Source organism: Seriola aureovittata, chromosome 3, assembly GCF_021018895.1.
Source record: "Seriola aureovittata isolate HTS-2021-v1 ecotype China chromosome 3, ASM2101889v1, whole genome shotgun sequence".
Taxonomy (NCBI): Eukaryota; Metazoa; Chordata; class Actinopteri; order Carangiformes; family Carangidae; genus Seriola; species Seriola aureovittata.
The window spans coordinates 19953264-20015395 of record NC_079366.1 but is presented as its reverse complement, the minus strand read 5'-3'; the positions used below and the strand labels follow the sequence as shown (position 1 = coordinate 20015395).

Sequence of the window (62132 nt, the reverse complement as noted above, 5' to 3'; positions counted from 1 at the left end):
TATATGTAAAGTTTTCTCTTTTTCAAAATAATAATATTCATTTCGGATAATTTTGTAATAAATCCTTCTTCTGTGTCTCCGTGAGTGTTGTGCAGTGAAGGTTTATATTTTTTTCTAGAGGGTAGAGAAAGAAAGACGTGTGGGTGGAGGAAGGTTAGTCCATTCATTAAATTCCTCCCCGCCCACTTTTGATGCAGTGGCACCTTAGCCCAGGGGTCAGATTAAACTGCCACACCCTTCCTGCTCCTTATGCAGAAAATATGGATTTAGTGAGATTTATTAAATCCGACCCCGTACAAACTCCCATGAAACTTTTCCATTTTTCCTTCTGTTGCTCTCATATATTTATCTTTGCAGTGACAGCCTGCAATATCTGAATTAATAAAAGTAACTGTTGTGCTGTATCTTGTGCTTTATCCAAGCCTATAGACAAAAAAAAGCATGGATGCGATTGTCGTCTTTACAAATGTGTTTGCTCATTTAGAAAATTACGGAGAATTGCAGTTACAATGTAATTCATTAAGACAATGAAACAAAAGAAGACAGCAGATTCTCCATAAGATTACTTCGCAGAGGTAGCAAAATGAATGAGTGCAGGAAAAGCATCTGTGGTTGTAAATGTGCTCTAACTGAGACATGCTGTCTGCAAGAATCTAAAAAGTGCATCCTCTTTTATCCCTTGAGGATGAACAACTCAACTTTTGTTTGGCCTGCTATAATGTAAATGTATAAAGAAAACACAATAAGAATAAAACTTATTGGATAAAATGCATTTTCTGAACAACTGATGTATTATTTTAAATCAGAAAGTAAAGTGAAATGTCACTCCCTGTTTGCAAAGAAGTGATAGCACATTATTAAGCACATATCACTTTTTTTGCTCCCAATATGATTTCCATTGTGCTCAAAATGTTCTTAGACACATCTTATAATCTTAGTTTCTTGTAATTCGTATTGGAGGATAACATCTGTCGATTTATTAAAATTAAAAAAACCTACACAATCACACTAAACAACTGACAGCTACAACAAATAATATTCATCTTCTAAAATGAGTTTTATGTCATCAGTGTTGGGAAAGTTACTTGAAACTGATAAATTACTCATTCCACATTGTTCATTGAAAAAGTACTAAGTAATTACATTACTTTACTAATTGCTCTGCAGCAAAAACAATGTGTTACATTTCACTACATTACTTTCACTTCTCAGCCCAGTTCTGTCAAACGTGAATTTAAACAACTCAATAACCTCCACACCCAGACCTTTCATACTTTCATACACATTACTACAACAGGATGGACTTAAGAGGCTAGTCTCCTCCATCAGACCTGCTTGTCGGTCAGTCGCATAGCTTCAGGAATCCCTTATACCACACTGTATTGATAAAAAGTTATCAAATTAAACTGTTTGTCAATCATTATGCTGTTTTAGCGTATTATATCGAGAACATTTGGGACGGAACTTAGAGAGAATATGTTGTTGTGTAGGTGAAGCTGTTAATTAAGTTGAGGAGGCGATGACTCACATGCAATCCACTTCTAAATGTCACGCCTTCAGTTCTGGCTTTGTGCTAGTCACCGTGGACACTGCCTGTACAGATGAACGTTGTCAGAGGCAAACTTGTTTATATGCTTGTTTTTCATTTGTGTTAATCCTAATGAACGTTGTAAAGCATATAATTAAAATATGTAAATAAAATGACATTTAAAAGACTTGACAACTTTAATAAAAGCAAGTTGTCCCTGTGAAGACCTTCACGTCAAGTGGCTGGTCTCATTTAGCAGCGATCACTATCGTTTTGAGAGGCCAAATAAAGCTTTGTTTGTCTTTCTGACTAGTCATGGATGCCTACCATCTGTGTGCAACTCTGCCATGAGCGGTCCCCATCCCTGAATGTGTCTCAAAATGAGAGGGGCACAAAGCGAAGAAGAGGAGGGATGAAGGGATTAAGAGGGATGGAGAAGGATGATGGAGAGGTGGAAGAGATGAAGAGTTGAGGCCAAAGAAGGAGGAGGGTTGTGGAGGAGAGCGGACCGGGATGTCACGTGACCCCTACTTCAACTCACTGCAGGGGGAGTCAGGCAGACAAAAGAACCTGTCAACATGCACCTAAAAAAGCGTAGTTGCACACACACAAGAACACAACACTGTAGCCAGATAAAGTTGAGTGGCAGAGGCTACAGATGAGGGAATGGATTTTTTTTTTTTTTTTTTAGGTCAAGCTCAACCTTCAAACATCAAGGTGCCTGGTATGAATAACCCATCTACCAAGAGAGATATCTGGCCTGCACAGAGGGGGGGCGGCCAGTTCTTGACATCTACCTTCATCAATATCATACTGCTGTTTGGTCAGGAGAGGAAGAGGGAAGGAAAAGGTAAAACATTCACAGTGTTAACAAAATACTGAATTATACAACTGAAAACTTGACTGAGGTGAAACTTGAATTTTCTGATCAAGAAGTTAAAAAAAAGAAAAGAAAAGAAGAAAACCCCTGATTTAAAAAAGTTTTTTTCATGTTTTTATCAGCCTTTAAGGTACATGCATGCTTATATGGTTCAGTTTAATAACTCATCGCTTTTGCTATATTTACGCCTGGTGTCCACACTACTCCATTGGCCCCATTTTAGTTTGAAAACATTTTAGTCTGGACTGGCAGAAGGAGACGATGCCAAATGATGACACAGGCACCCGCGTTTGTTTGCTCACTGGGTCTCATCAGTCACGACGTAAGCTTCCCTGATTCATGGATTTGATGGAAAATACTGCCTGTACCACTCTCCCAATCTATGCTTTCCGCCACCTTGTGTTACATTCAGTAACAGTTCCACCTCGTTGTTGGTCCAAGCAAAGAAATCTCTGGTTTTATTCTTCGCCATTTCTGTTCTCATAGTCTCAGTAGATGGTCTGCCTCCTGTTCACACCTTCATGCACATGCCCAGTGTTCATGAATGGTAACATGATATGCAGTTTCAGGCGCATTATGGACGGAGATTTTTTGCAATATGGAGCTAAAACATTCGGATATTGCAAGATTTTTGTGCTGCTGCAAGGGAATTTGTCATGACAGCTGTAGTTTTTTGCATGCAAATAAATTAATCCACGACCATACTGATGCTGGACTTTGGCACTGGACGTAAATCGCAAAGTGAGTGGGCTGCTTGAGAGCACAGAGTTACAGAAGCTGATGGAGCAGTGGCTGGTCCAGATGTGCATCTGCACTTAAGCTCTCTACGTGCTTTTACAGTTCCTCAGCTGTGTGTTTATTATCTTTATGGCCTGTCTCTTAGCATGCAGTTTCAGTTCCAGTGCAGTGATGGGTGAGGAGGGGAGAGCCATATCTGGGCCCTCTTGCTAATTGAGCACAGCACTGGACCCCAAGGTCTGCCTTTCTGACGCTTTCTTAATCCATGGCTGTTTAACGCTGGCTGTGCTTGAGTAATTAAGCAGATAATCTTCAATTAAACCAAGCTCGACCCCACAACCCCCAACCCCCATCCTGAGACAGATGGGCCTTGGAGCACACAGTTCCTCTTCCCCAAGATAAATGGTCGACTGCCCTGCTATGCAGCCCGGGTGTTGCCATGCTTTATGGCAAGTGGGTGCCATTATCATTTTTTACCACTGGACAATATTGCGATTCTGACACATTTTTGGCTTTGCTTGTGGTGCACAAATCTGCTTTGTTTACAGTATGGTATATTTTTAAGGGCACATAAATCATCTCATGTTTTTGATTTATGTATAAAGTAACATTTTGAGGACTGCAAACTATAGTAAATTTATATCAAAGTTAGAAATGAAAAAAAAAGAATACTCAAATACTCCAAATATATAAGTGAGGGAATGTATTTAAGTATTTGTAAATTTCGGAATCAAGGTAAGACATTATGACAAAAACTTAAAAAAGAATCCATATTTAATATCTGATCATCATTGCTGTGCTTATAACATAAGCCTTCTTTATATTAAATGGGGGCCATAGTCTGAAGTCGTATCAAGAAGAGTATCTTGGGGCTTGACCCTCATTCAAAACAAATAATATGATGCTAATTAAAAAAGCTTAATAAATGCATGCAGTGAATTAAGAGCCCAGATGAGAAAAAACATCATCATCTTTGTTCCAGCATTGATCTCACATGTAAATGATCTCATCATCTGGCTAATGTTCAAATCCTTTGAACCTCTCTATGGTTTGTGCCTCGTAAACAGCCAAGTCCCATTTTTAGCACAGGTACTGAAAGATACAAATGTAGGAATTAAAGCATAATGCTTGCATTATTTTATGCAGCTGGGCACTGTGGTTTTTAACAAATGTTTTTCAAACACGACTAAAGAATGTAATTATTGGGGACTTTTTTCCGCTGCAGATTAATACACATCTGGTACTCTGGAGAGTATTCAGAGCAGCAGGACAGTGTATGTGGGCATGTGTTCATGACTATGAAGAAACATGTCAGCCAGTGCATTGTTGACAGACAATGCTTGTTAGAATGAAACCTTCATTGTACTAGGCTACCCTTTAAGCTTTTGTGGGGTTCTGTGTTTCAGCACTGGATAAGAAATGGAGGCAGCAACTTATAAGAAATCAATGAAATATGTCAGTGTGGTATAGTTAAAATGTGATTGCAAACCATATAAAAATACGCCCTTATTCAATGAGCCTAAATAAGACTCAGAATTCCCGAAGCACATACATTTAATATGCCTTATGGGACCTCAGTGCCATTTTAGCCTCACACTAACGATCTTCACAAGCTTATCAGCGCTCCTAACGCTCGCACATAACCCTCTCTCTCTCTCTCTCTCTCTATCTCTCTCCCTCTTTCTCTAACCACTCCTGTTTCCACAGTGATAATTAAGCCATCAAAGCGCGCAACCATGCCCATCCTCCGTCTCTAAGGTGAAAATACGCACCCACATGTCAAGTGGAGCGCAGCCACCCGTGTGTCTCTTTAAAGGGGAAGACACAAGGGACAAGCAAAGACAGAGGTGTGTGTGTGTGTGTGTGTGTGTGTGTGTGTGTGTGTGTGTGTGTGTGTGTGTGCGTGCGTGTGTTTGCGCGCGCGCGTGTGTGGGCTATCACCACAGCAGCTGCAATGGACTGGTAGACAACAGTGTGACGTATGGGGCGGATGTGTGATACCTACTGCCGCACCGTGCTGGAGATCCATTAGAACTGTTTGTGTTGAACTTGGTTTCTTCAGCACTTTTTTTTCTTTCTTTTTTTTTAAAGGAAAAAAGAGGAGTTAAAGGGCTAGGATACCACCTGAGTGTGCAGGTGTATTGGGACATATAACTCCCTCTTCCTATTACACACACAAACACATACACCCTGTCCCAATGTTCCTTTTCCTGCGCTTCCATTAAAGATAATTTTACACTGCTGCGTGTAATCAATCAGTGATGTTCTGTGCATCCCAGCATTTCTATGTTTATAACCATGTATCAACAACCGCTATGTCTATTTTAGGTAGTGGTTTCCTACACTTCCCAGAATGCCTTTTGACATTCCCCAAAAACTGTGGCGGACACTATTGGATTCAGCTGTGTATTTGACAATGGACAGTTGAGACAGTAAGTTATGTCACCTGTGTTTGGCCAGTTATCCCCAGCTTTAAACTTAACACAGCTGTGACCACATGACATGAATTTTGACATCTGCCAATTTTCTGTAAGCATCCATGTAATCACAGACCCCACATGCGACACACATATGATTACATCAATGTATGCAGACACCCAGTGTAGTTTAAACAGAATTATGTGTGCATCCACTTTCCATGTTTGTGTCTATTGTCAGGTTAGCACCTCTGTGAGACTGTACTGAGCCTTGTTTAGAGTTAAATAATGTCGACATGCTCACAATAATAAAATGACCATGCTGATGTAACCATGGTCAACATCCTAGTTTAGTGTGTTTGATAACTGCTAATTCCATAAAGTGTTTTTCTTCGATTCTGTATTCCCATTTCAAGCTTTTAATTTAACAATATCCTCAAAGTTAATTAATATAGAAACATAGGAGCCTGATCATGTACAAATCCTATAGGTTCATATGCCACCAGTTTTAATTATTTAAATTTCAATTCTGAGAAATCGCATTATTTCTGTCAGCTGGCCAATGAGGGATGACTCTAAATACTACAGCACCCATGAGCCTTGGCCCCCTTTTCATTTCCCTTTATTTAACCAGGTAAAAGTCTGGTTGCGATTAAATCCTCTTTTTCAGGAGAGACCTGGCCAAGAGGGCAGCCTAAAAACCTTGTAAAAACAACAAACACAAACAGCATAAAAAGACTAAGACAACTGTCACACACTGCAAGAGACTAAACACTATATCTAGTTAGAGTGCGTTAACAGAGTGTGGACAAGATCCGGTTAAAATGCAGTGAGAAAAAAGAAAATCCAGTTAAGATGCGTAAACAGGTATGCTTTCGGAAAATTATGTAAAATAAAGTAAGAATCATACATTTGAAAGAACACTGACCAGAGCTTTTATTTTCCAGATCCTTTAGAATTGACTCAACCAATAGTAATATATTCACCAATAGTAAAGAGCTCTGACAATTTCAAGAACATGTACATTGTTCCAGGAGGAAGGAGCAGCATATTTAAACGCTTTCTTTTAACTCGGGGAAGCAACATCTGGGGGACATCATTAGAATGCAGGCCATATTGGTCTTGATTTCTACACATCTGCACATGAGCAGTATGTAGGCTATACAGGACAGAGCCCAGTTATGGAGAAGAAAATGGCGCAAATCCAGCTGACAGCAACTTGAAATAGTTTTTTTGTTGCAGTTGTTAACAAAACGCAGTGCCATAGTCGCTGAATTCGTCCAAAATTGATGCAGAATGAAAAACTAAACTCATTTAATATGCAGATAGTATTGTATTTTTCACCACATCCTAATCTCTTGCTCTCACCCACCGTTATCTGCACTTTTTAAGCTCTGTGAACGACATTTCTCATTGAAATGCACTTCAGGAGTCACAGTTAACTTCTTACCTTACATATTTATGTACAGTCTTGTATCACTGACTTTTTAACAAAGAACCACGTTTTCAAACACAGCTGTTCATCTTTTGTTCTAATGACTCAACCAGGAAACCTTCACGCCCATCTAGGATGTAGCAGTGCCCAAACTGTGAGTCATGCAATTCAACACTGTCTGTGGAAAAATGAATGGGTAGAGCTAAGGCTGATGGGAATGTCATCCATCATTTTGTGAGTATTTGGTCATGAAGCAAAGTATTGGACAAATTGAAATTTTGAACTGATGATGGCATCGCATCATTAAAGTCAGTGGGATTCATCCTGTGGGGGCCATGAAAACCAGTTCAAAAATCTATCTATCTATCTATCTATCTATACTACTGGATGTATTACAATAGTATAGATAGATAGATAGATAGATAGATCAGTCTGGTCAAAGATATCCCTGGTTAAAAAAAAAATCTACCACCAGAAAAGCATGGTGTATCACTGTGAATGTGACTCACTAACATGACACCTTTTGTCAGAAAATACATGTGAGACAGAAATCCAATAAAGGAGATTTGAAAGCGCTCAAACTCAAATACTTCCATACGAGTAATGGTTTGTAAAGTAAAATAAGAATTACTTGACTTCAGTATTATGTATGGAAATCCACAAATATTACTTCTATCAATGAGATGGGTGTCCTGCAAAGCCTAGCTAGCTATTTAAATGGCCAATGATTAAACAGGACTAGTCTGGATATTATAATACATATACTGATGTATTCTTACTAATAATATGCACTCACAGTGTGGCAAAAGTCATCTGTGTTGTTCCAATGGTATTCAGCTTTTTTTAGCTTGCCTCTTCTTACATTGACATTCAGCACTGTGTCTGTTGTGGCCATGTGTGCCAGCTCCTTTTACATGGTTTGTTTGTGGATTCAGCAAACAGGTGCACAGGTGCAGATGTACAGCTCAGTACATTAGGCGCAGACCTAGAAACTCACATGGCGTGTTGCCAGGTTGGTAAACTTCACCCCATCCCAGCTGTGACAGAACATCAGAAGGGACAAAGCCCTATAGCCTCATCCAGTCACCTACAGGCCAGCCACACAGGGACCATATAAAGACAGACATGACATGGACACTGACCTCAAGTGTGCAGTGTTTGAACTGGGGGCTTGTTTTTGATAGTACAGACAAATCTTGTAGTGACACAGCAAATTGCTCTCAAAAAATCAGCCTTGCTTAAGTTGGGATCATTATCTGTCTTTTTCTTTAAAAGAAAAAATGGCAGAATATTCATTTCTTTTCTCAGAGGAGAAATGAAATGTTGAAAATTTTGACACTTGTGACCGATATATTATTTTTATCTTATTTAACTGCTATTAATACAAGTTCAAGTTTAAATGTATTATCCAAACAGGAAATTTACCTGGTTTGGGTTTGCAAAAACACTAAAAGACAATACAACACACCAAATAAATAAATAACTGGTATTAAACCAAGCTTTCACAGGATTAGACATGAATCTCTTTTGGTGATAATGAAAAAATAATCTTCCAAGCACAGACCTGAATATACAAACCTGCAAGCACAAACCTAGATGAGCAAATTTATAAACCTAAAAGTATAAACTCACAGTCATGTCTTCACAGCCGCATTTATGAACGGTTTAATATTCCTCAATAATGTCACTATCCAACAGCTCTGCACATGGCAAATATGTTTATCTGCACTGATTCTCCTACAGTTCAAAACACTGAATTTAACACACACACAAAAAAAAAAAAGTCGATTCAGGTCAAAGCCAAAGCCACATGTAAAGACTTGCACAGCTTGCGCACAGAACACACACACACACACACACACACAAACACACACACACACACACCGTCTGTGGCGGACTTCGGTGGACTCCTGTTCTTTAGTGGCTGGTTGCGTCCCCTCATGTTACTGACAGCTCCTAATGGCGGTGGTAGACCTTGCGTAATTAGGAGACCGTACGCCTGCCATGATGCCTGTCTTTCAGAAGCCAATTCCCCCTGATGTTTTCCTACACTGCCACAAACCCACCAAGCACCCCCCCCCAAACACACTCCAACACACCCACCCACCCACCCACCCACTCACACACACACACACACACACACACACACACACACACACACAATAACTCCTCTACCTAGTGCCCCTTGAATGGCTGCCGTCTGCTCTCCCTGGCGCAGTGCCCCCGGTGGCAGCACGCGCGTGGTGTATCCCTGTGTACTGGTACCTGGGGGAGGTAATTATCGAGATGAGCAGCATGAGTGAGGAGGGCCTAGTTTGTTTGACTGTGTGTGTGTGTGTGTGTGTGTGCGCGCGCGTGTGTGTGTTTGGAAGAGAGGAATCATGTCCGTGTAGTGTATTTGAATCCTGAAACTTTAGACATGGCCCATCAGGGGCCCCCTATTCGAAACAAGAGGAGATTTATGTTTAGATTTCCTTCATTTCAACCTGCTCTGCGCCCCCGTTCTCCATCTGTTTTGTCTCTCATTCCTTTATTTTAATTTTTCTCCTGATTTAAGCCATTAACTGAGCTGTGCTTTCACACCTCCATCCACAGGGCATTGAGGTTTCAACGCTTGACTCACCAGCCAAGTTTAATGAATCCCAAACCTACCAACCCTCCGCATTACGCAAGTGACAAAGTTGCATTACATCTAAATATCTTATAATAATTCCATCCTTAGGATTGGTAACAAGTGGATTCACCAAGATTAGGTAACGCCTGAGTCAAGGAGAGACTGGAATTGCAGAGAGGGAATAAGAGACTAGTAATTATTCTCAGGGTATGGGTGCTCACAGTCAGGGCGGTGGGCTTGTGATGCTTCATGAGAGAGGAGCAAAGAGGTGAGAAGCATTTGTGAATGAGAGGAATTACATGTTTTTCCAGGCCAACGTGTCAACAAAGGAAGCAAATACTGAGATACTCGAGGAAAACAGCAAAGGACGAAAAATGTTAATGGGCACATCAAAACACTTCAGCTAGGTTTATCCTAATGTGACCTATCACTATGTTATCATTTGTCTCCAGACTGAAAACATATATGTGATGAATCTTTGAAAAATTAAGGTCATTGGTATGATTAATTCTTCACTACAGGGGCTGATGATGTGGTGATAATAGAGCAGGATTGTGGTCTTCGGTCAGCGGCCACCAGTCCTGAAGGAGAGAGATATAACCTTTGTCTCAGGGACGGCAGATATACGAGCCAGGCGAGCGCCAAGGATTATACACCGAGGTCCTCGCCGGGAGATGGAGAGGGGGGGGGGAGAAAAGCCTGTGACCGTAGAATAATTTCAGCCTCCCTCCCTCCCTCGAGACCACACGCTGTCTGAGCCAGCCAACACCACCACCCCTCCACCCCCGCTTAGCCTCCTCCTCTTCCTACCTACCCCTCCACCCGAGCCTCCTCCTCTCCTTCCCTCCACCTCTCCCGCCAATCCCCTAACTGCCTGCCGATGCCGGATGTCTCTTCTTCTCCTCTTCAACGTAGTGGGGGGAGAGGTGGGGTGGAGGGGAGAGAGACAGAAACTAGAGTCAGGTTCCTGTGCTGCTGCAGCTAAGTGCTGCAGCAAATCATCCCTGCATTAGGAATATGGGCAATTAGCACTGTGGCACATCCCTCCAGACACACGCGCACACAAACACACACACACACTACAGGACCGCACACACACGCACAGCCAAAATATGTCCATTCAGCATTCAGATGTAAAAATAAGAAAATCTCTATACATTTATATTTATGTAAGAAGAGTGTGTAGCCACTTGTTGTATTTGTTATGTTGTTTTGAGATGATATTTGTAAATTAGACATAAAATAATGGCAAAAAATCAACACTGCATTTGCAGTTTTCACTTTTACTTCAAAACTCGCATAAAAATAATTACAACTACAAAAACCTTTTAAATGCTGCAGTTCAAAACATGCAAATCATTTTAGGGGAGAAACATCCCTAAACAATAAATCCATCTTGAGCATTAAGGTGTATATGGAGGAGGATGCAGAGCGGGAGTTGCTGTTCCACCTTAAGAAAGGTACCTTAAAAGATTATCTCGGTTATTTCACCGCCACTGAGCCGGCACTAATAGTCCAAGGCAGATATTGAAGAGCAGCGCAGGGCCGCAGAGATCTATTAGAAATTCCCATCTACACGCCTCATACATATTGATTTCTGACACCAAGCAGCAATGAAAGGCCCAGGGGAATAATATATTTAGCAGGGTTTGCAGTGAGGAGGTCACAGAGTGCATAAAGATTAGCTGCACAGACCCCTGACAGGACGATGTGTGAGCCCAAATTGTAGACAGACAGGCACGCACTTATGCACGCACCCAGACACACACCTAAACATGCATGCACGTACACACACACAGATATATCTATACATACTCTGTAGCCTATATATATATTCACATATTCCAAGTGGAAAGCTTTTGTGCATCTCCATGATGTTGGAGCGGGGCAAACTGGAGCTGCTCTACTTTTTAAAGTTGTTACCCTTCACTGGATGAAAAAATCACAACAAGAAAAAAAATACATGCATAATGTTAAACCTCTTGAGCTGAAAATTTTAGTTTTTTTCATACTGCAACCTTTTCTCTGTTTGTGAGAAATAATCCATTGTTAATTGATTCAGCCAATATTCAACACTGTGTACTGAGTGATCTTATGGAGCTGTTTACTACTGTGTTTGTTCAAATGCGTGCAGTGGGAGATGAGGGCAGACGAGGGTAGACGAAGGCAGAGCACACATATGCAGGAGGTGGACACACACACGCAGAGCCAACCAATTTGTTGTATCAGCGAGATTACTACTTAACTTGGAGCCAAAAGTGAGTGCACCCGTAATGACACTAATAATCCATCTGGGGGGTGGGATTGGCTTTCAATCTTGTCTGACTGCTCGTGTTTGTTGCCTCATTTGGACCTATTTTTGGATTTTTGGCAACTAATTATTTCTGTTCTCTATGAATTTAGCTTTAGCATTTGCTTTGGTGAGAGCAGTTTTATCATAACTGATAGAAATGGCTACATAGCTATGAAAAAAGAGGTGTGTGGTGCATGTATGTACAAATCTTTAACAACAAATCTTGAAAGTGAACTGACTACTGAATCACCGTTGTCATTGAACAAATCAGGAGCTTTCAGCTCCTCACTGCTGACTGAGAGCACCATTATCAGTTTGGACATGATACACAACACATTACTTCCTCTTTAAAAGCACATCAAAGGGCGGCCAAAGCCACTAAAACAATCATGATCTGATAACTGTTGTAAATAACAGGCTGCTGAGGTTAGGTCCTCAGGGTGCAATGTTTGTAAAGGCTAGTTTTGTACTGAACTGAACGTGACAGCTTGGACTTGCAACAGACTGAACGTACTAGTGAACCGACAACAGTTTGAATCAGCGATCAACATCTGAGCCATATGAAATGGGATGCGTTTACTTACTGCTGTGTGTACTGAAGTGTTTTTACACAGTGATGTGACTGCTTATCTTAAGGAAAACAAGTGAACGACATATTCAGAGACTGAACGATCATTCAAATCAGCAAAGTGATTCACGATCTCCCCCGATACTATGAAAATACAGACCAAGTTGTAATAAACTGTAGTATGTAGATCTTCTATTTGTTGACCTTGTGTGCGAGAGGTGCTGAATCAGCTCTAATTATTCATTTGTTTGTGAAGGTTTTGCAGTATTTCTTAAAAAGTTCCTGTTTATTTCTACACCCCCTGCATGTGTCTAACTTTGTCCTCTTCCCTCTAGCATTTTGCAGTCTTGGTTGGAGTCCTGCGATGTTGGAGTGGAGGTGGTGTGGTAGGGGTGACCGTAGTGATTCTGTGATGAGCTTGTCCAGGTGAAAGGGTAATTGCTTCATAGAGGGTAAGACCGCCGAGAGCGAGGCTGCGACCAGTGAGAGGGAGGGCTCGACTCCTCCAAGAGAGCACTTAACATCGCCTCCCCATCCATCCATCCTCCGCACCCCCTCCCCGCTCTCACCTAGCTTCTAGCTCCTGCATGCTCAATGCCATTGCCATTACTGCCTCTTCTTTTTTTTTCAAGTCCTGCTCTCCCCTCCTCTTTCCTCCCCTCCTTCAAAGCACCACTCAGAAGCCTCTTCAGAAATTACAATCGCTCAGGGTTTAGGCAATTTGACCAAATGCAGGGCCTGCATGTAAGGATTGGGAAGGGGAGGAGGGGGCGGTTAGGACTGCAGGGTGAGCCTTGGGGGGGGACTGAAATGAAATTACCAATTCAATGGCTGAAGTACCGCACGACAGTGGCAAACCGTGGACATAAAATGAGGATTATCCGATTTTAGGAGGGGGCGAAAAGTAGTGCAAAGAGTCTCAAGTCCACGAGAGCTAACGCCCCCAAGTTTGCTTTGACAACTGTCTAAACCAAGATGTAAATTTTTGCCAAAACCACTCATTGTTTTGGTGAAAAACAGATTTGTGAGAATAATGTTCTTTAAGCATCTTATTCATCTTCCAATCACAGAGTCTGGATGATTGTTGTTGAATTGTTATGGGGATCTGAGTAGGCAGAGAAAAAAAATGTCTTTCTGGCTGATGACATTTGCTCATTTCAGTAAGAAATACAAAACAAAGACAGAGCTGCTCTCATACACTAACTCTCTGGGATACCAAAGAGTTGAATTTCCACGAATCAAAAACGATGGAAAAAAACTGATGATCTGAAAAATATCTGAATCCTAAGATAAATGCTGCTTTTACAGTCTTAAAAACACAAGATCCAATTCCACACAAAGAGACGTAATATACAGTACCATGGGTCATAAATGCCATGAGGAAACCTCCTCCCCTGTGCCATTAAGAAACACTAGAGAAAGTATTCAGCCAGCACTGCCTGCTCTAAGGGAAATACCTGATTTCCCACTCTATCATGGGCTGAATGGTAGGCTTTGGGCTGACAGTCCATATCAGAGTTTTCTATCTCACTTTGGTATAAAAAGTGAAAGGAAAAATGCTTGAATCACACACCTACGACGCCATGGCCATATACACTTCTCTGCTGATCAATTGGGAAAGAAGGTCACATATTATTGCAACTCTCCCCTAAAATTTTGTGTTTTCACATTAATGTATTCTTGGAATAATGTAAATTCAACTTGTTGTAGACCCTGGAGTTGTCTAAAACCGCCAAGCAGAACCTAAATACATTTCTGTCACTCGTCATTACCTGTCAAGGCAAAGTATGACAGCCTGATGAGGCCAGCCGTCACACCTTGATGACAAGCCTCACAGTTTGGATGACGTGAAAAACAAGCATAAGCTAATCCTAATGCAAACCACTGAATTTGATGAATCACAATCATTCTCCGTGCTGTGATGAATGGCGATGATGCTAACTACAACCATTCATCAAGCCACCATCACTTATCCTAAGGTGGCTTAATGTTTCATCCACTCAGACCTCAGAGAGAGCGGACAGCCATCCCTCATCATAGCCGACTGGGAGAGCTCCACACACATTTCAATCTTTTCTTGTCATCTCCCCCTCAGGTGCAGACACCCTCCCTCCAAATCATCATTTTTATCAGCCCCAGTATACCTCGGACCCTGGACAACATTGAAGATGCAGATTTTTATGGGCTACAGAAAAATAAAAATCAGTCCTGCTGAGTGAGGCTGGTCTGTTTGTTTATGTGCGTTTTTGTGTTTGGTGTGTGTATTTTTGGTAGGGACGAGCAAGACAGGGCTGAAGGGGTAGCTGCAATGACAGGAGGTCTTTCAGCGCGTTGGTTACAGTAAATTAGCATTCGAGCCGCACTGCACGTTTAGCACTTTGCGATTGGGTTCAGCAGAGGCCTCGCCCAGACTGTCCCTGGGGGAAACGTCGGCAGCAGTACAGCGGCATGATGGGCGGGACCGGGCTGTCAAAATTAGATAATAAAGCACCACGGTGCTGGCGGATAAATGCGTGTGAGAGGGCATCCATCTTGCAAGCGTGTTGCTGAAGAGGATGCTGCTAAATGACAGTGAGGGCTTTTGTGTGTCTGTGTGTGTGTGTGTGTGTGTGTGTGCGTACATGCATGAGATGAATGTGGGGAACCAACCTTTTTTTTTCCAGCTCAGCTTAACCCTCTTTAAAATCTCATATAAGGAATTATGATCCAAATATTTATGTAGGAAGGAAGAAAGACAAGAAAGAGAAAGAAGGAGGAAAAAAGAGGAAGGGAAGGACCAAAGAGGTTGAAGAGAAGGAAAAAAGGGAAAAGTGACATTGAGGGAGGGAGATGGAGGAAGGAAATTAAATGTCGGCCGGGCACTTAACCTTTCCCTAATAATGTGTGGCCTGCTGAACCAGCAAAGTCCCTGATGTTTTATCAATACTCCTAATTAATGTGCAGCTGCCATATTTTTGACAGTATTTATACAATATGGCTGAGTAATGCAATCGATAACATCCGTATTCATATTCTATATCAGTCTCCCATTAAAATGTACATGCACTTCAGCAGCAAAGTTAAGTCCGTTGATATACTATATTTTTCTTATTGTCAACAGATCCCATGAAAAGACCAAAACCAAGAGGGTAGTCTCACTCCAAAATTGTCACACACAGATGTTTGGTCGGGTTTGGTTATTTTTTTACTGCAGTGGGTACCCCATTAGCATAATTTTTCAACGTGCTAGGTAGTACGATAGACTACCAATGTTCTCTGCTGCATTGAAAGGTGTCGCAAGATTCAAGCAGACCAATTGCAAGCCCATTGTCTGCTGACATATATGTAGCAAGACTGCATTACGGGTTTGAAGTCATGGTGAACTTTTTCTGTATTAAAACAAACCGCAATCTTTCCTCAACTTTAACCAAAGCACTTGTGTTGCCTAAACCTAATTGCAGACAGGACTCTGGATGCAAACCTGTCACCGGTGTGATAGTCATGCGGTTTGAAGGGCCACCATTCAAAACCCAACTGACTCCTGGCGACTGCTGCTGTCAAGAAATGTAGCACTTCATTCATTAATTCAAAAATTGTTGCGTCTGCACATTGAAAAATTACACTAATGGGATGCTCAGGCTGTTAAAGAGGACATCATGCTTATCCAAGTTTTTCGTTTCCTATAGAGTGATATATAGCTTTTTGTGCATGTAAACAATTTAAAAAGTTGCAAGGCTCAAAGTACACACCAAATAGATTAACTCAGGGCAAAAAACACTTTTATCATTTGCATGAAATGCTTCAATGGGGGTCCAGGCCTTACTTCCTATGTCTTTTGATGTCAGTATGTCCCTCAGTGCCGCCTTCCTGCAAGTGTGACACACCCTGCAAGTTTGGCAGACAACACAGCACGCAACCACTTAAAATGGAGGCTAACAATTTTTTTTTCTGGTTTGTAGCCATGCCGTAAAGACACTGTTCTCAATTGCCTGGAGAAATCTACTTTCTATGCTTTACCAACAGTAGAACCACAAAGAACTGGTATTAATTTTTTTTACCACTGTTCCCTCCACTGTTCCAAACATTTTACTGTGAGCATGTTATTTCAAGGACAAGTTTGAAAACTGTGTACAGTTCAACACTGGATTTTCGCAACGGTTATTTCTGAAGGACGGAGCAGTTCCCACTATATGTCGCCCAATTGGAGACTCACAACACTCTGACTCACAACCTGTAAGTCTGCATTATTATTTTTGGATTTGTGATGTTTAACTGGGTCACTGGCAACCTGATCGCATTAGTGTGAAGCAGAGTAGCAACACGCACTAAGATATGAATGCTTAAACATTTTATCAATATTGACATGGCATATCTTGTTACCTCGAATAGATTATCGACAATTTAACAATCAGTACATTTTTCAGTAACTATGAGCATAAAAGTATAATTAATTCAGATTTACCAGCATCATAAACCAGCAAGAATGCGAATTGGTGACTACTTCCTACCTTTGAAGTGGTCATAAATCTGAATGTCTGTCCATTCCTCGATTATTCATATTCCTTTAGTCCATAAGGGTCCACAGATAAAAAAAATCAAAAGGGTTTTTCATGAAAGTATTCCAGGATATAAGTCTTGTCCGGTGAAGTCCACTGCAGACTGTCACACAACATTATTCACAGCACTTCTCTCCACATCTCTGCTATTTCCCTCCTTCCGACTGCCTGGCAGTGTGTATGCTTGTTTTCCTGCTCGCGAAATTGGATCGGATGTGTTGCCTTTTTAAAGATCGGACTCAAACTGATGAGGCAGAATCGACGCCATTGTACGGGAAAAGCGAGATGGCAAGCTAACCAATCAGAGCACACTGGGTTCTGATTTGTTTACAAGAAAACTAAATTAGGAGCTACCTGATCAGAGCCAAGAATATAATCAAGCATTCAATATCAACATTCAATGTTTGATTTTTTTTTTTACTCACTAGGGCACCAAATTAGTAGCTGAGACAGTCACCATCAAGTGTGCTATTTACTCATGTTTGAGTAATGTTTGTTGAAAATTACAATGGCCTGCTGTTTAAGGAAATTAGTTAGCCTTTGAAATAAATTTATTAAGACTTACCCCTTCAGTGGGAAGAAATGACAGGCTAATGAAATCAGAAAATACTCGGACTAATGCATTCGAATTTGTTTACAATAAACCATACAGTAAACCATTTCCAGTATGGCAACCTTCCATCTTAACTCTTAGCTTTTGTCTTCATAGTCCATATTTCCCAATAAAATCTTTGGAAAAGTAGATTTGAGTCAATTTGTCCAAAAACTGAGGTAGTACTAATACTCTTTAGATTTCTTTCTCTGTGTAAATAGCAGCCTTTACAGTGCTCCATGTGTATCTCGCCCAGAAAGACACTTTACAAATAGAGATATCTTTCATTTAATCGTCCGTCATTCATTCTCCTTGATGTACATTGTGCTTGCCATTGTGAGCAGCACTGCTGCTTCTTGATTAATGGCTTTTTCAGAGAGGTGGTGCTAATGGCTCTTTAATTGCTCTGACTTCCTTTCCAAGCTTCCAAGATTTCAACTCCTGCTCCTTACACAGGAGGAAATAAACAGTTTAAATGGCATGGGGGAAAAATTGTTTTCTATATTGCTCCTCTCTGCCAGGTATGCTCTTATGTTGGAGTGTTAATAACTTGTGAAAAGCATTGTCGGGAACTAAGTACTGAAACCGTTCTTCAAGGTGCTTGTGGTCATCCTGATAAGGAGATTGGTGTCTTTTATATATGCTTTTATTTGAGAGTCATATATAGCTTTTGAATCACACAATCTGTACACCATGTTCATTGGAGAAGCATATTTGCTTATGTTTCTGTCAGAATAAGGTTCACAGATTGTACAATACTTCTACTAGGGATGGCTCAAAAACAAAAAACACACAGGCACATATGTCCACATGTACACACACAGATACACCCTGGACTGATTTTGTGAAAGCCCAGCCTCCAACCAGTAGAATCCTGTATCTATGCTCGTGTTTAGAAGGGAATATGCAGCAGGCCCTTTGTTGTGTTTTCCAACGCAAAGTTTATCTTATCTGGTGGTCCATAGCTGTCATAAAGCACAGGGCAGGGAGAAGCATGGCAGCGCATGGTGGTCATCTATCACCAGTGCACAGGCTCGAAACTACCACCTCCATGAAGTAAATCCAACAATGAAATCAGCTACTACAAACATTTGCTGGTATTAAAAGTGTTCTATAAGCAGCAATGACCGGCATGCATCATCATGCAGCAGCCATCACAACAGATAACAACTATGGCAGACACAACAAAAGGGCGGATAATAATGAGCCAAAAAAATTAATTATAAAATAAGAAAACATTAAGGAAAGGGGGCAAATATGTCTCATGTAACTGCAAATCTACAGGTTTTGCAACATGCTTCACCCTCCTCTTCTATTGATGCCATGGAGAGAGGTATTGGAAATCATTTTTATAGAAGCTTGTGGTATCAGGCATATACAACAGCTGCAAACAAGCTCAGTGAGTGATCAGCCATGAGAAGGGTTTTATCATAATCTGGACAGAAGTAATTAATGCAGTTCCGTATAGCCATCCTGACAATTTAGTCATATGATTCATTTTCCATGAACCAGTTTTTTCCATTTACATCCCATTTTTATACTCAATTAAAAAAAATGTTCAACAGTGTGTGTCAGGATGAAAGAAGAGTATGCTTGTGTACATAATTTAAAAATGTTGTTTATATGCACCTACAGCATGCATGTATATTTTTCTGTATTTGAGCAATAGACACAGAGGTCCATGCAGGCTGTACAGCTATCCATTAGTGACCTTAGGAAACAAGTCCGTCATGGTTCTGGGTGCAAGAGAGACACTTCCTCGTGTCACACTAACTGGGGTTCTTTCTCTACTCGCTTTACAGATTTTAGCTGTAGGGTTCTTACCATATTTTTTCAGATGGCACTCTGCCACAGCTGCATTGGTGATAAACGTGAAAATTGTAAAATGGCGAAAGCGATTCAGATTACGTTATTCCCAACAGTCAACAATTGAATTTGTCACCAATGATGTGAGTAATTTAATGCAAGGTGTAAACTCTAATAAGTCTAACTGTGACTCTGGGAGAAAAAGGAAAGAAACACACTAGAATAGAAAGTAGTTCATGGCTCAAACATAGATCAAGAGATCCCACGAGAGGACCAATAAGGCCACATGGTATAGAAATGAAGCCTTATTCAAGACATATACTCAAACTTTGGTGCACACACACAAAATGGTGGATTGCTGTTTGTTTGTTTGTTTGTTTGCTTGTTAGCACAGCCTCGTTCATTGCTTTGGCTTGCATGTTTCAGGCCGAATGATTATTTGAAGAAGATTGTGCAGCTTCTTTTAATCAATGTTTTTTACTCAGTAGTTTATGTAAAAACTGAAAATCAAATGATATGTTGTCATCATTTTTTTAAAACTTTTAAATATCAATATTGTTTGTGGCCTTTGTAGTGTTAATTAAACATGGCACATGCAGTTTTGCTAAAATAATTTAACATAAAACTGTTCTACTCACATCACTCACTGACACAAGCGGTATTACTGTTTTTTAACATCTTCCTACTTTGGAATTAGTTTGTGGATTCAGTCACTGAACATTGAACATTAAATGAACTGAACTGAACTGTACACAGTCTATATAATGCTATGGTCTTTTCCATCACATCCACATCCAGCTGACAAAAACACTGTTAATGATTACTTCTTTCATAAAGGTGACTATCCTAGCAATTGCTCAGTGTTCGTATTTATTTGACAAGCTTTGAAAATGACCAAATTTGATTTAGCTTAGAGTAGCCTGACATCCTTAAGCTGCGATTAACCACTGTGAAAATGTGATTTTTTATTGCTTTGCCTCTCATTCATGTCCATTGAAAACTAAGCAAAAGGAGAATAATTTACAAAAAACAAAACAGGGCTCAATCTGTACAAACCTTCATGTTATCATAGAGGGTTTGTGTGGTGAACCCTGTGATCCAATAAATAAATAAATAAAATAATGTCGATTCACAGACAATCAGACTCTTCCTCATGAGTGAAGTTAGTTAGTCCTCCTATGAGACTTAATATGAGTGATCTTTAGTTATAAGGCTTTGAAAAGCTTGAAGTGTTATGAAACAAAATACATAGAGTTAAAAAAAAAAAGAGGACAAGAGAAAAAAGATGAACGGTACAAACAAAAACAGACAACATTGCAGTGTTTGTGCCTCATTACAATGAGTTCATAAAATGTTGTTACAGTTTATCTGTTCTTTGCTAGCAGAAATCAATCTGAAACTATAAATAAATGTTTGTTTAATATATATGCAGTCTCAGTCACTTACAGTGACATTATTCAGAAAAGCATTACCAAACTTTGCCACAAGGTGATCATGTTTTGGTATGAAAGCAGTACACTCAGTACAGTTGCACTATCTTTAATCTTCACCATCACTTCTTAAGGACACACAATGTCTGGCTGAGATGACACAGCTGTGTGTGTACTCCCTCCACACTGTCTGATTGATGTGTCTCCAATTTAATGTGGATTGGCATGAAAATCCAGCAGATAGGATTAAGTTTTCAGTTACAGCCAACTGTGAACTAGGGCTTCACATTTTCAAAATTTCAACTTTGAACAGGTCAGAGCTAACAGGTTGTTTGAATGCATTCAATTGCACCCCAATCAGCCTAATCCTTGACTTACAACTATCAATTGATGTTATTCTGTATGTTCATGTTGCCTCTCCTGCCTCACTTGAGTAACAAGGTAACAGACAACTCAGTTATGTTGTTGGGGTAATGTTACTGTAAGGCAAGAAAATCCACCTGAAGTGTTGGATCCAAAACGCTTCCATAACTTCTCAGATCATTTGGTGGCGTGATTAACCATTTGGCATGACTCGCTAATTTTCTCCTTGTCACATTAAGAACAGACATGCAATTGACCACCGAGGCTGAATTTTACAAACGCCCCTGATGAAGTACATGACATGGCCTGTTACACTTACACACTGTGAATTGTGATTAGATAATTTTTTTTCATATGGCAGTATGAATTTTGTATAAAAAATTAGCATCACATTTAAAAACACACATCCTTCTCATTTATCCAGCAAGAAAATGCAGGAATCATTCAATCAAAAAGTTGAAACTGGCTCAAGTGCATTACAGCGTCATTGGGTAATGCAATGTATTGGCCAGTCAGATTCATGAAACTGCATATCAAGTGTTGCGGGAATAAGTCTTAAAACCCAGAAATGAGTCAATGGGTATTTTGGTTAGATGCCTGAAATAAGGTCAGCGGTTAACACAAGCTCAGGACATTTTAATGTGTTACTCTACGACACAAAACACATTAGAAGATACCCCTCTCATGATTATTTAAGCTTGTATATGTCTTTAAAAAGAGAGTTGCTAACAAGTGGCTAAACGAGACTCCAGGCACATTAAACATCATCATGCTGAACACCAAAAACCGATCTACTCAGTCTGCTCAGAAGTTCAAAGTTTTCACTTTGGCTCTCTGTAAGAGAAAAGTGTGATTCAATAATTAGAGAATAAAGGTGCATTTTCATACTGATTCAAACAAATGTTGCCATAATTAGTAAACACAAAAAGTGATGGAAATAGTTGTATAAAGAATAAATAAGAGCAATTGAGATAGTTCTAGGCCTGCCTACTTTCTCACTGTCAGTTGTATCATGTGATAATGCAGTAATATGAAACAGACACTGAGCTGCTCATCAATGATATCTAACTGGCAAAATATTCCCACACTGTAGCCACAACTTTACTTGAACAAGTGATTTTAGACATCAAGAAGTTACACCTAAGCTCTGTATTTGTTCTTTGTGTATGGTTTAAAAGACATTCAATATATTTGGTGCAATAATATGTTTTCAAACTATCTTGACTTTATGCGTAGAAAACATTGCAAACCATCAACAACAAACTAGGACTTTGTGTGCAACCACAACCCTGTAATATAAGGGGAATAAATTCTCTATTTCTCAGTGGCCACAATGCCGGTGGTCGTTCATTTCTCCATTTCCATCTTTTTTTTTTGTAACAGGGGAGGTTCGGGTGGGCATATCATTAATAACGGAATAGTGATTCATCATTTAATTATGATTTGACAAATGCTTGCGCCTTCCCCATTCTCGGCATCCTCCTCCCTTTCAATTCTCCGCTCTGCCAAACTGTCACGCACTCCCCCCGTGGGATTAATTCGAGCTGTCTGTCTTTGTGAGGCTGCCGGCGCTCTCGGGGCGGCGGGTGCACGACACTGTCAATGAACAGAGAGCCTGACACTTCCAGGGAGCCGCACACAGACGCACGCTCCCCGCTCCCCTTGTTATTGTTTTCACCTTAACCCCTTCCTGCCTGCTTCCCTGCCTGAGTGTGTGTGTGTGTGTGTGTGTGTGTGTGTGTGTGCACCTTTCTTCCCCTCCCATCTTCTCTCTTCTGTCTCCGTCTCCTGCTTTCTTTCTTTGCCCCTGTCTCGCTCTTTTCTGTCTTTCTCCTCTTTCCTGTCTACCGCTCCTCATCCTCCCTCCCACCCACCCACCCACCCAGTCTCTCTTGTTCTCTCTCAGCCCTTACAGAGAGAGGGACAACAGCATCAGGAGGAAATATCACACAAAGGAAACAGTGGCTGTTGCTCTATTGGAGAGGCAATGTTAACATAATGGGAAAAAGTCATATAAATCAATTAAAATGTTTATCTGCGTGCACATAAAAGTTCAGGGAGACATTATATATATTTAAAACTTGATAACCAGCCACAGCATGTGCAGGATGGAAACTAAAAACTCAACGGACCCAGTCTAAACCATGGCAAACCTTCTGGTGACAAGCAATGCTAATGGGTGGCCATTAAAACAAGGCATGTTTGAGTTGAACTGGAGCGCCTGTGTAGCCCAATCCAGCAGGCCTTAGCCCCAGCTGGAGAGATAAGGTTTAATACCAGGCACAGGGCCCAGCCTTATCTCCCCTACTGATAGAGAGAGCACGGAGGAGAGGGAAGGGGAGGGGAGGGGAGGGGAAGGCAGGGCAGGCGAGGAGAAAAAACAAGAGGGACAAAAACAAGTGTCTTGCAGGGACCCTGGCTGGCTGGCAGCGTGAGTGCGTCCTCCTGCCGTTGGCATAGAAACTAATCCACGTTCACATTTAGCACCTGACTCGTTTTTTTTTTTTTTTTTTTTTTTCACCTCTCTCTCTCCATGGCCGTGGTGCAGGAGTGGGAGTTGGGGGAGGAGAGGGTATCCATGAGCTTTCTCCCTCTCATAATGAGGCCCGTAGGAGGGAGGGGAGGGGTAGGGGGAGGATGAGCGGTGGGGGGGGAAGGCAATGAAGGAGGGAGGGTGAGACGGCTGGCTGGTTGGCTGGCTGACACCCATGGCCTGGAGGATCCAGCTGTGTCTCTCTGTAGGACACAAACACACACACCTAATTCCTCCCCACCGCTGCTGCTCTACATCCTCTTGTTACACACCTGGAAGACAGCAGACACTATTGGAAATGGTATTGATTGACCAGGCTAAACACACACAAAGTAGCTGCTGGGAATCATGAATTGGTTTTGGGCCAGTGTTTGATTTTCCCTGGTGGTTTGTTTATCCTGTCATGTCTCACATTGGTTCATTACAACACACAGTGGGTGTTACTGTCCAACCTTCCGCACTTCACACTCAACTTCACTTTTCCTCTCAACCACACAAAGAAACTGATTATTGTGAATACTCAGATCAAGGTAATAGTTCAGTTAAGGTGTTCACAATGTTGACAGTGACTTGTTTGTCCTCTTAGCCTCAGTTCATATGATTTGTTTATGATCATATAAATGTCCGGAAGTATATTGTCTTATTGGTGCCATAAAGAAACCATAGGGAGAACGGAGGGATTCATTTGTGTCAGTCATGTGTAAAACTGTTTTTTATGTTGATGAAATTAAAAATCAGCTTAATAGAACCTCTTTTACTCATGCTGTTAGTTGGAACATGAATGTTGTTTTCACTCTTCACTCTGAGCCAGCTGTCTAGTAATGCCACTTAGTTTTTCAAACACAATGCTATGCACCACATTCTTTGTGTTGCAGTCAATGAATCAAAACATCTAAAGTAACCAGAAAGACTGATATGTAATTTAAAGGCTTCGTTTGTACAAGTCTCCTTAGAACAAAAGAGTACACCACTGATTGCCAATGTGCTCATTTAATCAAAAGTGATTGAGCAGAAACAGTGATATCATCTTTTGTATTCTTCTTCCTTGTCAAAACCTGGACCCTATATTACCCACAATGCATCTCGACCACTGACAATTCAAACTGTGTTCCAATTCAGGGGCTGCATTCCTTTGGAGGATGCGGTCTACAAAGGTGTGGCCCTTCATAGCCGTCGTAGACCACGGAGGCTGAACCAAAATGAGATGGTCTGGCCTGCGGAGGATTTTCAGATATTTAGATATTCTATGCTAATAGTGGCTTATATAGCCTCAAGACACTAGCCTTGAGAATGAGGCTACTGAGTTCTGGTAAGCTCACTTCTTTCTAACTCCAGCTCCCCAGATTCATTTTCTTTTGCAAACTTGTAAATCAGAGAATGTAAACACATTGAAATTTAGATATCATTTAAGTACAAAAAATGGTCAGATTATGTACGGTACATCCATATAATGTTGCCCTAGTGTTATCAACAGGTGAAATCTGATTCTCAACTATAAATCAAAACCTAAAACATGGGTATCTACAGCTTCACTGGTGTTAACTACCAGCGTAAATTATAAGTGCAGTTTAAATACTGACCTGATCAGCGCTTTCAATCATAATACCATTTTACAAATTTTTCAGTTAATCTGAAGGAAGATGTTAATGTTTGTCGACAAATTAGACAATCCCAATAGTTGCTTGCTGCCACATTGTCTTCTTTAATATTACCATTGGGGGGCACCAAAGAGAGAAATTTTTTAATTAATCAGATTTCTAGAATCCTTGTAAACACATTGATATTTCTGACTCAAATCGACAAAGAATGTCCAGTGGAATAAAAATAAAAATGGTTTGAAATTGGTGTTTTAAATCAATTAGTGTAACTGAACCAGCATTTAACGGTCGTTCAGTGCTCTCTTGGCCCAGTGTTTTGATAGTCCGTCGCAAAGACATATTTCCAAGTGAATTCATTAAGCTGCAATATGGCGCAAAGAGGCCTATTTGACAACAACAGAATGTGGTGCTCACATAAACACAGACCAATTCCACGTTGTGTATATACAACTGCAAACATATACACATAAACACACCGCCACAGCCTGATGGGCTTAGCAAGGTGTTTATTTTCTTCCCTTGACGTGGGTTGCACTCTCACGTCACTCACTGTTTTTTTGTTTTTTTTTTCACCCAATGGTGCAGCTCCCCCTCTCAGTCTTTCCCCATGACATCAGTCAATGAGCTGGAAGAAGGAAGAGACGAGAAGAGGCTGCTGGAGCGCCATCTCGCTTCTACCCCCTACTCCATCCCACCTCTCTTTCACTTGTATGTGTGTATATACGCTGGTATGCTCGTACAATAGTCTCTTAAGGCTTTTGGAGGATGCCATGTAAGAGGAGTGTTAGGTGCTTTCCTGTGGCTCTCCTTCAACTCCCCACTTACCCCTCAGAAGAGCACTCTGCTTCCGCGCTGCCCATGTCACAGCCATTGTCCCTAATTAGGGATACAGGACCCTAGCCCATTCAATTAATGTGCAGCCACAATGCACCACAGATTCACCCTCTCTTCACCCTCGCACCCCCCCCCTCTAGCCCTAAAATCCCTCTGCAACCCCTTTTTGCAGTAGCAGCGGTTTACTGGGGCTTAAGTAAAAAGGACATCAGTTTTGAGAGTATAGGGATGATGTTTAGTAAATTTGAGGGAAAAATGAAAAAAAAAAAAGATGTAAAATCTAAAAAACATTTTTTTAAAATATAAAAAATTGAATATTCGTGTCATGACTGACTACAAAAGGTTACACTGTTACAATAAAATAATCACCAAATATGCTCCTCTACCTGAACTGAAGGAGGATAATGACTTTTTCGCATTTCTCACAGTGCATGACTTAATGGAGAGGTCTGATGTATGCAGTCATACTGTATTTGCATAAAGGCAGCTGGAGCCATGATACACTGGTAGCACAAAAGCTTAGAGACAAATGGGCTTGTATCCATTATGTCACCAGTTTAAGTACCTGGATTGTTTAGGAAATTCTGAACAGGGCGGTGAGAATGAGAAAGTCTCTGCAACTACAATGCCATCATTTCACCTTCCAGCAAGGCACTTAACCCCCAGCTGCTCTTATGAAACAGCTCAGTGGCCGACAGACTGTGGTCCTACTTAGCAGCTCACTGTGCTGTCTCACTTTGGCCAGGTCTTACCTTGCCATGGCAAATAAATCATCAAACAATCAAAGTTTTTACTTAATTAAGCTTGTTTGGGAGTAAACCTCATCACTGACACAATGATCAGCAACATGAAGACCAAAGATTTAATAAACTTTTAATTTAACCTCAACCTGTCCCATGGTGGTGGTGCTGGAGGAAAAGTCAAGGGGTCACCAGAGTTATTAGGACTCTGGGAACCATGAATACCAATACCAAATTCCACAGCAATCCATCCAACAGTTCTTAAGACATTTCACTAAAAAACAAAACTGTCACCCTCATAATGATGCCAGAGGAAAGTTTACAGGCCCACAAAAGTCAGTGGACATAATCCTCTCTGGAACACAAATGTTTGTTCAAAATTTCATGAAAACCCCCGAATAGATATTGAAATATTTCAGTCTGGACCAATGTGGATATATAGTTCCCTACGGCTGGTCTATCCAACACTGGCCAAAATATCACACCATACAGCAGTTATACACTAAAATCTGTTACCACAGCCTCCCAGACTCTGTGAGGACACCTCCAACTGAGTGATACTTATCTTTCTTCTGTGTCAAATGATTCAATTACTTGCACTCACCCAGACAGGAAATTAGGGATTTTATGTATGAAGTATTTTGCAGGGGTAGGAGGCGTGAACAGGCTTCTTAATGAACCAAGCCTGCCCGAGTTCATAATGAAGATATCTGAGGAGTGGGAAAATTTTGCAATCTGACCTGTAGACCTTCAAGAGACACACACACACACATACAAGAATGATATCATGATTGGTCAAGGGTAGGTAAACGCCTCAGGAGTAAGTATTCAGAAAAGTACAGAACTAATATGAATTAAGTTTTGTTAATGTACAATGCATTTACTGACTGAAAAACCACCCTCTTTTGTTACAGCTGCATTGTTAAGCTCATTAATGTTTATCTTGCACAGCCTCTTGAATGTCTTGACTATGAGCTACCTAAGTGCAGCAAAAACAAAAGAAATGTAAGATTTGTTGATAGCTGTGATGCTGACATCAAAGAATCAACTGTGTGTGTTGCTGGAAGCAGCTTTACCACTGTCTAAAATTAAATCAACTGTGACTAATAAAACTAATGGATCGAAAAGAGTGAGTGCTGAGATTCAGGGGACGTGCTAGACTCTGGAAACCAACAGGTCTGTCCAACATATACATTGTGAAAATCACTTGTCAGTATTAAAAAGGAGGCAATTATACATACAGCACAGGTAGGTGCAAGGCTAATGGAAAACAGCATTAATGAGAAAAGTAATGCCAGCACGCTGACTCCAAACTATAAATTTATGTATTATATTTTGCATCATGTCAAAATATTTAAAAATGATCAAAACACTCATATATCGTCATCATATAGCAATAGGTTCCACAATAACAGGTCAGGGTTAACCGTCCAACCACTCAAAGCAATTATCAACTAAGATATTAAATAGATCAAATTGATCACACTATATCAGTATAACAATACATATATAAATGAATAAACAATATGAATGTATGCACATGTACAAGATAGATAATGGGACGTCATGGTGGAAAAGTGATCCAGGATGCATTTTTAGAAAATGCAGTATCAATGTGAATCAAATGGGTCCTCTTTCTCTCTCTTCTCTCATTTCCTGTCTTTTTCTGAATAGAGAAAAACGCCAAAAACATGATGGCACAGTACTTGAAGGTTTGAAAGTGTTGTTCTGAGTCTATTTAGGTGTGTTTGCTTTCTTTATAACATTACAAAAGTTGCAGTAGAGAAGAAATATATATTAGTCGCGTAAAACCTGTAAAGCCTATAATCTACTATACAAGTTTTGTGCTTCATGATGCTGATGTTTATTTGTGATTCAGGACGAAAGTTTTATTTCATTTTTTTATTTGCACACAAGAAAGTTGTGTAACTTTATTTCATGAAGACAAATGCAAACACAAATGTGCCAAAAATTTTTGAATAAAACTGATTATTTCTGCTTACATTTCACACAAGATTTCAGTATCAAAAACTATGACTTATGCTTTACTTTAAAACCAGTATTGAACATTATGTATCCATTGGTTGCACAGCTCAGTGTAAAATATGAGCAAAAACACCTTCAATAAATAGCAGTCTACCTGATTTTGACAATGAATGTAGCAAAGGGAATATGGCAGAACATACAGTCTAATGCCCACAATCATTTGCAGCTGGTATCATTATATTTTTCAGCTGTTTTTTTTTTTTTTCCTCACCACAACTAGTGGAAGGTAATAGCTTCATTCTAAGTGGAATATATTTATCCTTCACAAATGTCAAACCGTTGTTGTCACAGCGTCGTTGCTACAACAGCCATGGTGTGTGGCAAGCAATTGCCCCATGGGCATATCACACTAACACACAAATGCACAGGCACGGAAACAGCCATGCATGCCCACACACATACAAACACACCTGTAAACATATACCGTGCGCTGGTATGTCATCAACTGTCTCCTCCTCTCATCACATCCACATACACATCTCCTCCTCCTCCTCCCCCCCCCCTCAAATCCACACGCAGAGCCTCCCCCGATGTTGTGGCCTGCCTGTGACAGTAATTGAGGGAAGCTGGCCGGAACAGTGCAAAGATGGGGGAGGAAAAGGGGAGGATGGGAGGAGAGATAGATGAGAAGAGGAAGGGAGGGGGAAACCATTCATCTGAGACCCATGGATGTGGAATGGCATATTACAGGTCTAATGTGTAATTAGATAGATAGGGAATAAGGTCAGTGTGCTCGGAGATGGGGAAATTGCTGTCGGCACAGTGCCATCTAGTGGTGCCAGAGTAAAACGGAAGCTTCATCCTCAGGTGGACAGTTGAAGAATGAATAGGCATCAAATTAGAAGTTAACAATGATTTATGTCATATTCTTCACCATCTGCAAGTGGAAATTCTTGTGTGATTGTTTGCCTCTCAAACTGTGTGCAGTGTTGCTGTCACATGAAGTGCCAGACAATGAGGTGTTTGTTCATTTTCGTCATGTGGCTGTTGCACTGCTGGCCAGCTGATTTAAAACACTTTCAAACTGAAACTTTGATGACTTTTCATTTAGAAAATAAATGAGATTCTGGTAAATTGTTTGGACTGGCTGAAAGAAAGTGGCAAAACATTCATTTTTGCTGTAGTTTGTGAGGCAGACAGAAAGCCAGAGACACATAAACATGAGAGACAGACGGGACAGGTAGACGGTGTCTTTGTGTGTCCGCCAGCCTGCGTTTATGCTTGTGTTTACATGTTTGCTATGATAATGCTGCAGTCCCTAATAAGAGATCCAGTCCTCCCCTCCCTGCTTCCTGACAACAGGTGTTTGGTCCAGACCTCCTGGAGTCAGGCAGATCACATGACAGGAAGCTGCTAAAGCTGCTTGGCCAGTCGTAAACACAAAGAAATTACCATCCTGGTGGAAGGGCATTATTCTCTCCCTGCATTTACAAGCCACATGTAATACATGTTTGTGCAGCTTTAAACACTCTGACTGTAAAGATCATGGTTTGCTTATGTCATGGTGTGTACTCATGGAAAGGATTTATTAGTGTGTACACAGAAACCATATGACAATGTGTACCAGGTAAGCATATGTAAAGATTTTGTTACTTTTGTTCAGGCATCACTGCTGAGTAGGTGTAAAGCAAAATCATGTTAATATTATATATAAACTCATGTTAGTCTATAACAATACCCTATAACACTGCAAACTTTATTTGACAAACTTTTTGTATATTTATACTTTCCAAATGCAGTTCTGCTGCACATAATGCCTGTCCAGCTCAGAATTACAGCTTTTGTTCAATAAGCTCATAGATTGTGGGCTGATGTTCTGAAATACAGAGTGAATATAAATTTTACTGAGATTATTTTCACACAGTTGTTTACACCATCAAGTTTATTTATTCAAGCATGAATGTTAATGTAAAATGGAAACATTTAACTTGTAGTTTTTGTTGTGTTACTTGTTATTCCCTAAGTCAATATGGAGAATGTAGTTGCTTATTGTGTGTTGTGCTCAGTTCAACTGACAGCAATTTTGATAAGTGATTAATCGTAGAAGTTTGAAAATGCCAAAAATTTCCTTGCTCCAGCGTCTCAATCATGATGATTTACTCATATGCACAATGAATATTGAATATATTTTGGTTTTGTACTCTTGACTGACAAAAAAAAAAAAAAAACTATTTAAATATGTCACCTCAAGCTCTGAGAAATTGTGATGGGCATTTTTCAAAAAATTTAAAAAAATTCAAATGATCTAAAGTAAGAAGTCATTAGTTTCAGTCCCACTTGTGGGTCTGCACTGCTTTAATCATTGCTTTCATAATTTTTGTTTGAGCTGTATTTGCTGTGACAGACTTTGTACTGTCATTTGGCAAAGTTATTTTACTACAACACCCCCCCCCCCCCCCCCAAATAAATAAATAAATAAATAAAATAATAATAATAATCATGTGTGGCAAAACACACACTAAAAGAGAGAATACAATTACTGCCTAAATTAATGCTGGACTGCTGATTACTCTGCTGTCTAAACACTGCCAAATCAAACCGCTCAGCATATTCACGTTACTTATAAACGTGTGTGTGTGCATGTCCATGTTGGCACACTGCTCTATCGTTCTATTACATGGGCCAGTGACTGCGCCATCTCTCCAGTTTCACCCCTCTGCTCTCCCAGACGTCTCATATTGCCCACAGGGATGGTGTTGATGTGGGAGGCGGCGTATGGGGGGGTGAGGGGGTGACTACACACATTATCTGTCTGAGAGCAACCCAAACCGTACAGCCGCAGCCTCCATCTCCTCTCTGCTGACTTCAACATCTAATATGTGGTCCCAATAATCCCACACTTATTTTGTTCACTGGATACTGGCAATTATTTATTCTGATAGCCAATAACTACATTATTCATTGTGACAAAATGAGTGAATGAAGAGGCAGTGAGGAAAGATAGAAATGTGCAAGTATCTCAGTGGTTTACACTCTTATATCATGTTCAATTATAGTAAATAAGTGTTAAGAGGTTTAACTCTTTTGGGATTATGCGGCAAACCTAATGCATGTGGGACTCCAAGTGCTATTTGTCAATTTTACTTGTCTCAAATATATTAAGCTGCAGATTATTTTATGATGAAAATTCCTTCTTCTTGTATTTAACACATTCTAATGAGTCCATAACCATACCAATATTTACCACAGAACTGTGAATATATTTGTCCAGGTGGGAGGAAAAAAAGCCAAACATTTCACTACAAACCAATCCAATGTCCTTAGTTTAATTTAGAATCAATTCTGCCCCCTGGTGGTAACATGACAAAACTCCACAACTAGGGTTGAACTAGGCCACTGATGAAGTTGAACCAAGGTAAGCTGATGGTAAAATAATAATCATAAAGATGATTGCCATTTAAAATGTAATGATTGTCATAAGGAAAGTACATACTCTTATCAAAAAGCAAAGGTCTGTGATTAGAGATAGATACAAGCTGTCATCATAATGGCATGAAACTTATGAGTCATGGTAGGCGACTGTAGGGCAATAACTCAACATTGGCTTATCATGTGATGTTATTCAGTTCTCACTGGTAGGTTTCCCTTTCTGTTCATCTTGCAGCCCAATTACAAGGAACCTCTGCGAATATGTTTTCAGGTCTGACAGAGAGTTTGTAACATATTTATGTTTGTGCGAATGGGAGATATTTATTCATGGTGTTTGTCAGCCTCTTTATAAACCTCTTATCCACACTTCCTCTGCGTCTCATACCATTTTTTTGATCTATCAGGATCGGACCACACTGCGTCTCCACTGAGAAATCGTCTCAAATCCATTCACTTAATACCCCCGCGCCCCCTCAACTAATGGCAAACACACAGGAAGTCTGCATAAAGTACTGAAGAATGTCTGGAATTGGATTTCTCTGAGGCCGACAATTTTATGTGGTCAGAATCCACAAGGTTTCACTTCACGATCCATCAGTCTAAGTGCAAAGTCCCTATTCTCAGGCCAAGAAAAAACAACAGGGCAGAGACAACACCTCATACTCAGCACAGAGCAAACACCACTGCTGGAGCTCACCTTTTTATCAGAGATGAGTATTAGCTCTCCATGCTCTGTTCTGTAAATATGACAATACACAGGATGTTCTTTTATATCCCTAATAAAAGGTAGAAGTAAGTAAATATAACTACAGAATTCTGAAGCATCATTAAAAATCCTCTCAATTTTCTTACTACTCTCTCTTTCCTATTAATATCACTGATTTCAATCAGACTGTTTCTCAGCTGAGTAGGATTTTGGCCACCCACACGCACCTCCGAAAGCGGGCATGACTAGTTTTGGCTAGATCTCATCGAGGGGAAGCGCTGATCTGATGTAACAATATACAGAAAAAGCTCAACATCGTTTTACATCCGTGAGACTGTGGAAGAAAATGCTGATTCGATATACTGCAAATATTTGAAAGATATCCTATGTGGATAACTGTGGACGTATCAGGAGAATCATGATTTTAACTTTACAGTGTTGAATTGAAGTTTTAAGAAAAAGGTGAAATAAAGGTCACATAGTAACAACATGAGACTAATGTTCATCTTTACAAACCAATATCCCAGGTGCTTCCCTGCTTAACAACCTTATTATATTACAGTGTATGTATGCCCCAAAATTGAGAGAATAAGTCAGTCACCGAACCTTATGCCTAACCTCCCCTCATAGTGTTTCCACTAGGACATAAAATTTTATAAAGCCACTGGTTTTGTCTGTGTAAGCATATCTTAAGGTGCTGCCGGTAATCACTGTCATAATAAGGAGGAATGATGTCACCTCCTTGTTAATCATTGTCCAACCATGGAAGTATTCGAATGCTGCCTTTATTACCCAGGCTGTAGGAGTTTGTTTTCATCCTGTCCACATCCTGGAAAAATAAACCTCTGTAAACCAACTATACCGTACATTTTAATATCTCCAGATAGAATAAAGGAACATCTCAGTATTAGCACATGCCCCAACTTTGACCCAAGGCAGACACTTTTTGTCAACGCACAATAGACTCCTTGTTATAGCAAACTATGTCAACTATTTAGTCGCTGTAAAAACTGTGTTGGCCTTTTGACAGTTAATTATTTCCCCTATGCTGTCTCATTCTTTCCATGTTTTTATCTATTTGAGCATGTATTCAGCATCAAGGTGGCCCAGTGGCTCGAGACAGTCATATGTGTGTGGGCGGTGGCTGCTCCATGTGCATGTGACTGGCAAAACAAGAAAACGGCAGCGGAAGCAAAGCTGAGTGCTCTCAGCTAACTCCCTCTCTCCCTCCCTCCCGCCATGCTCTCATCTCCATCTGAAAATCCGTGGCCTTATATGCCTCTGACACACACATCCTATCGATTTCATGTGTGTGTGTGTGTGTGTGTGTGTGTGTGTGTGTGTGTGTGCTATGAAATGAGACCATGGGTGGTGGACACACATTACACTGAGCAGTTAGTATCCACAGTGCCCGGCTCACACACAAACACTGGGATTTACTGTGCTTTTCGTGTTTTACAAGCAAACACCACACACACTGTATGGGTGTGAAGACTACTAATAAATATATATTATAAAACTGTCAATACTTTTTTTATATTTAGGACCAGAAGCCATTTCAATAGATACCACTAAAAACTAACTTTCAGCTTTCTTGAACATGATAATAACAGATTTATTTTTGTTAGAAGTGAAAACACATGTCCAGCCAACCATCGGAGACATTAAGAAGTAGTGTATCACGCCATCGTCTTACACCAAATTAGTAAGAAAATGTTAAATTGCAGTTGTTTACAGAAAAGTGAAACCACTTCAGTTACGATGAGAGTGTGATTCAGCATTTACAAAGAGGCCATATAACCTTTCCATCGCGCTTGACATTTAGTGCCTAAATGAGCACAACAGATGCAGGAAAATGTATTTTAAAATAAAGCAGATATAGCCTCCAGTGGATAGTAAATGTGTCACTGTCATTTACACTCAGCATAAACTGAATTATCAAGCTGATATGCCATAAAGTATGCAAGCATTTCTTTAAATTATCGTGATAAAAATCTTAAGCATGCACTGAAACTCCTATTCAGATTTAGACAGCCTAAATTAAAATGTAATGTATCACAAACGCAAAATAGCACACTGCGGGTAGATAACCAGATTTGCATTTAGAGAAATTTTTCACAGAATGACACCAGTCTGGTTAGAGAATGATTTGCCAGGAGGCCTTTCAATCTAATCTGCTGTGGTGTTACTATTAAATATAAGACAAGCTTATGCTTGTAAATACTTGTCCTTTACATAAAATTGCATTTAGTATGAAACCTCTTTGACCGTGAGCAGTAGCCAGTGGAAATGTGTCACCTCTGCCGCACAATAAAAACAGTTTGAAACTCAAACATTGTCAAAACTCAACAAGGTTGAGGTTAAAAAAAAATCACACCAAGGTCAAACTGGCCTGAAACAAGCAATACAAAGCACCCACTGATCTACGTATGAGGTCACGTCCTCTTAGATAAACTATTTTCGTTGGTCTACGCCATCAGATAACTACGAATAGCAATACAGCATTGTAAATATAAATTGCTGAGGAAACAATTAATACATTAATTTCTGTTCAGCACAGTGCTCTACTCAGCTTTAGTAAATGTGCAAGATGAGCAAAGAAGAAAGAATTCCAGACTAGCTGCGTGAATGAATGGATTGATTATGTGAGTATTAAAAAGTAACCTCAAGTATAAAACAAAATCCTCCCACTGTCTGGCTGTTATCCCTCTGCTCATGGTAAGTGTCCTAACAAGAGGACTTCAAAGCCAAAATGCCAACATAACAAAGGCCTTTATCAGCAATACAGTATACTGAATTGTGTGTGTTTAGCCTAAGTCACAGTTTGTGATGTGCCTTTGATGTAATGTGCAGTCTGCAAATAGTGGAGGGAGGGCTGGATCAGTGTGTAGGTCTTCTCAGGATACATGAGTCAGACTGAACCATAACACAGTGCTTCATTGAAATGTTGCGCAATTTAACCTGACGATCACAGATACAGCACAGGTGTGAAAACAGTTTATACGAATCAATTTGATTTGAAGGATAGGACACAGATAACATCAAGCAGATGCAATTAAAAATAGAACAATGTGAAAGGACAGTATAAGTAGGGCAGAGCCTCTACTCAGCACAGCATGATGAAATACCACATATCGTGTAGAATTGCTTTCCAGCAATGAGGGGCTAACAACAGAAGTGTGTTTCTACATGACTTGTTGAAAACTAGCTCCAAAGTGGCTCCAGATACCACTGGGTGGAGGCAAAACCAAGGTGAAGAATGACAGTTATAGTCATACTTCTCATCGTTTTGCTAAATTTGTTTACATAAGGCTGCTTTGAAGAGGCCGAAATATGACATTTCAACTTATACTGAACTACTTGACTTGAACTATTCAATGTACTTTATAAAGAAATACCATTTTCCTGTATCCACAAGCCTTCTCTTTGATGTGGAAATGACAGAGAAAGAGTAAACTGAAGAAGAAAAACTGCCACGTCTTACAGAAATGAATGTGTTCTTTCCATAGGCCGTATAGTTCTGTCACAGCAAATTATGCATTTTAAACTAAATTTAGTGGCAATGCCTGTAATTATAACAATTGCATTTGTGTAAATCTATGAAGTGCCGAGTATTAGATTTGTTTATCAATAAAAGAGTAGACAATACAGCCATTTAAAACAAGTAGTAAAAGGGGGATTTCAAATGAACAGTCAGCAGGAGGTGATTTCATTCACTGGGAATCAGAGCGTAGGTATTCCCCTTCTCAGCTGTCGAGGACAGTGCTTCGCACAGCACCAAAGTCTTAATATGCAAAGCCCAATATGGCACAGAGTGAAGTGTGAATAATAAGAAATAAAAAAAAATAAAAAGTAAACAACCAAATCCGAGCAAAAGTATCATTCATTCATTCTCAGGAGCCATATGCTGTAACATCAAAACATTGAGCATCCGACTGCTTACTGAGGTATGTAACTGACTAAATTGCAGAGTTATACAGATTACAATGATGCCCACATTACTATTGACCACTTTCCTCCAAACTAAGCTGCTAAATTTAGCAATGAAGAGGAGGCTTTCTTCTTTCCTTTCTTCCTGAAGCATTTTTCTGACCAAAAGAACGTTCCAAAAGCACTGATGTCATGAAGTCAAGCCCTACAAAGAAAAACCACCGAGGAAGACATGTTTGATGGCTTGTCCTTGGTTGTTATTAAAAGCAAGCTTTAATTGTCCCCTGTTATACTGTGTAAAACTGTGACCTGTTTACTTTTCCATACTTAACATACGAAACAGAACATAAAAGGCATAAGCCATAGCGTCTGTAATCTTTCACAAAGCCCTTTTTTCTCATACGAAACACACACACACACGCACAAACACGCACAGATACACATGCATGCGCACACTGGGGACTTCCAAACCAACACACCTCCACCCACACAAGTTGTGAACCCCGAGACAAACACACATTCCACACAGGTCTTCTCACAATTATACAGATAAACTGAAAATTAAAACTATTGCCAAACACCACCTTTACTACTGAATTTAGTATAATGTATGACCTAACACTCCTATAGCCGAAACTACTTCTGAAATTATATCAAGGCAGCTCGCTGCTGATGAGGGAAGTCATGTGATAATCAATCATTTCATAGCCCTCACACTCACTTACTTACATGAGTATTTCCATGTTATGATACTTTAGTGGAAACAGTATACTTTTTACTTCGCATTTATTTTATAGCTATAATAACTTTACAGATTAAAACTTTACATTCTAAATGATAACTTAGCATTTAGTGTTAACCACCCAGCATCCAGTGCACAACATCTGTACAGTAGCCTAGTTAAAAATTAGGTCCATCTTGACCGGCTTTAACATTAACAAGTTGTTTATGCAGTAATGCATCATAATAATAATCTTAATCTGATACCTATATGCCTTTGATTACAGAGCCTTTAGTTGTGATAGGGTATTTCTACATCACTGTATGACTACTTTTACTTATGTAAAGGATCTGATTACTGCTTCCATCACTGGTAAAAACAAAATAAAAAAGGAGCCTTTAAGAGTTTAATATCTGTTGTCAAAAGTAGGTTTTTACTTCTACACCTGCAGATGTAGAAGTATTTAGTTTAGAGTTTAGTTGTCTTTTTTAGTCAGTGCCAGTGCTCTACAGTGGTTGCACTTCAGATAGTTCCTGTTTTGTTTTCAATTTTTTTTTTTAAATTCATATTCATGTTACTGACCTCAATAACTGAAGTAGTTGAAGGTTTGGACGATGGCTGATTCCCTGCTCAAGTTGTTCAATTTTCTGTTTTAATATGTGTTGTTATGTGACACTCTGAATTCAACATCGCTCAACACTACATATACAAAGAATGAAATCAGGAACTATTCAGCTGCCCACAGCCATGCTGAATAATCAACATCTAACCAGAATCACACTCATACGTCTAATCATAAGACTATCACCCCTATTGCTAAGAAATCATGAGCTGAGGAGTTTGTCAGCTTGTTGTGCCTTTTGTCTCAGTGCATTTTACAAAAATAAGATGACACATGGCATGACATTTGACAGCAGCAATTGACAGTTGCCATGAATCACATTCAAGAGACTAAACTTCCAGTTTAACAGTCCTGTGTCAAACTGATGGCAAACGTGATGTATCTTATTTTGATATAGTGGCATAACCATTATTCCATCTATGACAAACAATCAGTCTATCTATCCTCACCTTACACAGCACACATTCCATTTACTGACATTCCTAACAAAGGCCTTGCATACAGAGTTTGTGTGGTTGTCTCCTCCGTAATTGACAGCAGTGGTTAAGGAGGTTAAACAAATGAGAAGCATAACATTACAGCTGACTCGCTAACACACATTTATTACTTTTGCTCCTATATTTCATTTCATAACATTAACACATATAGCAGCCAGTGCTTTACACACAATAACTGCTGTCCCTTCCATCTTGGAGACAGACAGGCATTCCAATAATTAAGTGAAAGGCATCTATTGACATGATGAATCCGCTCCTCTACTTCGTTACCACAAATCAGCTGTCAAAAACAGCAACCTATTAAAAATCTATTTTTATCTGCTCAGCAAACACTGACCCAATTTTTATTCTTGTTTGTTCCACTTTGTCACAGAATGACCTAAAACACATCTGTCATATTTTTCAGACTTTTGTTTAATATTCTGTATATTTCCAAAATTTCAGAGAAGACAAAGAGTCCGGATTATCAACCAAGCAGACTGTCCAACTGGCCCACAGTCCCAGGACTCCCAGGGCCCCCAAAAGCTCCAAGCTTTTTGTATATGAATATGACACACTGAGCACAACTGACATAATAAGGGCCTTAAGACAGGATCTGCTTCCCTACCTAAAGCACTGATTTTCATGTCAATATTTTTTTTTCAACTTTGCCACTTGTTGCCTACTGTTTTGGTGCCAGATAAGCCTTCAAAATCATTGATGTACTTCTGAAGCTTTCTGGCTCATATTTCATCACCACTACCTAAAAAAAAGATGCCGCCATCAACACATGGTCTTGTGATTGCCCCCCCATGCAATTTCGGTTGTCGTATTATCCTGTCATTTTGCAATGAAAGTCAATAATTAATAGGCCTACTGCTCTCCTTACAGTTGTCACACTTCATCGACTTAAACTAATCATTTACAGATGACAAAACAATCTCACCCAATGGTCTACTTGGTTGCTGTTGATCTTCATCAACTGATGGGAGTTTGCTCAGTTGCCATAAAACTGTAGATGCTCAAATTTCTATTTTTTCTGAGCACTGTAAGGAATTCTTGCTAATCATGGATCAAAGTTCAGTGAAAAAAAAAGCAAATTTGAACATCTGTTCCATGGCAACTGAGCAAACTCCATCTGCTGATGAAGATAACAAAATGAATCCAAAGATCTAGAACTGCTATTAAATGACATTAGGTGAGATTGTTTATTCAGCTGCTGTTTCCAGGGTTAAGATTGAATTTTGGGAACTCCAGATTGGTCACAGTACCCTTAACATACATGTGCAGTCACCAGTGGTAGAGGAAGTACTCAGATCCTTTTCTTAGGAAAAAGTAGCAGTAAAACGTGTATAGATACTCTGTTACAAAAGTCCTGCATTAAAAATTTTACATTTTGCATTAGCATCATAATATACTTAAAGTACAAAACCTAGGCTAAACCGCCCATTTCAAAATGATGTGCTATTAGATTAGCCTATTTATTGATTTATTAAAGTGTACATCACTTTAATGTTGTAGTTGGTAAAGGTGGAGCTCATTGTAATTACTTTATATACTGCTGGATAACTTGTAAATTTCCCACGCCTTGTCTTAACCTAATAACAATTTATTTGTTGATTCTGTTTTGCATTATTAATCTGAATCTGCAAAATACTAAACTTTTCCAGAAAATGTAGAAGAGTAAAAAGTAGAATAATTCCCTTTGAAATGAAATGGGCGTATAAAGTAGCAGAGAAAGGAAATGCTAAAATGAAGTGCAAGCACTGTATCTCAAAATTGTACTTTAATAGGTTATAGCCTACTATAGTTGTAGCCTACCTTGTTAATTTCCTTCACTGGCAGTCGCGTTTTTATGTTAAATTACCAAACACCAAAAACTCTTTGATATAGTTGTGATTTTGTCATCTCGCAGCTCTGCGGAGACACATACTTCAGGAGTAGGCGCAGTAGGTGAAACAAAATGTGGTGCCTCTGCTGTCAAACACCAGTTGCAGCAGCGCATGCGCACGATCGCGCCACTGCAGCAACAGACGATGACGTCACCCATTCAAAACACAGGCAAGCCCAGACACACACCGACCGAACGGCTGGCAATGCGCCTCTCACTGAATCTACCGAGACAACTGGAGGCTCGGACAAACTGACCGGCACGGTTGAGGACCAACCCGCCACACAACAACACCGAGCCGTGATTATTCAACACGCGCTCTGTGGCGTGTTTTTTTTTTTATTTTTTTATTTTTTTTAATTTTTAGCAGTTCCTTTTCCTCCAATAAGCATCAAGACACCAAGCTACCTGTCAAAGCATTATCTGTCACGGAGGTTATCGCTGCAGATTTCTGGAGACAACAATGATTCTCGCGGATGAGCTGGCAACAGCCGCAGCGAAGGGAAACACGGCAGATGTGGAGTGTCTTCTGCAGGAAGGAGCACAAGTTAACGGGGTGAACTGTTTTGGACGAACCGCTCTACAGGTCAGTGTCACCAGACGAGCACTTCCTCCGCTTCATAACAGCACCTTTTACCTTACACTTCAGCGTGTTTCATGATCATTAACCTCTTCAAATGACAACCAGTAGTGTCGCCAGGGAAGAAATTTTCAAACAGGCGAGTTTAGATATATATATATATATATATATATATATATATATATATATATATATATTTTTTTTTTTTTTTTTTACTTTTTTTTTTTTTGAAAAAGCAACGCATCTCAAAAATGACGCGCGACTTCTTGTAAACTGTAACGACCAAACTTCGGCCTCATATCTTTCGAATAAAAACTTTTCTCCTCTAGAGTTAATGCGTTCAAATTTCTCATCAATCTAAATTAATCAAAACTACATGTTTTTAATGGAGCCTTTACATTTCTCAACAATTTAAATTGACATTGAATGTTGCGACTTTGGATTACTATTCATTTTCACGCTGTATTGTTTTTAATTTTAAGGCCATAAACGATACATCTAAATGCTGTAACTATAGGTGAGGACCAGCTCAGGAGTATTATGTTCACGTTAAAAATAGAAAATATTCTTATCATTACAATGCTTTCAGTTCTTCGTAACTGACTCACAATTCACACACAAAACAAAGCACTCATCCATGAGACTAATCCTGTTCTTTCTCTCTAAAATGGGCTATTACAGCAATAAATGAACACCTTCTTCCGACTAATATCATCCTAAACCAAAGCCTGTTTTACTTTTTTTTAAAGGCTGCGGCATCTCAAAATATAGACGAAGCGCCTGTGTCTTGTGGTGATCACGCTTGTACTGTAGTGAGGAAACCCACAACTCTCCTTTCCTTTCAAGTCATTTTGATAAAATATAATGTCTCTTGAAGATTAAAGAAAACGAAACTAAAATTGTAACGAGCCTTTAAAAGCCTGCTATGCAAGTCATACTAGTCGTGGAACTGTGTGATGTTGGTCTTCATTTTTGCATTGCATTCTCATTCCCACATTTCCACTCAAACATATTGTTTCAGATTAAGTAAATTGTAGTTCATGTGGGACAGTATTTTAACCTTGTTCTGTGCCTTTTTAAATCGCTTTACAAGACTTTTATCCGGAGCAAACTAGTTCACAGTTGTTCTGAATGGGAGGTCTTAATAATGTGATTTACCACATTTACGCAAAAAAAAAAAAAAAAATAGCCAATGATAATAAATAATAAATGCGTGAAAACAGAGTAAAAATAATTATTGGGTGAGTGTGTTTTATTTTATTGCAAGTCAAATATCCATGATCTGGTCCTTATGCTCTCCTGAGACATTTGTGCCTTTGTTCTTTATGTTTTATAGGTGTATGAAAATCAAATGAATCAGAGTTGGATCTCTAACACACAGTTATATTTTTATGAAGGTGATGATGATGGGGAGCACACCGGTGGCTAAGGTGTTACTGAAGTACGGAGCGGATCCCAACGTGGCGGACACAAGCACCGGGACCACCCCGCTGCACGACGCGGCCAGGACGGGCTTTGTGGACACTGTGCGGCTCTTGGTTGAATACCAGGCTGAACCGCAGGCGACGGACAATACAAACTGTCGGCCTATTGATTTAGCCAGAGCGAACGGCCATGAAGATGTGGTCGCTTTCCTGGAGTCTCTCTAAAACCCTCTATGATGCTGTGAGATTCTTATTTCCTGCCACTTGCTCTGAATGGGGACGTAGAGCTCAGAGAAATGGGGCCTGAAGAGGCCTGCAGCCTAAATTACACACCGACTGCTCTGCTGCAAAATACATCTTTATTTATTTGTTTGTTTTTAGCTGAAAATGCATAATTATTTTATTTTTTAACGAAATCAGGGTTATCTATTGGCACGGGGTCGCTGATATGACAAACAACGTGAGATAAGTACAATATTGTTATAACGGTCTAAATGCTGTTCAGGGTATTCAGCTCCGTGGTTTACAGCGACGTTAACACATTTTATTTCACTTTTAACTTCCGTTGCATTGTTCAAAACTTCCCATAAACCAATAAGAAAACCATCAGTGTAGGCTAGTGTTTTTACAGTATTGTATTTTTTAAGGATTGTGGTTCGTTCTTGTCATGAACCTAATGTGGTTACCGAAATTTAAGTAGAGCTTTCCATGTCAAATATTTAACCAAAAGACATTGAAAATGTTTTGCACGTTTGAACATTAGTGTCTTACTGATGCACTATTCTGTAAGCATGAAGCATGCTACGCTGCAGAGACAATGAAGTCCCTTTTCCTGTTTGTAAAAATTATAACCAGATCTTGGATATTATGCACTTTAATAAAATGTCACCTCTTAAGATTTATTCTAAGTGTTTTAAGGAAGGAGGTTAGAAGAAAAAAGTCATCTGGCTATGCTTTACATAATGTGGGAATGACTGGTTTGGGTACCAGAGAATTAAAAAAAAAAAAAAAGAGAGAGACAGAAAGAATCCAGCTATGATTATTTCAGTTTGTATTTCAATTCAGTTGGGAGTTAAACTGTGTGAAATTTCTAACTTTTGTTGGTTAGATGGCTTCTCCTTTGATTGGCTTTTGCTGACCAGATTTTTAAAAATATTTACATAGATCAGATACAGAACAAATGCTTTCCCCTTACACTGCTTAATAGATATCGGCTGAAGGCTCCTTATCCTGGTAAACTGAAGCTGGCATCAGGTGACTTCATTGTTAAACACACCAATCAGATCAAGGCTGATGCAATCATTTATTTATTCATTCATTCATTTATTTTCACTGAGACGTTTGAGGCGATTTTCAATTCATGTGGGGATGAAACATGCTTCTACACATTTTTAACATTTTACTGCATAGAATTTATTCGACAAGTTTGTTGACTTTTCTGTAAGGTACAGAGATGAGCAACTGGATTTTAACATAATTAAGTATAAAAAGTACCTTTCTACACAAAGGATGTCAGGTTACAATTGCACAAAGGATGGGTTGCTATTAGGAGTTAATGATGTCTAATGTATGGTTACCTTGGAGCATAGTAAGAATATGGTACAGAAAAAAATGATTTTGCACACAATTCATGAAATAAGCTACGGTTTGTAGCTACCTTTTTCTGGAGTTAAACATTAGCTTAGATTAGCCATCTTTATGGCTTTATGCAGCCAACACGAGATTTGACAAGACACAGAAAACCTCCAAAAGCCATGAAGGCCATTAACAGTGCTGTTCTGTCTGTTGTGGTTGAGTTTGACTTCCTGTCTGGGTCAGTCTTATAGGCCTGATGGTTTAACACGGCAAATCGTTTTTGTAACAACAGTAAAATCAGTCAAAGTCAGTCCATCATATGTCAAACAGGAGGCTGTTTATATAATGAAATAAATGGAAAATATTATTTCCAGCAAACATTCATGCTCAATCTGAACTGGCTATTCTGGTGGATACATCCTGTGTACACCATTACATTATTTTTGACATAACTTTTTTTTCCTAATTCTTATTTTTAACTCTTATTCTTTATTACACACTTTTTTTTGCACAGGCTCAAGAGCATGCCACCCTGCATTTCACTTAACAACAAACTGCTAATGGAGAGACACTTGTAATCAGTTTAAATTGCTTTGGGATTTTAACATGTTCCCTAACAATTTCAGAACATGACCCCAGGTCTTTGAATAGCCAAATCTCTGTACTCTCATTTATTCAATTTATGCTGCATAATATGTTCATAATGTTGAGACAAGGCAACAAACAGAAAATACCAGAGACTAAATATTTCCACTGTGCAGTGTTATGAGTTTCAGTTGTAGTAAATGCAGAGAAGAAAAAAGAAATGACAGTCATCTAACATGAGTGGTGCTAGAAGGCCCAGCACTCCTACAAAAATGCTTATTTCTTAATATGATGATAATGAAGCTTACAGTATATCAAACATTTTAGGTGTGCCTAAATGTGGACTCACCTGTGTCAGTAAATGTAGTCAGTATATATTTCTCAAAAGTATTCCAAAGACTGATCTAGTGATAGCTGGAAAGGTTAGCACGTGCCATGCAGATCTGATATACAAATGCAATGCTGTTCAGTTTTAACTCATGAAGCACATAAAATAGTCATGAAGAACAAATAAAACTGAAGTATTTCACTAAATATAAAAATATACACGGATAAGCAAAGATAGAAACATGATTTGTATCCTGACTACATTTTGCCGAAGTGTATGCAAGTTATCACTGAAGTAATCACTCAAGTAGTGAATAGGTTCAAGACATCAGAATCAACCTTTAAAAGTATAATATTAGTTATGACTAAGGCAGTAACAAACTATTCATATGCTAAACTTGCAAAGCATTTTTATTATATCCTGCATAAACAGCAATAAAGACACCGATGGTTTACTGGCAACAAATATATGAATTTGAAACGTTTACAGACCACAAAAAATATAAATCCACAAAAAATATCAAGTATAATTGTAAGAAGATTTAAAATCTATTGTTAATCTTTTGAAATGTTTTGTACATAAACATGTGACCGGATTGTACGTTTTCCAGAGAAAAAGGGGTGACGTGTTCATCACTAGAAAGGGGGGGGGGGGGTTTCTATGAGTATTCTGAGTCAAGAAAAAACACTGAAACTTCAGCTGAAGACACAGCACATGCATTATTTATGTGAGGCACTTTCTTGTGATTCACTGATGACAAATCCACAGGCAGAGTTGAGTCTGTTGTCCGTGTCGGAGTCGGTGCGGGTGGTGTCTGGAATCCGTATCCTTTTCTACTTTATTGTTTTCTACACCCTTAGTGTTTTGGTAACATTACTGAAGATTGTGCCATTGACTGCAACAGAAGGAACAAAACCGTTTTTTCCCCGTATTTACGTCTCAGATATATACAGCGACAATGACTAGGTTTAGCTCATGTGAAAGTTGTCTAGCTTTGTTTGTTTCAGGGTACTGAGGCCAAAAGTTTCCAGGAGTTAAGTTAATTTTCTTAGAAAGTATAAGAAAAAAGCAAAAAGGACATAATTATAAACTTTGTTTTAAGTTGAATCACACCTGATGTGTGTCATCATTACCAAAATTCTAGTACAACACATAAAATATTACAGAGATTTAATGCTACACTTTTTCCAAAGTTTAAGTGTTTCCAATAAACAAAGATAAGGTCTGAATAGAAATTACACTACTTACCTTACTACAAAAAGTACTTCAAGCATGATCAAAACTATTGTTGCAAATGTATTTAAAGGCTGCACCCAGTGTAAAAACACTCACTACATTAGTCATGTGGTTTCATACCTTTGAGCATTTTTCAAATGTGCAATGAATACATGTTGATTATTGTGCATGTAATATATTTATTAGTATCCAGATACAAGTATCCAGAGTTAAGACAGTAATATGCATTACTGTATGTTTTATGGTGGTGAAGTTGCAAAGCAACATAATGAGAGTGCCTGAGCTAGCCTCACAGATGGAGGTAACTGTCATTGTTTACGTCAGGCTTTTAGACCTCAAGGTTATAATCACCTTCACAAACACATAGTGTTTTGAAAGTTGTCACGCTCCAGATGGTTTGATTACTCATTTGTGAAACAAAGTTTAAGAGGTGGTGCATTGAAATGGAAGACATTATAAAAAGGAGATACCAGTTCAGGATAAGCAAATAGAGGGTAAACAGCCCCTCCTTCTCAACTTCTCCAAAAGACTTGCTGAGTGGAAATGATTCATCATAAAGCTGACAACTTACTTTCAAGGTCTTCATCGTCTGAGCCCAATCCATCTGACTAATCTGGGGTATTGCAGTCAGCAGAATACTGCTGGCTTTGTTGGCATTCTCCTTCATCGTCTTCATTACATTGTCAACACAGACCTATGACAGAAGAAGAAAAACAACTGCCCTGTGATAAGAATCACTTACAACAATGCAAATGTCACTTGCTTGAGTCACAGTCACTTTTTATGTCCCAATAATGTATTGAGACATGTAGCCTTCCTTATTTGTGCTAAGGAGAATGTTTGCACTGTGAAAAATATTGAATGGAATCAAAAGATCTCGTTGGGCATTTCTGGCAGCAACATCCTTTGAAATCAGAGCTGCTGCTGTGGATACATTATCGGATGTGTTTATACCATTTTCTACATATATTGCTTTTGATTACTTTCAAGGATAAAGATGGTTATATTCTATACTGTATATTTGTTGTGATCAACAAAAACCAACGATGTGCTAAGTTTGTCAATACTTTTTGAATTCCCAAGTTGGTCAGTGGCCACAAGCCCACTGTGTACTCAAGATTTAAATCTTTGAAATGGGTTAATACGTACATTTAGTTTTTAAAAATGCAAAATAATTACCTTAATTCAGCTACTAAAAGCTACAGTACCCATATGACGAACAGCATTTATTTGTTCGGGGACTTTTTTCCTCAGTGGATCAATACACATTGAGTATTTGCAGCAGGAAGCATCATCATCATCATAATGATCATCATAATCAAAGAACATGTCACCTAGTCAAATAGTGTGGCTCATTCATGTGTTTTTAATAAACTGGACCACAATGGAGGTCTTTTTATATTTGGCTACACCCAAATACATATAAGGAAGCACTTAATAAGCTCAAGCTATTGCTGTTTTTGATCTTTTCATGGGGTTTGCTGATTTTATTTATTTATTTATATATATATATAACATTATTATTATTATCTAAATGGAGATTACATGGGGGTTTCCTGAAAGGAATAAAACTGACTAGTGAACAACAGAAATTTGTAAAAATGATGACACATCATATCATCACTTAAAGCTTCACTAAACGTTGATTAATTATAATATTGAATCATCAGTCCACCTTGAATTTCTACTCAAGATAACACAAACACACTGCAATGCACATCCAACACGTCAAGTTAAGTAACATCTTAAACTTGGACACTAAGGTTTAATCACACAGGTGGAAGCAAAAGAGTTCATTCAAATCACTGTCACCACAGGATCTGTCAGTAAGCCACACAAATTTAACAACATAGTGCAGATGTAAAGAGCAGATTATTATTTTTCTCAAATCCAGCTGTAAACCAGTTACTCAGTCTTCAGCCATGTCACCTGCCATGTCTAGGATACTGACAATCACATTATTCACATGACTAGCACCACTACAAGAATGGGGAAATAAAAATCGAGACGCGCATGCTTATTCGTCTGCTTTAGTCACATGCAGAAAACGAGGCCTTGGACAGTCAGTCAGGAATATTCATGTGTGCAGCATGAAATTATGTGATAACATCTTGCAAATAATTCTTATATAATTACTCAGCCAGACGTACAGTGCACATTACAGTAAGTTACAACATTGTTTCCGTCCTGTGCTCAGGTTTATCGCCTGTATCCTTAATTAACCCTTCCCTTTGCTTTCCCTTGCTTTGTTTTCATGTCACACTCAATGACTTGGTTCATGTTTTTGTGGTGTTTGCCTGGAAGAAGACAGTGAAGCTGATGACTCAGTGTGAGTCAGCCTCCTCTGGCAGGGCTTCCACCGGAGGCTGGCAGGCAAGCTCCCTTTGGGGGGGCGGTTAAGGAGGGGGTGGCCAGGAGGTAGTATGAGGCTGGGAGTGAACAGGGGGGGGGGGGCGGAAGGATGTGGCGAGCGTTCTGCAACAGGAGGGGGAAGAGGTCAGCTGCAGGAACTCGGAAGTGGAGTTGTGAGTTGGGCTGGATCAGTGACAAATAAGCCAAAACTCGCCCACACACAGTAAATATCAACTGCAATATCCAGAGTGTCTGACAGAGAGTAGGTCACTCAGAAGCCATAAGAAGCCACAGACACTGTAGTCTGTATTATGTAGCACAAATGGCAAAAACCTCTGTGGGAATTCTATCAGACTAATAGAAGTGAACAATATCTGATCTAGAAACACTCTGTTCTTTATAATATTAAGAAGTTTTAGTGATGTGTATCTTAAATAATGCAGAAAGTTCAACATTGTATTTCAAGTAATTGAAACTCTTTACAATTATAAATGCTCTTTTGTTCCCACCTACAGTTCAACAGTCCTCTGCCAATCAGCTGCAAGGGGAAGGCAAAAAAGTTCAACGTTGGACAGGACAAGTTTATTTTTGTTATTTTTAACAAAAATGTATGTCTGTTATTTATGTTTTTTTGTTAAATATTCTGGAACAATATAAAAATCACCACATAAAGACAATAGGTACCTTAATATAAAGCAATAAAATTAAAGTTATCAAATACTAGCATGTTCTGTGGAAAAAACTGAGCTGATCCCTGCAGTTTCTAAAGAACCTACTTATTACTGTATGCATCAAAGCACTGGAGTCCCTTCAAGCAGGTAAAATAAATAACTCATTAAAGACATTTTTTTATATTCAAAAACAATAAAATACCAGATTGATTATTTTTTTTGTTTGTTTTCAGAAAAATAAAAAATAAAATAATGAGCCCTAATACAGCAACCAAAGAAAATGTTTTGCTCATAGTAAATAGACTTTGAGTCTGCTATGTTTTGTAGCCATGATTATCTGGCTGGCATCACTCTTATCTATGAAACCTGTGCTTATTACCTAGATGTGCTGTGTTGCAATCATATCATAACCTTTACTAGCTCAAAGCTGACTTGGGAGGACAGCATTAAATTGTGCAATAATTGTTTTATTGCGCAGCTTGGCACAAGTAATCCACACCTGTGCATTTTAATGACACAGCACAAGTTTATCTGAAGGAATTTATTTTTGTAGTCAGGTTATTTCCTTGAGGGCCTGAAGGGTTCCTGAACCCTGGGTTGGTAATCACTGTAAATCTGTGGCCAGTCCACTTCATACCAAACAGTTTAGAAAATCAGCTGTGCGTGTAGAGAGAATGGGGTAAATAAATCCCTCAGAGAATAGTTCAACAGTAAAGTCTGGATCTATTATCCATTATCCCTTATGGTACTTTGGAGAAGTCACCAATACTTTGTTCATTTTTCTGTCGCAATTTGTCTGGCTCCAGTACAGAAGGATCATGCCCCCATTCTTAATTCTTCCTACAAAATTGTCATTGGCTCAGTTTTAACTGAAGTTTTAAACTGAGAAAAAACAAAGATGTGGGCAGTGATTCAGAGGTTTGGAATCAGTTTACAGTACTCCATCTGGAAAGTTGGGTGATCACTTATTAAAGATAAAGTAGAAAACCAAATGACCTGCCTTAAGATGACATATACAGCTGATAAATAATAAAGGCCATGTTTAGTTAACATTATTAGCATCCTGGTACCCTGCCAATAGCTTTTACCAAAAAGTTCTCCAGTGATGGTAAGCTTAAGGTAAAAAACAACAATGTAAATACAGTATGATGATAATTCGTTATAAAATAATTAAAAATTTGATAGTGGTTGTTGTACACTAAAACAAACAAAGATCAGGAAGAATGTAATGTCACCAAACTGTGCATCACCCATGGCCAACAGTGACTCACACAAAACGCATCAAACCACTAGAAACGCTGTAGTACCAAAACTGGCTGTTAGGACCTCCAGCCTGCCACTCACCGCCTCCTCATGTTCCTTCCAACAATCGTAGTCTGTTGCCATGGCAATGCTGGCATAGCACAAGCCAGCCTCCTTGGCGAGGACCACCTCTGGCACGGTGGTCATATTGATGACGTCAGCTCCCCACTGGCGGAACATCAGGCTCTCTGCCCGCGAGGAAAAGCGGGGCCCCTCGATGGTCAGCATAGTCCCACGCACGTGGCACTTGACGCCCAGGCTCCGCGCCACTTCCACCAAAACCTGCACCATGATAGAAGAGCTAATAACTGTCCCCATTAAGCTAATGAAAGGGAGACTGTTAACATGGTTTCGATAGCTATTTAACTCATTTTCTAGACTGTGGTGTTGAAGCAATAAATCACCGCCTGCTATGCCATGTGGTATCTGCTGATCTGTAGGCCATTTGCAGATAAGCAAGTATTTATTCTAGAAGCAGGACTGCCCTTAACACAAGATGGTTTTTGTGGACTTTTTATGACTAACAAATACTGTTTAACATAAACAAACTGGAAGTTGAAAGAAACTGCAGGTCAATAGCAATCTCACAGTTGGTACAATTTTATTTCATTTTTAAAATAAAGATTTCAAAATACTTTGCAATACTATGGTAGTAAAAAAAATCTATATGATAATCATCATGGTAATAATAAAATAGTCAGAAAAAACAAGCCAAAATAATATTAATAAATCTGTTTTATATGACATAAAATATTTAACCTGTTTATACATTTATTTTTATTTTATATTATTATTATTTATTTTATTTATAAGAGTTTCAAGGTTTTTCTAAAACATTAAATTAATCCTGTTTATCCTTTATATCCTGTTATCACATTTTGATTGGTTTAAAGACAGAATTACCTAAATCTAAAACAATACTTCAAGTTCAAAAACTGTAACTACATCTCATGAATGTCTCATTGTATACCATTTTTGACACAATTAAACCCAAATGATACATACTTTTGCCATAAAATGTTGTATGTATCTCTTATTAACTTAACTACCATTTGTAACTTAAACTTTTTTCCTGTTAAATACACCATTTTAATGTTTTTTGGGTAATAAGAAAAAATAATGAGAAAGTTAGATAAAAAAGTTTATTTTTAGAATAAACAAACCTAAGTTCAGGCAGTTCAGGAAGTGATATCTATGAAATGGGATACATGTACAGGTATTCATAGACTCACCTCTCTGGTCCTGTTGCAGAAAGGCTCAGCCATGGGGATGTGACACACTCCTGGAGGACTGGAGGCCTGTCCGTCATACAGCGTCTGAGCTCTCTTGGTAGTCCTGGCAAAAAGAGGCAAACAGGAAGTACCAAAAAGTTAGTGTCAAAGCTACCCAGGCAAACTACACTGAACAAAATATTAATGCAACACTTTTGTTTTTGCTCCCATTTTTCATGAGATGAACTCAAAGATCTAAAACATTTTCTATATCCACAAAATAACCATTTTTCTCAAATATTGTTCACAAATCTGTCTAAATCTGTGATAGTGAGCACTTCTCCTTTGCAGAGATAATCCATCCCACCTCACAGGTGTGGCATATCAATATGCTGATTAGACAGCATGATTATTGCACAGGTGTGCCTTAGGCTGGCCACAATAAAAGGCCACTCTGAAACGTGCAGTTTTGCTTTATGGGGGGGGGGGGGGGGGGGGGGGGGGGGGGGGAGTCAGAAAACCAGTCAGTATCTGGTGTGACCACCATTTGCCTCACGCAGTGCAACACATCTCCTTCACATAGAGTTGATCAGGTTGTTGATTGTGGCCTGTGGAATGTTGTTCTTCTTCAATGGCTGTGCGAAGTTGCTGGATATTGGCAGGAACTGGAACATGCTGTCGTATACGCCCAATCCAGAGCATCCCAAACATGCTCAATGGGTGACATGTCCGGTGAGTATGCTGGCCATGCAAGAACTGGGATGTTTTCAGCTTCCAGGAATTGTGTACAGATCCTTGCAACATGGGGCTGTGCATTATCATGCTGCAACATGAGGTGATGGTCGTGGATGAATGGCACAACAATGGGCCTCAGGATCTCGTCACGGTATCTCTGTGCATTCACAATGCCGTCAATAAAATGCACCTGTGTCCGCCACCATGGGCCACTTGATCCACAACATTGACATCAGAAAACCGCTCACCCACACGACGCCACACACGCTGTCTGCCATCTGCCCTGAACAGTGAAAACCGGGATTCATCCGTGAAGAGAACACCTCTCCAACGTGCCGGACGCCATCGAATGTGAGCATTTGCCCACTCAAGTCGGTTACGACGACGAACTGGAGTCAGGTCGAGACCCTGATGAGGACGACGAGCTTGCAGATGAGCTTCCCTGAGACGATTTCTGACAGTTTGTGCAGAAATTCTTTGGTTATGCAAACCGATTGTTGCAGCAGCTGTCCGAGTGGCTGGTCTCAGATGATCTTGGAGGTGAACATGCTAGATGTGGAGGTCCTGGGCTGGTGTGGTTACACGTGGTCTGCGATTGTGAGGCCCGTTGGATGCACTGACAAATTCTCTGAAACGCCTTTGGAGACGGCTTATGGTAGAGAAATGAACATTCAATTCACGGGCAACAGCTCTGGTGGACATTCCTGCTGTCAGCATGCCAATTGCACGCTCCCACAAAACTTGTGACATCTGTGGCATTGTGCTGTGTGATAAAACTGAACATTTTAGAGTGGCCTTTTATTGTGGCCAGCCTAAGGCACACCTGTGCAATAATCATGCTGTCTAATCAGCATATTGATATGCCACACCTGTGAGGTGGGATGGATTATCTCTGCAAAGGAGAAGTGCTCACTATCACAGATTTAGACAGATTTGTGAACAATATTTGAGATAAATGGTTATTTTGTGGATATAGAAAATGTTTTAGATCTTTGAGTTCATCTCATGAAAAATGGGAGCAAAAACAAAAGTGTTGCATTCATATTTTTGTTCAGTGTACATATGCTCTTGGGTTCAGTTGTTGCAAATTACCCAAATCCATATAAAGTAATGATTTAGTTTCATTTGCTTTGTAATGGAAGTTGAAAAAACAAACTGAAAGGACAGAAAACAGGCATCCACATCTAAAAATACTAAATGAGTAGAAAGGTTTAGCAAACACTTTTTAAAAAAATTATTTTTAAAATTAAATTTAGAAATTGGAAATATAGTCAACATGAACACTAATGATATCATGAACCAAGCAGCAAAGTCATAGTATTCCCTATTCTGTGTCATAATCATAATTTCTAAACAGCCAGTGTTAGTGATAACTAGATTTACCACAGTGGCTATTATTAACCTATTTAAAATGTTATGAATAGTCCTTTCACAGCTATCCAGGACTATAAAAGCATTTAGAGAATGGCAGCACCCTGCTCTCCATCTTCATGCCGACAACTTTCCTCCAGTTTCCAGCTCTACTGAGTCAGTGGGGTTCCACCAGGCACAGCGCCAGTCTGCCTCCCCCCATCTCTTTATTGAGGCAGCTCAGGAGTACACAAGAGACTGACTCACTTAGCCCACTGACCTGAGACTATCGCAGTTTCTGTGCCAGCCTGCAGCTTAATTTGTAAACACTGAATTCTATGAGGGTACAGTTGTATCAAGGTATATACTGTAGGTCATTATAAAACAGGGTAATCAAAAAAATAGATTTCTTAGTAGTACTGATTCATGGCAACTTTGTATTGCTTATATTTTCCCTGGGATTAGCAAGTCATAACAATTATCTCAGACATCCAAAATATGCATCTCACCATCGACAGTAATCTGTTAAATTGTTGCCCAACCCTATCTCTTACTCATAACCCTGGCACTGTTTGACTAAAGTGCTTCACTATTTTCAGCAAGCTGCAGCTCCACCCTGCTGAAAAATCAATAACACTAGTGTGGGGGATAAACCAAGAGTTGAGTACAATGCTTGTTCATGCTATAGAGGGCAAGTTATCGTGGCCCGGCATTTCATTAGCAGTGTCATTTCAGAATCACAGTTGTAAAGAATGGCTCCCACAGCCTATACTTATATACAAATATTTAGAATTGTTCCTAAAATGTAAAAAGCATGTGCTACGGACACCTACACATTAGATACACACTGCAAATCCTCCAACATCCACTCTATCTCATCAAGTAGGTACAGCTTGTTATGTGAAATACCTACAAGCTTTGGGAAATCACAGCATTATTCAGACTTTTATTTCCTTTGATTGTAGTTTGTAAAAAAAGGACATTATTCAGTTCTCCTTCAGTCCTGTCTTTGTTTTGAGGATATTTTGACAAAAGGTCCTATGTGTATGTTTATGAAAGAATAAAAATCCGGTCACTATAATATTTAAGTTAAGAAGTTAGAGAGAGAGTTTGTCTTTTTTAAGATGAGGCTGTACAAATAAGCACTTCACTAGATGAGGTCATTTTTGATTTATCTAGCAATTAGCCCAGGGCTGCTTCGAGTTATCTGAGGTTTTCAATATACATTATTCTGTTAACATTTTTAAATATAGATGCCATGAAAAACAGATCAACTAAATGTTAGCATTGAGATGTGACTTGATCAGTATGAGGAATTTCAGCATTTTTTTTTTTTTTTTTATATATAAAAATAGTACAAAGCCAAGTGAAAATGAAAGCAAAAGAATCTAAATCACTAGGTCAAACAAAGAGGATTTGGAACCTCAGTACAAAAAGGCATTTTAAGGCCTATGTGGGACTGTAAAGCTTAACACTCGACAAGTGCCAATAGCACTAACTTACATATGTAACAACCAAGTGCTTGGTTTGGAGCCACAGAAAACAAGTAAGCTGAGGTCATGACAACAGTTTTGGCATCAATAAAGTGAAGCCTTCAGAAACAAGCCGTCACATGTTGCGGGACAAGTCTGAGCAGGTCCCAGCAAGCAACTTCCTCATTTCTGATAAATAGATCGTGTCTGTGCTTGATACTGGTAGTCAGGCTATTCACTGGCTTCACTAACACAGGCAAGCAAAGCCACAGGCAACGTGATAAACTTGTGTACAAGTGTGACACGACTGTGGGAAGGCAGTTTACTACTCAATTCAATCTAAGTTCGACCAATTGTATGCCAACTTACTGGTAACAAGTAAGCCATCCCATTTAAACAGCATCCCTCACATACACATATCGAGTTATTGAATGGAATTTGTGCAATCAGCCAACTGAGACAACACAACACTCACACAGGGTCATGCTCTTTGTACACTACACGTAACATACTTTTGAGCCTTGAGGTCAGATACTGCTGAGAAAGAATGCGTTCTCATGGAAGGATAATCTCAGGTTTACCAGAGTTTTTAACGCTAAGGAAGTATTCATAATCACCTACTGCAATCTGAGCCACTGAGACAGAATACCTGCCGTGTTCATGTGCTGGGATCACTAGAAAGCTTTGAATGAGTGTAGAAATATAGGAGTATTTCTGATGCTTGTATTTTGACTGAAGACATGAACACAATGAGGTATTCATTACACAGTAATCAGTCTACCTGCTAAATTTGTGGTCAACCCAACATTAACTTAAACCTCCAATGAGAGACCTTTTTTTTCCACTTGAGGGCAGCAAAAAAAATAAATAAAAATAAGAAATTCTTCACTGAAAACAGCTGTCTGCTATAGCTAGACTGAGAGCAGTAAGAATGAACTGAAACCGTTAAGTTGCAGGTCGGACAGCTAAACAATGAGCTGGAATTTGCTTTAAAGCTCCAAAAAGAAGAGGAGGTGCCAATTCAGGTGATAATTCTGTCACATTTTCATTTGATACATTATTATGAAAATACCAATTATAGCTGGTTTAAGTAATTAGACAATAACAGCATCAATAGTTATTACTTACACTAAATCAATTCATTTTCAAACCTGAATAATTGAAAAAAAACTTATATGAAAAAAGCTCAACATCACAGCTTCTAACAGATGATGGTGGATAATACCTCAGTAAAATTAATGAAGGAGAACTGATGGCTCATAGGCCAGAAAGCGATACACTAAATAGAATATGGACAGACAGTAAGGAACTTCAACTGTTAACAAAAATATCTCTGTAGTTTGTGCTCCACAACGCTCTGCCAGCATATTAGTGTTAACCGTTCCCATAAGTGGAATGTCTCAGTGACTACATTTTTAATTCTCACCAAAGCCCTAAGCAAACTGACACTTGAGAGCTCAACAAAATATCAAACAGAGGTTAACAGTTTTTTTCTCACTGTACAGGATAGTAAACAAATATTGGCTTTGACAAATGTGTCAAACAGGGTGAGTCAAGTCCTTCCCCAATTCTCACTCAGCTATCTGGACGCTCTTGTCACACAGTAACATGAATCTTATCAGTGAGATTTGTGGGAAGATGCTTGAGTTGTTGTACAGTAAACCTCTTGTACAATTGTTACATAATAATTATTACCTACTCCCACTATATAGTAATTCCTCCTGAAAATGATGACTATTTTCTGGCCCACGTCCAAAGATAGCTGCTCTGGCTTTTGGATGATGCTTCACTTTAATTAGTAATTAAATTACTAAGTATTACTAAGTAAGTAAATCAATTTTTCATGGCATCGACTCCACATTTCTATGGAATTCTGGTCCATGCTGACAGGACTGCGTCACATAATTTCTGCAGTTTTTTCAGCTGCACATTCATGCTGCCAATCTCCTGTTCTACCACATCCTAAAGTGTTCTATTGGATTCAGATCTGGTGACTGGGGAGGTCGCTGAAGTACACTGCACTCATTGTCAGGCTCATGGAGGCAGTTTGAGATGACTTTTGTTTTGTAACATGGCGCATTATCGTGCTGGAAATAGGAGATGGCAAAATCCCTGCAACCTCTGCATGTCACCCCAGACTCGAAGCTAATCATCGTCCTATGAGCAAGGAACTATGGCAACTGCAGGGAAGCAGCAGTTGTGGTACTAGTAAGAGTGCATTTATGTGCAGAGTTTCCTTACAAAAGATGGCAAGAATTGTCTACCGACAGGCTAACTAGCTTTCAAATCTCCTCAGACTGCGGTTTGTTGTTGCGTTGTGCTTCCTCTTTGGCCCTCTCTTCCTCATCATATGATAGACAGATGGCTCATCTATCACCTGCCAAATCAGGTTAATCCCTCTGTTCAACCTGTGGGTAATCTTCCTCTAGTGGCCACATCCAGGGAGGTTCACTACGGCCCCGATATTGGTCACAGGAACATCAAGCTGCTTGGAGATGCTCTTATAGCCTTGAACATGCTAGGCAAACATTTTCTTCCTCATCTCCTCAGACAACTCTTCTTTTCTTTCTCCTGTCCATGTTCAGTGTGGTGCGCACAATGATACAGAACAATGAAGACTTTTCTCCATTTAAATACAGTGAATGGCTAATTATAAGATTAAAAGACACCTGTGATATTAATTGAGGACAATAGTCTGCTTGTAATATCACCACAATCCATTTATTTATCACCACTTAATAAGTACCAGGCATTGTGTCCGGGCCATTTTAGCAGATGGTTTCACAGCTTCTTTCATTCTACGGAAAACCAAAGGCATTTCCACATGCACGACAAAAGGGTTTTTCAGGAATAACGGAGCTTTGTCTCAATGAAATTTCTTTCAATGAGGAGTTGGTAAGGGTACCAACTAGGACTGTCACTGTTTCTAAAAAATCATCAAGTTCAAACAAATTTGACAAGACACGGAATTCGCTCAAATTAATTGACAGCATTCTACAAGTTTGTGCTAAGAGGCCTGCTGAAGGCGACTGTGCCAAATACTTGGCAGTCAGACAAGTTTATAGTCGGAGGTGCCTCCGTTTTCTAACTTGGGTGGCAAGCTGTTGTAGTGTAAGACAGATACTTTGACAAAGTCAACAAACAACCTTGTCTTTGTTAGTTACTTTGCCATCAATGGCCTAGAACCCAAAATACTTCCACACACTGCTTCTCAGATGCTTTGTTGTCGTGACTGTCTCAGGACGGCTTTGCTTGATATTGTACTAAAACAACATAACATCATAAGCTCGAGGGGTCAACAGGGCATGCCATGGGTCAAGTTGATACTGAAGTTTTAGAGCGCCCTCTGATGGATTACAAGGCAAACTACTTCAAACTGTCTGTCGCACTTGAATTCAAACATTACGGTTTGAATATAACCACACACACAAACAAATGTTTCAAATTTCAAATAAAAAAAAAATGACAGCCCTTGTACCAACTCTGCCTGTACCTTTTGCTTTTAGTACCTCATTTAAAGAGAACCTCCTTTCAAGTTATGCCAAGTAACAGAGAGCAAAAAAGCTCACGATAAAAAAATACATGTGAATTGATTTATGACATTTTGAAAACAAAGACTTTTTTTGTATAATAATAAAATAAAAGAACTGTCCAAATCCCCTGTGAACCTCATTCTATTCTTTTCTTTCCTCTTCCTATTCCTTTTCCTTTTGGCCAACATATCTATCCTGTTTAGAGTATCTTAGTCCCGGGAGAAAATGGAAGAAAAAAACAAACATCTAAACAATAACCTGCTAATGTGGTCATGTCACACTCACCTGTCAATGAATTGATCTATGATGACAATGTCTCCTGGCTGAATCTCTTCCCGGAGTGAGCCACAAGCCGTGGTAACCAACAGATGTGTACAGCCCTCTTCTCTCAATGCCCAAATATTGGCCTGGTAATTCACATTGGATGGCATTATGGTGTGTTGTCTCCCATGCCTAAGGAGTAGAAAAAGCAGCAATCAAGATATACATGGTTTACACTGACAATTAAATGAAAGAATTCTAAAAATGTATCTACTGATTATTAAAAATATATGGACACAAACATGAACCTCATTTTAAAATGGATTGAAATGTTGTGTAAGAGATGCAAACAGAGCATATTCTCCAGTATATTCAATAAGTGCAACATTTTTCCACTAGATGGTGCTAACAGGGAAAACAATTCCCATTTTAAAGTAAAGTAATCCTAACAACATTTCTTACCTTGCAAGGAGCACACATTCCACGTTTTTTATTTTCCCCAGTATCAGGGCATCAGATGGCTGTTCAAGAATAGCAGGACAATCAAATTATACATAAAACAGTGCTGTAAGGAACTATATTACTGGCTAAAATGCCAGTAGAGCTGCTCCATTAATTGAGCCGTTTTAAAGATACTTTGGTCCACAAATTCACTTACCTTTCCGTATGGTGTATCAACATAACGTTCAGTCCTTCCCTCCAAGATATCTGGATCATCAAGGCCTGAACCACCAATAATTCCAATCTAGACAAAAAAAAAAGAAAAGAAAAATGTCATCAACAGACTAAGAATTAATATCTGACCAGTACATTTTACCTGACATAAAACTTTTCATAATGTGTTTTACAGAATAGGGAAATTAGGGCAAGGATGAAAACACAAAATAGCAAAAAAAATAAATAAATAAAAAAAATAACGTAGTGTTTCAAACTATATTGGCACACATTCAAATCAGTCACTATTTAATTTCCAATTAGCAAACTCCTCTGATGACAAGACCTGATGCTGTTATTTCCCTCTAAGGGAGAAAGCTGCCTGTGTTTGTAGTCAACAGCAGGTAAGTCTATTTAATCAAGTACTGTACATATACTTAAGCATCACTACATTTCAGAGGCAAATATTTTAGGGTTACAACAAACGATCATTTTCATTATCAATTAATCAACTGATTTGTTTTTTGATTAATTAATGAATCACTGTGTCTATACATGTCAGAAAATTGTGAAAAGTTAATGTTTCACTTTTAGGAGGATGTGGTTTGTGAGCCACGTTCTGAAAATGCCTTGTCTGGGGGCATATAATCCTAGGTATCATATGAGTGCAACATTTTACCACACTTTACTCCATATAAGGTTAAACTTTATCCTAAACATTCATGTGTGAAGATGCTATTTGACACCAAAATCCACATTGTTGCATGTTCTTGCCTAATTAATGTTACACAGATATTACTTTCCACTACTTAGCTCATCCTAGATTTGAACATCATTACAATCTAAGTCTATGCTTTCCTTGTACCCCCTTATCTATAAAGACCCTGGGTACCCTAGCTACAGATGATAGCAGTGGCTTCATCTAGACACAGTCATAATAGAAGTTAAACAATGTCTAACAAAGTAAAGGTTGTTATGACCTGAACTCTTGGGAGTGTTAGTGAGGTTTAGGAAAACAAGAGGAACACTGCATTTGTTTCAAGTGGTTGTACCTAATAAACTGGCAACTGAGTGAATGACAATATAACATGGACAGAGGCCAATCTGCTTGAAAAATGATCATTTTCAATTGCAGCTAAGCACATTTTGCTGATAATACTTGTAGTTCTATAAAGTTTTCAGTGTGGCTTTGCTACTTCTCCTTAACTTAAGGACTTGGATACTGCTTTCACCACTGTTTGACAGCATGCTGATATCTGTCACGATGCAGTGGGTCAAAGCTACAGGGTGAACACGTTTCACAGCAACATTACCAGAAATTGTTCACCTATAGCTGTTTAAACAGTACCACACCACACACACACACACACACATACAGAGAGAGAAGCCTTCCAGTTAGCCTGCTATGTTAGCTTGTCTGTTTCCAGCTATCGCCATTTACTTTAAAGCCTGCAGACTGTAAGCACAGCTTCGCTAAAACGATGCTAACATCTAAGAGCTTTTTCCCGCACTTTAGGTTTGTCACAGCTGCACATCTGGGGTGAAATTACCTAGCTATGCTTTCTCATTGATTTCCCTCTGTCAGCGTGTTCAAACACACAATGTGCAACGAATAAGGTTTAAAACATAACATCATGGTTTAGTTTATTACCTTAATTGGCACCGTGGAAGACATGTCGACTGTATTCTTGCCTGTAAAAGTGAAGATATTACCAAGTCCTGTAGAAGACGCTTTATAGCTACCACTGTTCACAACATCCGCCAGGATAACGGACATCAAACATTTGTCTTCCTGTTTAATTTGTTTGCTTTCAAAATAAAAGCTTAGACCTAACCTACATTTACTTGTTATTTTAGGTTAATTATCTTGTTTATTTCATTGCTGACCGTTTCACAAAGCAAACTATACTATTTATTTAGCTTTTTATTTACCTTGCAGGGAGCAACGTCTGTAATACATAGATGCTGGAAAATAGAAAAAACACATTAAACATCAAAAAACAAGTATCTTTTGAAATGGTCTGCAGCCCTGACTGAAGAATGGTGTGTTTTGTAGTAATAGACTAAACCATGCAAAAACAGTAGTCATTTTATGTATTTTATGAATGTGGCCATGACAGAAAATTTATTTTTTAAAAGTAATTACAAAAAATAAGAACTAGTTTAATATCCAACACTCATCCACCGAAGAAGAGGGT

The 62132-nt window shown here is 39.2% G+C and overlaps 2 protein-coding genes across 2 annotated transcripts; one reads left to right on the top strand and one right to left on the bottom strand.

Annotated features, from left to right (window-relative positions):
* The first annotated feature begins 40817 nt into the window (after positions 1–40817).
* cdkn2a/b (cyclin-dependent kinase inhibitor 2A/B (p15, inhibits CDK4)) lies at positions 40818–43571 on the top strand. The gene is made up of 2 exons (XM_056372270.1): positions 40818–41251; positions 42643–43571. The coding sequence occupies exons 1-2, from the start codon at positions 41129–41131 to the stop codon at positions 42892–42894; spliced, it is 375 nt and encodes a 124-aa protein (XP_056228245.1). The 5' UTR covers positions 40818–41128; the 3' UTR covers positions 42895–43571.
* A 382-nt stretch (positions 43572–43953) lies between these two features.
* Positions 43954–61699, bottom strand: mtap (methylthioadenosine phosphorylase). Its single transcript, XM_056372269.1, has 8 exons — positions 61586–61699; positions 59939–60025; positions 59743–59801; positions 59305–59472; positions 51951–52053; positions 50761–51000; positions 46965–47087; positions 43954–46052 (listed from the first exon to the last, which is right to left on the bottom strand). Exons 1-8 carry the CDS (start codon positions 61607–61609, stop codon positions 46014–46016), a joined length of 843 nt encoding a protein of 280 aa, XP_056228244.1. The 5' UTR covers positions 61610–61699; the 3' UTR covers positions 43954–46013.
* Between the last annotated feature and the right edge of the window lie 433 nt (positions 61700–62132).

Coding starts and splice junctions, on each gene's coding strand:
- mtap (XM_056372269.1), bottom strand. CDS start 61,609: ATGTCTTCCACGGTGCCAATTAAG. Junction 47,088..50,760: donor GGAAGGAACATGAGGAGGCG/GTGAGTGGCAGG, acceptor CTTCTGTCATAG/GTCTGTGTTGACAATGTAAT. Junction 46,053..46,964: donor AGACGATGAAGACCTTGAAA/GTAAGTTGTCAG, acceptor CTTCTGTTGCAG/TCAATGGCACAATCTTCAGT.
- cdkn2a/b (XM_056372270.1), top strand. CDS start 41,129: ATGATTCTCGCGGATGAGCTGGCAACAGCCGCAGCGAAGGGAAACACG. Junction 41,252..42,642: donor TTGGACGAACCGCTCTACAG/GTCAGTGTCACC, acceptor ATTTTTATGAAG/GTGATGATGATGGGGAGCAC.